This window comes from Rhopilema esculentum, chromosome 20 (genome assembly GCF_057945365.1).
Source record: "Rhopilema esculentum isolate cy_ngs chromosome 20, ASM5794536v1, whole genome shotgun sequence".
Lineage (NCBI taxonomy): Eukaryota > Metazoa > Cnidaria > Scyphozoa > Rhizostomeae > Rhizostomatidae > Rhopilema > Rhopilema esculentum.
In genome coordinates this window covers 1,742,294-1,804,574 of record NC_142834.1, presented here as the reverse complement: position 1 = coordinate 1,804,574, position 62,281 = coordinate 1,742,294, and the positions used below count along the sequence as shown (strand labels likewise).

At 36.9% G+C, this 62,281-nt stretch overlaps 4 protein-coding genes and 1 pseudogene across 8 annotated transcripts; 4 read left to right on the top strand and 1 right to left on the bottom strand.

Annotated features, from left to right (window-relative positions):
- The first annotated feature begins 14,659 nt into the window (after window positions 1-14,659).
- On the top strand, window positions 14,660-24,859 carry LOC135687656 (uncharacterized). 2 transcript variants are annotated; one of them, XR_016145086.1, is made up of 3 exons: window positions 14,660-18,850; window positions 22,663-22,792; window positions 22,898-24,859. XR_016145086.1 is itself a non-coding variant. In XM_089114551.1 (2 exons), exons 1-2 carry the CDS (start codon window positions 18,578-18,580, stop codon window positions 22,714-22,716), a joined length of 327 nt encoding a protein of 108 aa, XP_088970677.1. In that variant the 5' UTR covers window positions 14,660-18,577; the 3' UTR covers window positions 22,717-24,859. The 2 variants fall into 2 exon arrangements, 1 of the variants encoding a protein (XP_088970677.1); XM_089114551.1 differs by having other exon boundaries at window positions 22,663-24,859.
- Window positions 24,611-39,403, bottom strand: LOC135687660 (uncharacterized). Its single transcript, XM_065204268.2, has 3 exons — window positions 39,252-39,403; window positions 38,787-38,935; window positions 24,611-38,162 (listed from the first exon to the last, which is right to left on the bottom strand). The coding sequence occupies exons 1-3, from the start codon at window positions 39,401-39,403 to the stop codon at window positions 38,098-38,100; spliced, it is 366 nt and encodes a 121-aa protein (XP_065060340.2). The 3' UTR covers window positions 24,611-38,097.
- Window positions 25,131-26,644, top strand: LOC148957797 (uncharacterized; annotated as a pseudogene).
- LOC148957796 (uncharacterized) lies at window positions 30,243-44,708 on the top strand. Its single transcript, XM_089114267.1, has 4 exons — window positions 30,243-30,335; window positions 30,630-30,695; window positions 33,924-34,062; window positions 34,273-44,708. Exons 1-4 carry the CDS (start codon window positions 30,243-30,245, stop codon window positions 34,452-34,454), a joined length of 480 nt encoding a protein of 159 aa, XP_088970393.1. The 3' UTR covers window positions 34,455-44,708.
- Window positions 44,709-44,849: 141 nt separating this feature from the next.
- LOC135687661 (uncharacterized) lies at window positions 44,850-58,639 on the top strand. Of its 4 annotated transcripts, none has more exons than XM_089114436.1 (2): window positions 44,850-45,788; window positions 46,442-58,639. In XM_089114436.1, exon 2 carries the CDS (start codon window positions 53,962-53,964, stop codon window positions 55,648-55,650), a length of 1,689 nt encoding a protein of 562 aa, XP_088970562.1. In that variant the 5' UTR covers window positions 44,850-45,788; window positions 46,442-53,961; the 3' UTR covers window positions 55,651-58,639. The 4 variants fall into 4 exon arrangements, with proteins under 4 accessions (XP_088970562.1, XP_088970561.1, XP_088970560.1 ...); XM_089114435.1 differs by having other exon boundaries at window positions 44,850-50,160; window positions 50,361-58,639; XM_089114434.1 differs by having other exon boundaries at window positions 44,850-50,546; window positions 50,752-58,639.
- The last annotated feature ends 3,642 nt before the right edge of the window (window positions 58,640-62,281 follow it).

Below are 62,281 nucleotides of genomic sequence, written 5' to 3'. Positions count from 1 at the left end.
ACTTGAAGCGATCAAAACCGTTTCGAAAACGCCAAAATTTCGTCCAATCATGGGGTAGGATGGGATTCCAAGAGCTTCAGCTGGACAACATTAGGTAGGCTTTTGAAGAACTGGCATCGCAAAAGGGCATCAAAGGCAACTTCGGATAAACACTTTGGGTTCCCAGTTTACTGCAGGGGCAAAACAGTTCTTCAGGCCGTCGACCAAATCTTGGTACATGGTGCGATCACGAGCGTCCAGTGACTCGAAATAGGATGCTGTCGGTCCTTGTAGAAAAGCGGGCAGTTTGCACAAGCGGGTTTCCTCATTCCATGAGTTGGCTTGAGCACAGCGCTCAAAAAAGGGGAAACCACAAAAGGAAATCACCAGAGCTGAATCGTTCCGGAATAATGTTGGTCGCCATTCCTGTCACTAAAATGTAGCGTTAACACTAATAAAGAACACTGGTTTATACGCCTGTATTCATCATATTCTGAATCACGACTAACTTACATTGTGTATTATAAGTTACATTATGTAACCAGATTCGTGTATTATAAGTAATTGTAACTACAATTACTTATTATACACAAATCTGGTTACAATCAATCAACAACAACAGAGAACAAAGCATAGTGACAGCAGTACATTACAAACATGATACAGAGATGACGACATTTGGATTGATTACAGGCTAGATACATTACACAGCTAACCAGCTACTCCAAAATGAAAGTCAACCTTGCAGGCCAGGTCTTAGTGCAAGTGTTGCAAGTTTCTTGAAGAATTTTTGTCCAGAAGAATGTATGGCAGCATGAACCTTCTGTGAAATGTTTGACAGGTTGTTTCTTTGTTCAAACGTAAGAAAGCTTGAAAGAATCACAGCTGAAAAAAAAACCATCTTTAGCCCCATATACATCCACCAATGATGAAATGCTTGGTTGGCTTAAAGATGTTTTCTTGAAGTTTTTGAGTGACTGGAAAGCGTCCATTGAAATGAAACCAGGGAATCACACCAAAGTTGAGAAAGGAAAAAAGGTTTATCTCAAAACAAACACATATTGGTGTTAAAACAACGGTATTTTCAATTGTAGAATGCATTCAGTTTCTCCTTAACAGTGCCTTACGTTTTGACAGAGCGCTTCAATCAGGATCATGTGGAAGAATATTTTGGACAGCAAAGGAGCATTGGTAGAAGAGGTGATAACCCAACTGTACATCAGTTTGGCTACAATGCAAACATTATCCGTACCCAACAATTTGTTGCTACAAGAACAGGCAATACAAGTTGCAAGTACAAAGGGTTAAGAAAGGGTCTTCATGACATTTTGTTGACAGTGAGCCACTAAAAAAGACAAAAAAAGGAATAACTTCAATCAAATTGATTAATCCTGCTAACAAACTTTGTTTGCAACACAATCACTTACAATAATTTTTTAATCAAGTACTCCTCTAGAATAAGACCCCTCTTAAATAAGCTCCAACAATTCTGTCAGATTTTCAAAAAAAAACAGCTGATTGATTACAACTTTTTACAATGTTTTTTGGTAGGACACGTGTATGTAGTTTTGTTTAATTAAGTTTAAAAGCTTCTTCGTCCAATTCTTTATATTCAGTTCTTCCAGCTATAAACACTGAGGTGTTTAGATAAAATTTGTGTGTCAAACAAACCTCCTTTACAAAAGTCATTGTTCCTAGTAAGTGCCCACTATTGTTAATGCCCCATCTCAGTCAAGTCCCCATGTTTAGCAGCACATTTTGAGTTAGCCCCCGTTCCAGGGTTTTTTCTTTACTATTACAGAATTTTACATAAAGTCATATAGTATTAGAAATACAACACTTTTGGATAATGTTACTTTTTACATAATTTTCTCTTTTATAATTGGTAACTGATTTCATAGTTTCAATCAGTAGGTTCAAATATTGAAAGAATCACTGCACAGATTTAGTAAATATAAGTCAAATCATTCAGGGCCTTTTATAGCCATCCAAAAACTATATATATACATAAGCTGATGACATGAATGGCACAAATAAATTTACAATCAGAAAAAATGTTTTCTATTTCTTTGTGCTATATCACAGAATAGATGTTGACCAGAAGGGTCACTGACCAGAAGGCATCCTCTGTTGCAAGTCAGTCATGGATTTTGTGGCGCCGCGCTGTCTAAGTAGACAATTCTTGCTTACAACTTATGTGAAAGGAGGCTGGCGGCGCATTGCGATTGCATTTTTCACTACTTTCCTTCCTGCGATGCGCCGGAGTGCATTTTTTTTCTCAAAGGCATGGAATAACCATGTATAAGATAGCTGTGCTCTTCTTTAGTGTCTATAAATGAACAACTTTGATATATTTTCGGTTTTTTCTCTTAGATGTTGCAAGTTTTCTGTTGGCATATTTCAAGGTGTAATATATCCTCATCCTTATGAACAATCTTAACAAAAAACCTTTTGGAAAGTCATTGCAAGGAATTTGCAACCTTTCAGCCATAAGATTTGCAGCAGATGATAAGATATGTCTTGCAACATATCAAAATTTGTGAAATTATGCAGAAATGCATCTTCCAGCTTGATGACATAGTTAATCATTATATCTGAAGGAAAAACCAAGCCTCCAAACATGTAAGTATCAGACTCATATGCCTTGAAGAAAAGAAAGTTTTTTCGCTCATCATCAAATGTTGCATTCACCAGTGAAGATCTGCATGTCTTGCAATCATGCTTGCTGAAAGCTTTTCTGAGCAAGAACCCAGCAACATAGGCAATGGCATTGTCTTTCAGCAACCTGTTGTATAACAACTTTTGAAAATAGTCTTCGGCTATAATAAGTTTCAAAGGAGCTTGAGTTGTCAACTGTTGTGGAACAGTGACATCTGACATACAAGGAAGATTTTGCAGTGGTTGGTCTTCATCAGCTTCACAGTTTCCTGATACAATCTGAATAAGGTTTGTATGGAACAATTTTCTATAAGCTCTCTTAAACTGCACAGGGGTCGGGTTGTCGGAATTCCCTCCTTGCTGACGAATTGAGCCAAAAAAATTTCTAAAGGGTCTTGGTTCAGCTGTCTTGTTGAAAGGAATAAAGGATGACCATCATGGTAAAGCTTTTCCCAAAATTAGGGCTGTAAATTCATCAGCTGTTAATCCTCAGAAAATATTTTATAAGAACTGGGAGCAGAATTATCGCTAAAGGTAACAATGTAGTGAAATTATAGAATTTGGTGCTGTTCTGAAAAGAGAGGATAGACCCAGTGTCAATCGCCAAAAATTCCCTTGCGCAACGACATTACTTCCTAATATCAATCAAAAATGGCTCCTCAGTCTAGAAAAAAACAAATATAAGTCATACTCATTTCCTGTTGTTTTTCTTCTTTGTTTTCATCCTTTGCATCTGTAAATAGATGAGAATATTATAAAATAAGTGAGTATATTGTGAAAAAAATTTTGCAAGATATTTTTTGGAATTTTTAAACATAACTTTAGTATGTATCAATTCAATGTATGTTTTATAATTATCAATGTTGCTAGTTTTGTTAAAAATAAAAGGTCATATCTTCTGTTACCAATTACCAAAACCAAGATCGTATGTGCTCGCCCTTAGTGGCGCATGGGCAAGAAAACCGGCGCTGAATTAAATGACGGGGAGTGACCCTTCTGGTCAATATCTATTCTGTGGCTAAATATATTGTTCATTTCTTTATGTTACCACCACGCTCTAGCTTATTAAGAAGTGCCTTTTTTTGTCCAAGTCTGCTTTAGCTTTATTTTTAAGTTTAGTTACAAGATCTCTGGTTTACGAAAAGCATCTCACTCTAAGATATATTGTGAAAAGCTTTTCTAGTATATTGTCAGCTTCTTCTGAATGCCCTTCGTCACAATAAATAGGACAATCCTCCAAGATAGCCTTCAACAACATTTGTGCAGCCATGTCTTTTGTGCATCGACAGATGCCATAGGAGCAATTCTTTTTTTTGCAACCTTGCTTTATTCTTGGTTTCTGCTCTTAATTTTTTTCAGCCAAAATGAACAGCAGACTCTTTGCCATATTTCTAATTTTCCAAAGTCCACCGTGATTCAAAACTCCTATAAGGCTCTCTCTTCATTGCTTTCATCGCTTTTAAAACTTTTTAATATGGCAAGAGCAGATGAAAACAACAATTTCGCCGTGGTCTTGAAAAATACCAGGTTGTCAGTTACTTCTAAATTTAGATCCCTCTCCCCATCTTAGCATGCCTTTTGAATGTTAAGAAAATAGTGAATTGCAGTTGACGCTTCTAATGAGAACTCACTATGACGTCATCGAATCAATATTTAAGACGGCCCTATTTTAAAATGTTCAGCATGTTCGACTCCATCTTTCTGCCAATTTGGATGCTTTTAAGACAAAACACACTTTTTTTCAATAATCTGCCCCACTAGATCGGAGTTTTTTGAATCCTTGCTTGCAGTTTCCTGAAAAAGATAAATTGTGATTAAATGTTAACAGATATCATACACACTCATAAACACAGAATACAAGCATATAACAAGTTTTCTGGGGGACACTGCCTGGTTGTGCACAAAATGATTCAGTTACCTGTCCACTTGTCTGTTGAAATGACTCATCAAAGTAGTAGCTGGTTATCTTCATTAAGACAAGCACCAGTATCCTCGTCATCATCATCAATCAGACTTCAGGGGTCCCAAGGCAGTTACGGCAATGATGGATCATACATTCTTTTCTATCTTTGCTACAAATAATCAACTCTAACAGCTGTTGGTAATCCTTGTCTAGCTTCATTGCATTGAGAGCCAACGTAATAATCTGATGGTAAGTGCAGACACAAGCAGAATGTGTCCCAGAAGCCCCAACAGTTACACACCATTATGGCCTCAGCATGCAAAATTTTGAAAAGCCAATTTTGATATTATTGAATTGGTTTTTGAATGATCAATAGGGCTCTTTAAATTTCAAAGGATTAACCTCTTCTGCATATGGTGATTCCTTGCAATGCTAACATAATCATTTTCCTCTGGAAGTAGCCTGCTATTCTAATCATCACAATAGTAATCTGTAACAAAGAGCACAAAATCATCTGATAATGATTGACCTTTATTATGCTCTGGAATTGCGAAGATAGCATGCTCTTTACGCAGTTCGAATGCTTGTCAGACCATGTAGTTTAAAACTCCAAAGAAATTAGCAGTTTTTCCTATTGTCCATAACGAAGGTGTCATCATTAAAACCTGAATCTTGACTTTTTGAGATGATACTCTAATTTTCTTCTTCTTTAGATATACCATTATATCTAAATCAATGGCTTTTGTTCGATTTCCTTGAAGATTATAGCTGGATCACTATTTTCCAACTCCTTTGGATTCACATCCAAAACATATGCCTTACTTTCTTGAACTTGTGACTGTTTTTCTTTAAATTTGCTTTGAATCTGTAACATTTTCCTGGTTCTAGAATGCCCTCCAATAGCATGTAATTTCGATGGACTTACCTTTGCTTCATTAAGAGTAGAGCCCAGAAATTCCAACTGCCTTCAACACTTATTTCCAATTCCATTTGCTCATTGATATCATCGTGGTCTACTTCATTGGAAAAATATGAGCCTGCAGTGTGATCCTCTTTGGGCTTCTCAGTTTCGATCCTGCATGCAGGACATAATTTGTCTCCGAGAGTAACATCAATTCCTAAAATTTTTATTTCTTTTGCAGTTTCTAAGCTAATCTCTCTCAAGAAGCCTCTGGCAGTGTGTTATTTCTTTTTTGAACGGATTGCAACATTTTGTTTTTGTACTTGCATACTTCTTAAGAAGTGTGTGGTCGTGATGATAACATATTGTGCTGTCCATACTGTGTTCTAATCCTGTTCCCCAGAATAAGAGATATTTCTCGTCACTGCTTAATTCTGCATTGCATCGTCCTTCAGAACTTTCTTCAGCCATGTAACTCTGGCCACAAATGTCCTTTCATTGTCAGAGTGAATTTTTTCAGACTTGATAGTAGTTGACCTGTTAAATGATTTGCTTAAAGCTCTACACCTATCACCTCAAAGGCTCGATCTCTGTGTGTGATCTTTTTGCAAATTTCCTTCTGGTGGAGTTCCATATGGCTTTGCATAAAACCTCTTTCCTGTATTAAGGCAGGTTTACACAATCGTTTTTTCCGCAATGTTGGACCGCAATGAATGACATTGATGGTATAAACGGCTAAATTGCTGAAAAAAGTTTATTGCTATCTGTCGTTTATAATCCACTTAATTGGCGATAATGATCCATCATTGAAGATTTTATTTTGACTCCGGGTCAAAATAAAATCTCTACCATCATTTTTTTCAAAGGGGCCGGCAAATTCTGACGTCATGTCAGTTTCGAGGAGAGAATTTCAAGACTTTTTACTAAGTAATTGCGTGAAGAAATGATTAGATTCATGCTCTGAGAACTAAAATAGACTGGGAAGGTAGTTTAAACAGGCAGGGGACTATTTTTAGATAAAAAGAGGTTAGGGTTTGAGAGTGGCCGTCATTAGCTACACATTAAAAGATTTTGAACAACAGAAATAGAGAACAATCCCATCCAATAGACAAAATGCATAAAATAAAAAATTATCACATGATCTTTTCTTGCTACTGTACTAATAATTAAAATGATTAAAAACCAGAGATCTTTCAGTTCTATTCTTTCATAAAAGCTCGGTCCTGAGCTTTTGCCTTCAAGGTCTATGGTAGGGGACGATGTGTAAGAGTTTTTCCTGACAATCCTTTGAAATGGCTCAAAACGGGATGGCTCATACATCATTTGCTGTCCTGAATTCCGTTGTTGTTGCGGTTGCTGATGCCCTGAATGCTTTAGCTGCAGCAACATTTTTTGTATGTCAATTTTTGCCATATCCTTGGCATAGCCGTCAGGGATTTCTTCCAAAATTTTGGAAACCATCTCACCAAAAACCCTGTCTGCAGTTCGATCCTTGTGTTCAGGAGTCTGCCTTGGCCTTAGCTGTTTCCAGCAGTTCGTTAGTTTTTGCTGCTTCAATCTTCTATGCAGACTTTGCGGATGGCGTATTGTTGACTGGATAAGCACCTCTTTTTATCTAAGAATAGTCCCCTGCCCGTTTAAACTACCTTCCCAGTCTATTTTAGTTCTCAGAGCATGAATCTAATCATTTCTTCACGCGAATACTTAGTAAAAAGTCTCGAAATTCTCTCCCCAAGGCTGACATGACGTTAGAATTTGTCCAAAGTATGTGAGGAAATCTGCACCAAGGATGGGGAAAGGAAAATCAGCAAGAACAAATATCCAACAGTATGAACGGCATAGTCCGACATCTATGATCATAGATTTTCCGCCATATGCTTGGATGGTTGTCTTGTTGACAGGCTTCAGGGTGAATGACCAAGATGAAGGATGTGGTTTGACAGCAGGTGTTGGCGGGAGAACACTGACATTGGTGCCTGTATCAACCAAGAAACGTGTACCAGTGGTACGATCGGTGACATAGGAGAGGCGACTGTGGTTATTGAGGGCGCCAGTGAAACTTGTTGCCGCTAGTTGCTGGCTTGGTAGTTTTCCGACTGCTGGTTGGAGTTGTTGGCTGTAAAAGAGTATGGCATGGTACAGTGGTGAATATTTGAAACAAATCGGCGATGGTACCAACAAATAGAGCTTGGTGGGCAGGAAGCACTGGCATCTAAGCGATAAGTAGATGACTGTGAAGGGGCAGGACTGCAACCATGTGAGCAATAACGAGAGTATATGCAAGAACGTGGCTGGAATTGACCTTGATTGACAACTGTAGCCAGTTGAGTTGTCATGCTGTTGACTTGGTTGCGGAAGTCGTGGATTTCCTTTGCTACAGAGGAGTCGACTTGAGATGGCGAGATGCTGGCAAGGGATGGCTGTGGAGAGGCAACTTCAAGAATTTTGTCTGCTAGGAGGGCAAGCTCATCAAGTTCGACGGTGTCAGGGGTTGACACCAAAATGATTTGGATACTTTGTGGCAATTGTTGCAGTAGTTGGAGGTTGGATAGTTGGATAAAGGGTTGGTAGTTGGAGGTGAAATGAGAATGTCCCTTATTTCTTGTCTGGCTGGAACGAAGATATCACGTAGGCAAATTTGGTTGACTGTGAGGTGATGTTGCAGGTCAGAAATTGTGCTTCGACTTGAGCAAACCAAACAATCAGATCGTTAGGCCAGTATGGAGGAAGTTTCAAAGCAAAAGCTTGGAAAGCGCCCCGTGATTCCTGCACACCAATGGTTGGTTCTTACAGGCATCTAAAAAACCTGATATCCATGGTCATTATCAGGATCAGTCAAAAAACTACAGGATATTTCAAAAATATGTACATGAATCTGAGGAAGACAGCAGCATTGGAAAAACGAAAGATAATAATAAAAAAAGACACAATGGAACAGAAAGATAGGTGTCAACTGTGTGAAATAACAATAATTAAAAACGCATCTTTTGTTCAACATCAAGAAAAGCTGTTGACAATCAGCTATCAGGGGATTTCTGTTGTTACTTTGGCAATTTATAGAGATTGGATCAATGGGATGTTCGGTTTGCTATCAAGGTATATTAAATACCCTTGGCTATTTATTAAAATCAGCTTGAAATTTCTTGTGACGCAAACATTATGTAATGCTAAGGTTGAAATTCCTTATGTTGGCAATTTCATTACATTTCAACTTACTTGTTGGTTGATGAATGAAACATTCCTCGAATTTTTCGGTGACTTTTATGCTTGAACGCTCAGATCAAAATTTTTTGATCTTGGCATTTAACTTTTTTAAGCGTTCAAGTGTGTTCATCTCCTCCAAGTTAAACGCCTGGAGCATTCTCATTTGGCGTTAAACTTGAATGCTCAGAAATTGATGCACTTGAACGCAATAAGGTTTGGAATTGACAATTTTTGCAACAGAACAGATTTCATCAGCTAATGAACCGTGCTACTAAAAATTCCATGCAATACTGTTATTCAATTCTTATCGCTTATATATTTATTTGAAACCGTGATCCTGGATGCAGGATTGCGAGGGGCGCCCACAAGAAGCGGACATACCGAATTAAAGCCCCGAAATGTCCCTCATGGGTTTCTGGCTGATGAGTTGCTTTTTTATCATTTTCTGTCCATTTTCAAGCTAATTGCCTAAACATACAAGGGGCAAACACAACCCACCCCCATCTGGGTTTGAGGCTGTAACCAGGTGGTAGTGACTACTCCTTATCTCCTTTTTTCTCATTTTTCCATTTTGGATTTTAAAATTTTATTCACACATTGGTTTTTTAGTTTTTACCTTCTATACCTATAAGAAAACCCCTTACACAATGTCAGGAAAATATTACATTTTCCGGTCTCCCCTTTCCTGTTGATGTGATATGTGAACGACCCCTTAAAAGAACAACCAACTATCACAGATGTTCGTAAAAAAACCTACTATTGCGACGTTACGTGAAAAATTGATGGCCTCAAACTTCTTTTACGATTGTTACGAAGGCGCCTCCAGTAAATTTTTCCCGCCAGAACATGAACACATGCACCTGACGTGACATTCGTTGAATAATTACTTGTGTTGAAGCCGACATGGTGTAAATATAAAATGTTATTATGGATTTATTTTCGATTAAATATGTAAGTATTGTTTTCCCAAACTGTTGGTATCATTGATTTAAAACTCGTAGATGCATCCGATAACTATTCTTCGAGTTTCGTGAAGCTGAACATCAAAGTAGGCTGGAAAATGGCTCTTTAATAACGTGAACCCTTTCCTAAGGAATTATTTTGCAGTAATAGCTAAATAATATTTTTAGACTGCATTTTAAGATCATTTTAGTTTGAATGATTGTTATAAATAGACAGAGGTATGTTTTTATAAAATCATCTTTATGTTTTAATGGCCATAACTTTTCTTAAAAACGAGATCACAAAAAAGCCAACACTGGAAATGTGCCCACAAGCCTCCTCGACACTGCAAAATTAAAGCAAATTTCCCCAAGAATTCTAGCATCAGGACTTTTTTGAAGAAGAGGTAGTCAGAATTCTAAAATTGTCATTTCTCGCAAGTTGATTGGCTCAAAGCGATGGGGATTCCCGCTTTGGCGATTCCTTTTGCAGCCAATCAAGATTTGACGCCTATGCTGACAAAGACCAAGTTGTGGCCGGTAAGTGCCTTCATAATTTGCGTAAGGCACTTGAAGCTCTTGTTGCAGTGTGATCCAGTTGGGATCATTGTAGAATCAGATTGATTGCAAGTATGAAGTGGATTTAATTATATTACTCTGTATTCATGCATTGATCTATTGATACAAGTTCTGTTGAGACATAAATTCAACCTTACATTCAAGTTTACCATCTCATTTTCTTTTAGTCTTTTCTCGCAGTTCGGACTAAGGTCGGCAAGTAGGTCTTTTCGCCAAGAATAGCTATTCTTATTGTTTGTTAAGTTACAGTCCTCTTATTAGGCTATTGGTTTGAAGTGTCGCAGATTTCCAATACTTTGAGTGGCCTGTACCTCTCTGATAGACTTACAGTTGACGTGTATTTTAAGTAGTGTATTGCATTTAAACATTTTTGTCTATTGCTTCTTTTTGTCTAATTGTTATTATCGAACTGTGAATCGTAAGAAAAAATCATTCAGAAGGTAGCAAAGGAAAGGCTACAAATCATAAGATACGAGTAAAGACTGCAAAAGTTAAGAAAAATAAATGTCTCAACAAGGTGTAAAGGCTAAGACCTTAAACCAGGTACAAGGACTTGGAAAGCACACAGCAGCGCCTAACATTTGCAGAACAGGCAAGTGCACAGAACCAAGCCTTTGGCTACAATTCATTGTCCAGTTGTGATACGTATCAGCCAGTTTCGGATGAGAGAATGCTGCAGACAGTCACCTCACACTCAGGTGGTGCACCACCTGCACGATCATTTGGTGATAGTCGATCACACTCAGTTGGTGTACCCCTTGCAAGATCATTTGATGATAGTCGATCACACTCAATTGGTTTACCCCCTGCAAGATCATTTGGTGATAGTCGATCACAATGAGGTGGTGTACCTCCTGCACGATCATTTAGTGATAGTCGATCACACTCAGTTGGTGTACCCCCAGCACAATCAATTGGTGTACATGCGATTGGTGATATGCAATCCTTTGCTGATTCCTGCTAGATAAAGTGTCTCTGATGTCTCTACATTTGCAGCAAGCAGGAGAAGACAGAAATATCGCTTGTCAGTTGGTAGAGCGATTGATGGCCACTAGAAACATCGAAAATGATGATATAGAAGAACTGCAAGACAAACGTGAAGCCCTCAGCAGAGCGAGTAAGAGGCTTGAAGAGAAAACTACGAGGCTGTAATTGAGGCGAAAGAAGGCTAGAATTTTCATGTAACAAAGGTTGCATGCTACTCAATGTCATGTGGCCCAGGCGATGGCAGCAAATTCCATGATGAGGAAAATTGAGGGAAAGTCTATAGAAGAGAGACCATGGAAAGCAACCAGTCCAGATCCAGATTCACTTGAATCAGATTGCTGAAAATTGACCTGAAGACATTTGATAGCGATCTGATGTGATGGCATGAATTTTGGGAATGCTCTGAACACGGTGTACACAACAATCAAATGCTGCCTGACCATCAAAAGCTGCAGCACTTGAAAAGCTGTCTCAAGGGTCCAGCAATTGTGACAGTTTCAGACCTTGACTTGAAAGGAGATCATTACGAAACTGGTGTTAGACTTCTGAAGAACAGATATGGCCATAAGATTGTTTTACGGAAGGCACATTTTGATGGATTTGAAAAGTTGCCAGTTGCTAACAACAGCTATGAGTTGCAGCGGTTAAAATGGTTTTATGAAGAGGTTGAATGCAACTACAAGGCTCTTTGTGCAATCAACGTGAGGCCAGAGGAGTACTCAACTACGATGGTGCCAAAGATCTAAGGCGAGCTCCCTATAGATATTCGCATCAAGTTGATGGAGGGACCAGAAGAGAATGAAGATGTGGAAATGGCAGGATTGGTAGAAGGGCTAGGTAATGCAAATGAGTAATAGACAAATGTGGTATACCAGTGGACAGATCTCCCCTCACAGATAGAAGATTATTCTACCGATCACATAAGCTCAACTGGAGCTACATTGACATTGGCTGAGCATCAGAAAAGAACATAAGCAAGCTTTGTCTTGGAAATCACAAAGCAGTGAAATGCCAAAAGTATGAAACAGTGCACGATACAGAAGCAGTAATGAGAAAGTACAAACAATGTTTCGGTTGTTTGCAAAAGATACAGAAGTGGCTATTGATGAAAGAATAGTGGAATCAAAACATAGGTCAGGCATCCAGCAATATAATAAAGACAAACCAACAAAATGGGGATCAAATTTTTTGTACTCGCATATTCAAAAACAGTTACACTTATGCATTTGATGTATATCTTGGGAAACGCGGTAAAAAACCATTTGCAATGGGCATTTGTTATGATGTAGTTGTTGGGCTGATCTAAAAGGGCAAGGCTATAAAGTGTTTACAGACTCTTTTCCTCTAATCCCTTAATCTGTGAGTTAAAAAATAGAGGAATAGAAAACTGCAGGGGGTGACTGCAAGAAATAGAAAATATTTCCCAAGTATTGAAGGACCGAAAAATGTGGTCAAAGAAGGCACAAAGAGGGCACCAGAGATGGATAAGAGAAGAGAATGATGTTTTGATACAGCAGTGGAAGGACAATAATTTAGTGACTCTGTTGTCAACCATTCATTCAGGATCTGAGACATCCACTTGCAAAAGAAGACAGAAAGATTCCAAGACTGGTGTATTTCAAGTAAAAGAATTTCTTCAGCCAAAGACAATAGAGGATCACAACAAAAATATGAAGGGGGTTGAGCAATCAGATCAACTCATTGGTTCTTACAATGTTTTAAAAAAAGTTACAAATATTGGAAAGTTTTTTTCTTCATTTGCTGGATATTGCAAGTCAACTCATATATCCTGTTTGAGAAATTTTGTAAATCTCACGCTGAGAGATTCGATTTGCAAAGAAATGAGGACTATGACCAATTAAGCTACAGAAAAGCAGTCACAAAGGTGGGTTTACACAATCGTTTTTCCTTAGACTCCGGGTCAAAATAAAATCTCTACCATCATTTTTTTCAATTGGGGAAAATTTATTATTTAATGCCCTATTTTGAAACTCAAATTATTTTCCATTTTGCCAGCTTCATAAACATATCTTGCATCAATAATCTGCACCTGTATTTGCATTTTCAATTATTTTTCAAAATTTGATGATTTTCTAGCATATTCCTCAAATTTTATGTGACAGAAAAGAGTGAAAGGGTGGGCCATTGTCAGATGTGAGTGTTTCTGGTTTACCATGTGTAGCGAAGATGTTGTCCAGCTTTGGTATAACGGTTGAAGCTTTTGTGGATTGCACAATTTCTACTTCAGAATATCACGAGTATCTGTCTACAACAACAAGCAAATACTCTCCATATGGCAATGGTCCGTAGAAATCTACATGAAGTTTCTGCCATGGGCCTTGTGGCATTTCAGTCATCTGTAAAAGCTCTGGTGGATTTGATCAAGGTAGACATTGATCAATTGTTTCTTTTACCAGCTTATCAATATCTGGAAACCAAAACTTTTTCTCGAGGCAATGATTTGGTCTTGGATAGGCCTCAATGAGTGGTATGTGCAAGGTCTATTGCTTTCTTTTGAAGTGATTGTGGAATGGCAATTCTGGTATATATGATTTCCAATGGTTTGTGATCAGTGATCAGTTGAAATGGCTTTTCAAAAATAAACAAATGAAAATGCTCTACCGCCCAGGTCATTCCTAGATATGCTTTGGATCTGGTGATGTACCAGCAGCTGAAAAAATCTGCCAAAGAAGGACAATGATTTCAATAAAAACTTGCATTTAGTTGCATTCAGAGTGAGACCTTCATCTGATAGTTTCTGCAGGCAGTCATTGAGTGCTCTATCATGATTTGATGGTCTACTCCAAAGACAATATTGTCATCTAGGCTATATTGCAAACTCATTTAATTCCCTGTAAGGCCGTTGGAAGATCTCTGCAGCTACGTTTGTGCCATAGTTTAGTCTTTTGTACCGAAAAAGGCCCACATGTGTACTTAATGTTGTAATATAGCGACTTTTTTCGTGTAATTGAAGCTGATGATATGCCTGAGACCTGTCAAGTTTTGAAAACACTTTTGCTCTAGTTAACTTTAGATTAATATCATCTACTTTAGGAAAGAGGTACCTGGTTCTCTTGATTGCTTGATTTGGCCATAGTCAATAGAATAGTGACTGGCCTGGAAGCCTATTGTATTATCTTATTGTTCAAAAGCGCATAGGTCAGGTATGGGTGCAAGGCAACGCACAGGGCACATAACAATGCATAGTGAAACAGCGTGCAAATTTTTGAAATTGATCGAGACAAGATTTTTGCATGCGATGCAAGTCAGCACGCGATCAAGTGAGCGATATGTTTTGTGGAGGTAGGCTGTGTTTGATGTCTTAACCAAGTACCACCAAGAAGATTCCAACTTCAAACAGTTGATGGCATCAGGAAATGTATGGACATGCGAGAGGCACTAAAAACTGGAGGATATTGAATTCACAAGTAAGTCTGGTGTGACTCAGAATAAGTCTGGTGGGGCGCTTCTACTTAGACAAAAAACCAACGCACAACCCGTCTGCTTTGCTTAGGCCAAACTAGATCGTAGAAATTTAATTTTTCAAATCATTTTCCACTGAAAAAATGTTTAAGTTATCCATATATACGACGTTACGATAAGCTTAGTTATTTAATTTATTCAAGAGAAAGTCTTTCTGTTTCCCAAAAAGGTTTTGAAGAAGATTTTGGTGGTTTTTATGATCATTTGTAATTCTCTTATATTGTGGGGTTTGATTTCCTAGATTTGCTAGATTCTGCTGTATTTAATTCATTTAAACAGAAAACACATTATTTGTATGCTACAAAATAAGTTGAATTCCTTTTTATCCATTAGACACTGGCAGGAAAGTGCTACGGTTTGGTGCTTTACACACAGAGAACTTGCCAGAGAAGTCCCACCCATCGAAGCCCATCAAAGAATACAAACATAGAAGTGTAGTTCAAAACCGAGTGGTGGAACAGGCAAAAACTGATTTGTACCAAAGTTCGGAAGGCTGCTAATAAAAAGAGCTGCTAAACTCAAGATTCCAGCTTGGCATCTAAAGGCAGTGAGTAACCAGCAGAGACTAAAGCTCTTTGAGGAAGAATGTATGATTCCCAAATTTGAATTGGTAATTGGCAACAATCTGACATATACCTTACTCATCTATGGTTAGCTGCTGCCACAAATTCATTCAATTTACACTGAATCTGAACAAAATGTGAAAAGTACTACTGTCTCAGAGCTGAGTCGAAAGATTGAGCAGCATAATACAGAGGCATTGCAAAAACTCCTTCCATTCCTTACAAAGTCAGTTTGCAAAAAAATCCAACATTCCGGTGAACACAGTCCTATATAACTGGTAATGTGCCAAATGTCAAAGAAATGCTGTATTTCTGGATGTTTTTTCCTCATTCACTTTGCCAATTCTTTATGTCGATCAGTTATTAGTGCCTTGGTTAGCAAGGAATTTTTTTTCAATAAATGCAATATATATCTTTGTTCCATCAAGCTCAATTTTTGTGTTGCTTCCCAACTGATTGAACTGCAAGGCAAATATATATCTATTAAGCCAGAAAATTACACATTATCAACAAACAATTCCCTTGAATTGTAGAGGTCAAAGACGATTATATCAACAAGTCTGTATGTTTTAAGATATAAGAATACCATGGTTTTAAAAGTTAAAATTTGAAAATACCACCTTGAAGTGTCAATCATCCTTTGACTTGCAGATAGTTAGGAAATGGTATTGATAATGAATAATTTTTACAATATGTGAAAACTGTACCTGAAGAAGTTCAATGTGGGCTATTTCTGAAATGTTGTTGTTATAAAGGGAATATGTGCCATACTTGGCACTATGATTCAAGGAATCAAATCTTCGATCTCCACTCCATGTACTACCATCCACTTTTTTGTTTGAGCAAGTTGTCTTGATAAGCTTTCAAAACCTTCTGTATCATTGGGAAGTGGAATTTTCTTTGTTAGTAACAACACATTCTCCTTGAAATAGAAGGTAATCCCATATGTTTCAACATCAACAAGGTTTGGTTGATTTTGACTCCTGACATCAGCACACCAAAACTTGTCATAATATCTCCTGCAGGATACTTCCCAAGGACTAGTGGGTGACTGCGCCAAATGAACTTCTGTAGAGGTCCACAGATTTTGCATGCTTAAAACGATTGTTTTGGTAGATATTGACCTATAATAATTAATGTTGTACTCACTATCCTGAGATCATGGGCTGACAGCCTAACTCTTGTTGATGGTTTGCAAACAACATTCTTCTCAGTTTCGGTCTAACTCTTGTTGATGTTTCACGAGCAACATCCTTCACAGTTTCGATGTTTTGGCGTTCAGCATGTAGCCTGTGTGCAGACTCGACTATGGGAAAAGTAGAGTCTGTGAAATAAAGTGTTAAAGCTTGTCCTGCCTTTTTTTGAAGAACAACAATATCTCTTTGTTTATTGTTCAAACCACTTTTTTAATATTGTTTTGTAGCCAATCAAATCATATTCCAAAAAGTTGCAAAAGGCAAAGTCCTCTATTTCAGTGCTCCAACTGGATATGGTAAATCATTCGTTTTTCAAGCCATCCCTCTTGTTGAAGACTATTTGCTAGATCAAAATCCAATATCCAGTTGTATTCTGGTTGTTTCAACGCTGCAATCATTAATGCTTGACCAGTGTTTAGGGTTGAAACCAGATGAAATCTATGCAGATCAGACAGAAGAGGTTGTGAACAGTATTTTGAAAGACAACAAATATGGCCAAGATTTCACTTGCATTTTTAATTCACCTGAGTTAATGCTAGCTTCCTAAAGTGACGTACATTTCTCATGTCTACATGTTTCCAGAAACTACATGTTTCCTATGTGTTGCAGTTGCATTTGACGATGCACATTGTATTGCACAGTGGTATATACCAAATATAACTACCATGCCTTATGTATACCTTTTAATTATTAATGTTCTTTGTCCTTTGCCATTGTTTGTGATTTTATGAATAGGTATTGAAAAAGTGCACGATTTTGATATTTATGAAAATATAGGAAACATTTTACTCTTGCCTACAAAAGCAAATCTATCAGCAAAGTTTGTTTACTGAAAAAAACTTGTTAATGGATACATAATTCAAATAAAATATGCTTAAAAATACAGATACAGTCCCTATATTTCTGTACACCACAATATAATATTAACATGGCTAGATGAATAAAAAGCCTGCATTTCTGATTGTTTGTGTCAAGCTATTGAGCACCGTGATTAGAGAAAAAACATGCTTTGAAGCAATGTAGTTCTGTAAATGTGTTTATTCAAGAATTTCTGAAAAAATCCTGTAGAAACAAACATTGCTTTATTTAGGTTTTTAAAGGCAGCTTATAAATTCAGTGAAAATTCAGCTTGAATCCATATTTAAATCAAATCTTTTTGCAACTGTCATTTTTAAACTGAGAGGCAATAAATAATTTATCACATTTCAGAGCAAATCATCAAAGTTCTTTAGTCCTTATGTATCTAACAGTACAGCATATTTTGTTTAGGTAGCTTGTAAACGGCTCAATTTAGATGTATGAAATTAATTAAATACTATATTTAATTTTTCTTTATTTGGCAGGGGCCTAACTGCAACACAAGGAACTCCTTTCAGGAAATGGTTTGGATTTGTTGGAGAGTTTAGAGCACTTCTTGGTCCATGTGTTAAAATTGCTGTTTTCACTGCAACAGCATCAAGTCTACCAAGGCATTGAATGGAAACCTCCTGCTAATTCAGGAAATGACAACTTTCCATTAATGTCATCTTAGTGAATTTTAGTCTAACCATGTTATTTAACTTTATGATTTAAGAATTCCCATCAATTTTAAATAATTTCTGAAATTGGCTGTTCTTATCCTATAATTGTCAAACCAGGAAGTCCTCTTCAATAGCACCAGTCTATTGCAAGGAAACATAAAAAACCAATGTAGGAAACGTGCTTTAGAAACTTCAAACAGACTTCAGACTCTGGTAAAAGCATTTAGTACATTACTGAAAAGGCAGTTTTCTAGTTTAGGAGATTTAAGATGGCAGAACAACTTTCAAAACTGACAAGTATACAAAACAACCGAAAATATTGCTGTGACCCATTCCAAGTGCATAAAACCAAAAGAACAAAAGCTAATTGTAAAAGCTAATTGCAAAATTTCGCAGCACTGAAAGTAGAAGTGAAAAGATAACAATTTTGACTATTTTTGTGCAAACATGGAGTCAAACGAAAATAATGGGGCTGCTTTCAAAGAATGGCTAGACAAGCAATGCATTTATCATTGGAAAAAGGCATCCTTGCAACCCCAAATCCAAAAACTGAAAAAAAGTTGCCAGAGAATGTTTCAGAGGCTGTAGAGAACTTCTATCGGCAAGATGATATCAGCAGAGTTATGCCTGGAAAAAAGGACTGTCTAAGTATTCTTTTAGACGATGTATTTGGTGACCTACCACCAGATGAGTTACATGAAGCAAGAACGTAGCAACGCAACAGAAGATGATGAAGATGAACTAGAAGATAATTGGTTAGCAGTAAGAGATGACAGTGAAATTGATATTCTAGATGATACAGATCAGCTTCAAGATATGGCTGTAGTAATGGATGCACTGGACAAATCTGGACACATCAATCGATCATTAAGTGATATCCTTAACTATGAGAATATAAAACCAACAATTTATGATGAAGTAGACAAGCCACAGAGTGTTAAGTACTGTTTATAGGCTATACATGCTTTTATTTCACTTTTTTCATTGGAGGGTAATTAAATTGTTTCACCACAAATAAGATAACAGCAGACAAATAACAGTTCCTTTATATATTAGAAAATACTAATTTATGCTAGGTAACTATCCATGTATTGTGTTTACAGTGATAAAGCCGGATGAATTTTTGTTTGCTTTCGATTAGTAGACATTAAGAAAATTTCAAGGTACTAAGATTTCTACATGATATATACAAAAACAAAACTTTTATACTGAAAAATACCCAACCAAAACATGAATTGATCGTTCACTCTTCTCTTGATATTGCTATTCATATCGATATGTTATTTATTGAATATAACTGAACCATTCTTTACCCATCTGGCAACCTTTCAAAGTCTGAAATACTCCTTGTGTTCTTGAATCCACTTGTACATTTTGTGAACATCAAATTCCTCTAACAAGCTTGGCCTAACATCTGCAAATGTTACCAATTCTCTTCCTGGTTCAGGTTTCAATGCCTTGGGCTTAATCAAATTGCCAACGATCTTGTTCAGATCATTGTCAATTGATGCTTGAACATGCCTCCCAGAACCTTTAATCACTTGACAGATTGAGTCAAAGCTGAACATCAGCTTCTACACAATAGAAAGGATTTACAAAACCGATTAATCACTGCTCTATTGCTAGAATTGGGACCAAAATTTCTAGCAACATTCTTCAAAAGTTTGTTGTAGTAATGCTCTAATGCAAGGTCCAGAGGTATGTTTCCACCATTTCCCAGTTTCTTTTTGGGAAAACGGTTCCAAATCAGATGATGTGCATCTCTGGGCAATAAAAGTGCATCGATCTGGCACAGCGAACAATGCTTTCAAGGGCATATTTCCTGCTGCAGGCTACATCATTTCTCAGGAACAGCAATATGGATTTGCAACAGCGTAGGACCTGTTTTCCATCGCTTTCTGAAATGGCATCAAAAAAAGTTTTAATTACCATTCCAATGTCAAGTAGTGCACACTGGTAATTGAAAACATCATCTTGCAGTTTTTCTTTATGATTTGTTGCATTAGCCTTATGTAAACCATGAACTTTGTCATGCTGCATGCACCTGACACCATCAAATTTAAAAGTAGCATGTCAACCTTTCTGCTGACAAACAAACAGAACATGTGCGTGCGTTGATCAAATTTGTCTCGATGAGCCAATCTTCATATGTCTGGCGTTTTTCCAGAATGCTATTGCTTTTTTTCTGGACAATAAACCTGTCTACAACCTCAGCAGAAAATCTGTGCAAGAACTCTTCTTTTTCTCTTTGGCTTAATTTGGAGATATCATCCACACAAGATGATGGTCCCTTTGGGGAGTTGATTTTAAGAGCTTATAGAGGCTTTTTAAGATATCTCTATACATAAAATAAATGGAACGAACTCACTGCTTGAGAATTCAATCAATAAACAAATCTTTCATTTCTCTATCTCAATTTCATTCCTCGATCCTTACTAACTCTACTATCACACCCCATAACAAAACTAACATCAACTAAACTGTTTCCATGGATATCAGTTAATGTGCAGTGCAATTAGAAACAACAAAGAGTATTTAAAATGGGTTAAAACAATGGTAATTATGTGTGAACAATAAGAGGACGTGAAAATGCATATAAACAGAATACTAATGAGGTTCACCACAGAGCCCCCCCCCCCCCCCTAGAGAGCTAGTGCGATAAAGCAAACGATAAATGTCATAATTAAGGAAGTGTAAAAGGTGCAAAAGAGTAAACAGCTTTGCAGTTATTTCTTTTAACGAAAACTCCAAAACTATTTAGTAATGTTGTAATGTTTTTCAAAATTTGTTGATATAAAGATGCTTATTAGTTAACCTCACTTTAATAGACCTTGCTAATCATTTTTGACCAATATTAAAGGCTTAGATGTGTAAGAGTGTGTAAGAGTATTATCCTTTAAAATTGGGGCATTTACATTTCTCGTGCAAGAAAATTTGAAGCCCCCCCCCCCCTCCCTCTATCTGAACTCAGCCCATTGGCCAATGCGTGAAGCTTGGATATGAGAATATTCTGCAAGGCAAAGATAAAGCAAATGCATGTTGCAACTTCAGAGTATTGATACCAAGGCCCTACACGTCTGTGATACCATTAATTCCATAAATCTGTCTTGGCAATCTCCCTTCCAATCTACATATCCTAAAGCAAAAAGGTACAGCTTCTTATTGTCTTAAGTATCATCTTGACATGAGTCTTCTTTCTGAACACAAAAAGGTTTTGTCAACCACACAATATCACCTTCGTTATTGTTATTGTAATGAAAACAAAATAAGATTTGACTCTACAATATGTTCTCAAATTTTACTTATGTCATTATAACATAACAATAAAGATTTTGTTACTTTTTACTACTTATGACAAGTCAATACTTGCCTTAAGATTTGTCAATCATCTGCATTCTGTGATTCATTTAAGAAATAATGTTGTCAATTTTTTTAAACCGAAATTCTATGTAACACATTTAGTATTCTTTCATGATACTCCTCTATTGTTTTGCAGCAAATGTTTTTCTCTATGGCCTGATCATTTAATATACTCTTTGCCACTGAGAATACATTATCGATTGGATTCATGGCTCTAAATAGCTCTGCACTAACCTGCATCAACCATTTTTTGCCTTGGGAGTGTTTTGAGATGGGTTACCATCATTAACCCATATTTGTGACAACGTTTCTAATGGTTTTAAGATGCTATCAAAGTTCTCAACTATAAAACCCAGCAATCCCCATTTATACTCTTGTAGCGTTAGGCACATGTAACCCCTCTAACAATCAGCTTGACATATTAACCTCCAGTACCACAAGCCTGACCTTCTGCTGTGAAATCTTGAAGGTCCTTCATTTCTCTTTCTCCACACTCACCTGTCAGGGGCCAGTGCCTGATCTTTAGGATTTCATTTATCTACAAAACCAACTCCATCAAGATAAAAGTTGAAGTTTTTACTCCAACATTCTTTAGGTTTTTTCTTTTAATATCCATTTTGCATATTTTAGTCTTATTTTCTTGTCATGCTATGTTAGTAAACCCTTTTTACCAGCTTGCAAATAGTTATGCCCACTAGCATTACAAAATCTTGCAACTGTTCTCCTAGAAACATCTATCACATATGTCCTTTCAATCAGTCCTTTTATTGTCTAATTTGAATTCTGAAAGCCGACACTTTAAAGTCTTCGAAGAAGTCGCCTTTTGTGTCTTACAGATAATTTACAGATATATACAGACATTCTAGGGGAGCCAGTCATACCTGGATTCAGTTATTCTTGTCATTTCTGCTAGCCTTCAAAGTCTCATTTCATATTTGATAAAAATGAGCTCTACAAACTCTAGTGTCTGCAACCAATTTGGCTACTTTTTCAGTCCTGTTTAGCTTGATATAAGCCCTTTTTTCCAGAGAAATAATTCTTGGGTGAACTATTGTTAATAATTTGTATTTATTGAGTGCTGAAGAACTGCCTCACCCCTTCTTCAACATTACGTCAAAATGTTGTTTAGACTTTTTTAAACAGAGTTAATCCACTAGTAAAAATGCCACACATGACCTTATTACCAATTGTTCTTGGACAGTAGTTTTTCCCTTCCGGGTACTTTCCCCTTGTGGTTGTCGTTAACACTATTTTTCAGTGTACCTTCATTCGGCATGCTGTAAGAGACTGATATCCATGCATCTCAGGCTTTTCACACAATATAGATCTACTTAGCTGTTTTTCCTGAACTTTCGAAGTTTTTCACATGTTCGTCTTTCTCTCTGCAGGAACCAACTGTCAATCGATGTCTTACCAGTTGCAAAAACCATGTTTACAAGTGATTTGCGAGTGAAGTTGTGGTTTGACAGCCCAAGCGAATCTGGACAGCAAGGCAATCATGGACCATTTGCAGCTTTGGTGAGATTTTTCCTTTCCTGTTTTTTTAATTCGATTTATTGGTTGTTCATTGTGCAGTGTTTTTGTTAACTTGTTATGAATAATCAAATCTTTATCTAATCATAGATCAGAAGTATGCCTTGGACATAACTGGGCCTACAACTCTAGTCTCAGAGGTCAGTGTAACAAAACAATCGGAACTGAAGGGACTTCCAGTGACATTGTTAATTGTGTTGAGGTGAACGAACGTTTTTCAGCATTGAAATCTTTGATCCAACATCTGATAGGACTTTTGTCTGGTGCGGATCAAGAAAAAACTGACACTGTTTTAGCAGGTGTAATTACGTCTCCACCACAGCTTTCAGTGGGTCTGACCACGTTAGCAAAGACCAATCTGGCGATTTCAGGTATTCCCATTAATCTTACCTCCAGCTAAACGTACCAAGGTCATCCAGCCACTGCCCCCAGTTTTATTAAGCTGGCAGATTACTCCAATTCTGCCTCCTTACTGTATAAAGTTGGATCTGCTAATGTTCCTCCTATTTTGGGTGGGGTTTCTGGCCCCTCTCATGCAGGATTGGCTCAAGAGCCTCATATAAACAAGAACCTCAAGCAATTTCGGTGTCATGAGCTTTGGCACCAGTGCCAGAGTACCTTGGTGACAAGATAAAGCAGGGTCAATATGTTGAACTTACCCCCGTCCCTGCAACCTAAAAAGACTTCTCGTTGCCGAACCACCCCAGAGCTTTTTTAGTGGTGGCCTAAAGGAATTGTTGCCAATCACAAGTTTTAAAGACTGGTCGGAGGCATGATAAGTCACAGAGCAGCATACATTTTCAGCTATTTTTTGCCTACAGCTCACAGGGATGTGACAGGGAGTGGCTGGCTTGAATAAGATGTGGCCTTTCAAAAACATGTTGCCAAGAAAGTTTCTATCCACTGGTGGGAAGTAATGCCAACCTTGTGGATGACAACTGTGGTGGCTAGGGGTTCTCAGTTTTCATCCAATTTGCTCAAACCCAAGCCTCTAAATATATGTTATTGCTGGAATTCCTCACATTGTCCTATTCAGGATTGCAAATTTACCCATATGTGTCTGGCCTGCAAGGGCCCCCATCCCAAAACAAGTTGTGAAAAAGGATTTTACCTCATCTACACAAAGTGTTAATCCTTCTGCCAGTAGAGACTCCCCACCTCCCAAATAACCAAGGAAGTGAATACCTGAAAACTTCTCACAAACACCATTAGACGCTGGGACTATAGCCAGGCCATTTTCAGTTCCACTATTTGGAGACATCCATATAAATCGTTTTGGGGTGATTCCAAAATCACTCTGGACAGTTACATCCACTCTGGATGAAAAGTGGCAGGGTCATCTGAACAATTCGCTAGCTTTTAATACAAGGAGGACAGTTACATCAACAGAGAATTTGGGAAAATGTGTTCATTTGTAATTTTGCCCACGGATGGATATTTGTGTCTAGTTACTGCTCTGATGAGTTATTCACATCTGAGGGGCTCATCGCCTGGCCCCCTTTTCAATTTGGAGATGACACCCCTTTAACTCGTAGCAGACTAAACGCTTGTTTGATATTCTTAAAGCTGCAGGCAGGCAGGGCAGATATACCTTGCCAGCAACAACGGCTGCTTCTTTAGGTTTTCTAGAGTATTTAATTAAAGCCTTGGGTACATGATCTAGTGATGCATATTAAGTTTATATTAAACTCCATGTACACCGCTTAAGTTTACCTTCTTTGGCTACCTTCTAAATCTTTGGCCACAGCTTTCCCATTATAAGATTGTAATCTGTGGCAGTACTTTTACTAAAAGGAGAAAAAATCCTGAAGAGGTGTTAGATCCTTAGAACTAAATTTCCTGGTCCAAAAATATAGGTGTTATTTTTATTGCAAATGTAGCATTTGAAACCTGCAAGATAAATAGTAGACGAAGGTAGATAAATCCAAAGAATTGGGGGTACTAGCTCCTCTGTTTTTGAAGAAAAAAAATTTCTACCTGAATAATTTCCTAGAGATTCTAAAAGTTCAATTATTAATCTTCAAGATGGTATATAGACTTTGATAAATTTTGTGATATAGCTAAGAAATTTCGCCTTTTTTTAGAACTAGGTGTTTGAAATTTTCAAAAAATATCCTAGGAAACGTTAGCTCATTACACTGTTCCTAGAGCGTCCCAAAGGCTACTTTTTCTTCAAAGTAATATTGATAAGGCCTGCCATCTTTAAAACACCCAATAGAGGCCATAAGCCTCTCTTTGGAAGATTTTGGAAGATTCAAACAGGAACTTATTGACTGTCCTACAGCAAGATTGTTCACCAGTTGCTGGGCCTATTCATTCGTCAATGCAACATCCTGACGCTGATACACTTGTGTCCACCCAACCAGATAGAAAGTCTGTTTCTTTCAACAAACTTTTTGATGTTAGGAGGGTCAAGTATGTCAAGCAACCTGAAAAACTAGCAACAGGGTATCGCTTTTTTGACATTGGCCCTCTTTCAGGCGTTTTTGACATGTTGGTCTGTCCTGGCTGATGCTAGTTTGCAAAGAGTGTGAATGGTCACATATTTTTTTCACTTCAAAGCAAATAAATGGAGATTTGAAGTCAACAAGCGCCTTGTATATGGCATGCACAGCAAAGGGATTGGTTACTTAGGTGCTAAAAATGTCTGTGCTGTTATGAATATCCCTACTTTGCCTACCAAGAACAATTTCAGCAAATTGAACAAGACACTTCTGTCAGCCCTATATGATGTTGCTAATGACAGTATGATGCAGGCAGGAGAAGAAGTATAAAAGACACAAATTGGTGAGAAAAGTGCTGATTGTGGGGTTTCTGTGGATGGATTCTGGCAAAAAAGGGATTTGGTTTCGCTAAATGGCTGTGTTGCGGCTCTTTCAATAGACAATGGAAAGGTTTTGGATGTTGAGCCTATTTTGAGGCACTGTAAGCAATGCCAATTGCAGAGTAAGCTTGAAAAGAATTCCAAAGAGTATCAGGATTTTAAGGAGAAGCACATTGGATGTAAAGCAGGCTACAGGGTGTCTGCACCAGCAATGGAACCTGAAGGTGCAGTGCATATGTTTAGCAGATCCATTGAAAAGCACTGCCTTTACCACACAAAGTTTTATGGAGATGGTGACAGCAAAAGCTATCTTTCTGTAAAAAATATTTACGAGTCAGTTAGATAGAATGTAGAAAAGTTAGAGTGCATTGGACATGTTCAGAAAAGGATGGGTACTGCATTGTGGAAGTTGAAAAATGAAAAAAAGAGAGTTGGGGAGAAAAAGCAAATCAACAGAAAAAATTATTGATAAAATTCAAAATTATTACGGAATAGCTATTAGAAGAAATGTTGGTAATTTGGAATCAATGAAGAAAGCAATATATGCAACACTCTTCCATTCTGCATCATCGAAGGAAAACAATTACCACAGTTACTGTCCAGATGGGAAAGATTCATGGTGTGGTTTCAAGGTGGATATTGCTGGAAACACCAAGAAATTTAAGCCAGGACCTGGACTGCCATTAAAAGTGGTTGCAGAAATGAAACATGTGTTTGCACGTTTAAGTGAAGAAAGCTTGCTGAGAAAGTGTCTTCATGGAAAGACCCAAAATCAGAATGAGTCTTTTAATCGTGTGATTTGGGACAGAATTCCTAAGTCCACATATGTTGGCAGAGATGTTTTTGAGCTTAGGTTCTATGATGCTGTTGCTCATTTCAATGAGGGGTCCATGGCAACTTGTCTGGTTTTGGAAAGATTAGGATTACCACAAGGCTTCTTTACTGATGAGTTGTGCCAGGAGTTGGATGTCAGTCGCATTTATGCTGCATTTATGCTGCTGAGTATCAGCTAAAGAAAAATACAAAGTTATCCGAGTTATGGAGTTATGGAGCCTCAAATGTGTTGAATAATACGATATTCTTGCAAATCTTATTATGAAAGGTTTGTAAAGGAGTCATAATTTGTTTTCCAATCAGGTTGTTAAATTGGAGCCAAAACCTACTCAATTAATGTATCGATGCTCATCCGCAAGGTCTTCCAGACTGTCGTGTTACTCAAGTAATATGAACATGGTGTTTGTGAGGTCCAATTATGCAGATCGCTCGGGCAAACTTGTCCGTGCTTGGAAAATGTTCTGTGGCTAATTTTGACGCTCAATAACTCGAAAACTGTGTTGAATATTAAAAAAATAATAATGTATCAGGTATTTATGCTTGATATGCTTTCATTTGAGGTCAAGTTAATTTTGCATGTCTGTTTACCTTTAAATGGTCTGTGAGCTAGGTATACTTTACTCCTATTAGCAAGTATCTGCTTATTAAAAATCATAATAACTTATAAGGTGAATGGTCATTTTAACCCAAAAGTAATGCATGTCGCACTTTCAGGAGTTCTAGCAACGGTTCTGGTGAGAGGAGTGTGTGGAGGAAAACTGAACCTTTTCCATTAATTTATTATTACGTATAATATCCTTTAAAAAATCAGTCAAGAATATGAGTACCCTTGGTGCCATATCTTTAAACTTTATATATTAGTATATTGTTTGAACTCAATATCATATACTTTTCATGGAGCTCGTCAAAAATGTCAGCAAAGAGAAAGTACCTGGAGGTAATCCTGATGTAATTGCTACAGAAGACATAAATGAGAACATATTATAGAAAGAACCCAGAATAAAAGAATGTCAACTCAAGCAGCCATGAAATGCAACCTTTGCAAGCCTAATATTGAAAAGATAAAGGTCTTACAAATGAAAAATCTAAGGTTGCAGAGGTGCAATAGAAAACTGTTACAGAAAAGGATTGAGTTGAAAACAGTGGGTTGAAAAAAAAGTTTTTGTTTATATTTTGAAGAGGACTACTTACTCACAAATTGTTGGTTGCTAATTAACTCTGTTTTCTCATATATAGGAAGAATCGGCCTTTGATGCAACAGTAGCAAAGATAGTGTTGATGATGATGATGATGATGGTCATTCAGAAACAATTCACTCAAACTATATAAAGTAATTCATAAATTGATACTTTTAAGGACATGTCATGTATTGGGAGTAAATGGACAATCAGTAGTTAGTTTGTGCTTATAAAACCTTTTTCATAGTTGCATTTTAATGCTTAAAGCAAAAAAAATTCAAGCAAGTTGAACCTAAATGTTCAAATAATTTTTACTGGAGAACTTGCATAAACATTCAATTTACAAAATAAAAGGAAAATAAAACGTTGTTAGGGTGTGCAACTCTTCTATCTGAAACAAATCCAGTGAAATTGTGTTGCCTACTGCAGTCGAGTTCCTTGCTCCTAGGTCAATTAGACCATATGAAATGATGTCATCTTTCAAGGGTGTGCGTTCTCTCCTCTGTTCAAAGTGAATGTCCCCTCCAACATCGCACGCAAGATTCCAGATTCATGTCCTATGCCTGCCATTCTCTTCTTATCTTTGCAGGGCTTCTCCAATAGCTCTATATTCTGTGAATCCGTGGTATTTTTCAAGCACTTATCTATCTGACCTCTGTCACAAAATATAATAGGGATTTTTGCAAAGGAATGCATCGTTGAGACAAACTGGTCTTTCAATAAGAATTAATACAAATAGACAAAATATAAAGTTCCAATGTACATCTTCCAATCATGTGATCTTTCCCTGAATAATGTTAATAGCAGTGTTCCTCTACGGTTGTCCCATAATGTGGAATTGTTCTTGTAAAATCAGTCAGTCTTCTACAATAACTGTCCTAGGAAACATACACAATAATAATCTAAACCATACATGCGGGATTCCATAAATCCAAATACGTATTGTATAAATTCAAACTTTGTGTCAACAGGATCTTTTGCAAGCATCTTGCCACATTTATAAATTGTTGAAAACCTAATTCTACACATAATCAAATTTAAACCTTTTTGCTCTTAACCATAACTCCAACTAATTCTGAAGGTCACACGCCCAAAATATAACATAAACAAGAACTAGTTGAAATACTACATACTCTAGTGTCTCTAATAGACAGGCCCCTGCGTATTATTTCCAGAAGAATTTGGGTGAACACAACATATTACTCCAAAGACTAAATACATAAATAGAATGATGATACTAAAATCCCAATAAGAAATAACTATGAATTGAAAGGTGCGATTAGATAACAAAAGGAATCATAAACAATCAAATGTGGGAGAATTTATAAATTACTATGTCTAAACTAGCACTATTGCAGTACCCTAGCCTGCAGGCCAATGTTATTCTTTCAGACATTTTTTAAGCTTTGTTTGAGGGAAATGTCACCAAATATAAAGACATTGATATGAAGATAGCCTCGTTTAATAAATGATAATGGTAATGATGGCCACGCCTTAAAATTCGAAAATAAAACTATTGATGCAAAAAAAATTATTCAATAATTTCCATCTATTATTTTGAAAATTATTTTTCAATACAAATATATATTAAAATATGTTGATAATGAAGGGCCAACATACTATAGTCCCGTCGCTTTTGTTACTAATATTACTGCCACTCGATATGTGTGCTAAAATTAGTTCTTTGCATGACTGTGTTTGATTATCCATCAGAATAACGAAAGGCATTCATGAGGGTGTCAATCATGAGCAGTCAATGTCAGTGACTCTTTAGAGGAGCGGGTACCATCAGTCGTAATGGATAATAAAAACTAATTTTGAAGTCAACAAATTGCTTACAAATGTTATCTTAGGAATGTCTTTAATCAATTTCTTATCTGGAAATGGAAATTTATAGTCATGTGACTTCTTGGCCCTCTCAAATTCATATAAGGACATTACTATTCCAATTGGTTCTGGAATGAAGGCTATGATCGAACATGATTGCTATTCATGTCAGACTCATTTCTATAACTTCTAATTTCTAATATCAAAGGAAAACATTAAGAGGCAGGGTGCCTGGAGCATATTGGGGACTTGGTGGAAAGAAAAATTTGGAGGGCACAAGATATTGAAAAATAAGAACAATTATTACTATCATCGGTGCCCTCAAAGAACAAGTCAAGAATTGCTGTGCACATGTCTTGTACAAATATGCACAACCAGTGACATGTCACCTGGCTGAGCTACAACAGTCGTAAGATGAAGATAAGCAAACTTGGGCGACATTCAGTGACAATTCTAGCGTAAAAAGGTCAGGCATCCCTTTTACAGACATGTTTGTCAACTAAAAGCTGTGACAGCAAATTCTCGACTTTAAAGTGGCTGGGGGTATAAGTTGCGTTAGTCAAATGGAATCAACATTCGAAAATACGTTCTATTGCTCAAGAGCACAAACATTTGGCAGATAATTTCAAAAGAACCTCAATGAACTCGTCAAAAGAAGTCAATGGCACCAATGCTATAGTGGAATCCAGTAAAGATAAATATTGAAATACTTATGCTTTGTGCTGACAATCCTTTCTCTTTAGATAAAGGTTTTATTAATATAGCCTCAAATATGGCAGTGTCATCCACAGCAGAATATATCATTGAAAGAGATAAAAAGGGAAAAGCAGCATTCAAAATTCTTGTTCCCAATAGGCTAGTGAAGGCAACAGCAAAGATTTCCATGTGGAATCCCATGAAAAAGTTTTCATTGAGATCATTTGCTAATTTGCAAAAGAAGAACTGTGCATTGTGAATTAGAAGGATATCAAACTTCAAGAAGACTGACAGCTTCTTTCAAGATTTCTAGTTATTCAACAATCAGGACCATAGCTTATGCAGAAACTCAATGATGTAATAGGTACAGAAGAGTTCCACACAATCCCAAGATCATTTTTTTCAACAGATGGGCTGAATAATTTTTATTCCAACTGATTAAAGCGCCTTTGTTCAATTGTAGGAGTCGCATGTTGATGTTGGAGATCTTGCAGAAACAGCGATGGAACAAAGCAAGAGCACCAAGAAAGTTTGTATCATTGATGCTTTGGGCGTCCTTCAATATGCGCCGAATTTGCTAAAGTCTTTATCAATACCATTAAAAACATTCTTGGTGATTATGAAGAAGGAAGGGATATTTTTATCTATTCATGGCAAGTATTTAAAATCGCAATCCCTACAAAGCTCCCATTGATATTCAAATCAACGACTAAACAAACATTAAAATTGTTCCATTGAAATCTTTCTTTCTCATGTTGTAACGAAAATTCAACCGACAAAATACCTTTGAGAAGCATTGTTACATGAATACCATGAAAGCTGAGTTTCACTGATTGTAGTTTGTGGAACAACTACATATTCTATCTTTCCTGCAGTTTACAGTCCCACTTTTTTCACTATAATGAGGAGGAATATCACCCTTCATGTATTGGATGCTTTATCACTTCAATGCAATATTGAGGCAAGTTTCCAGACACAGATGTTTTGTGATGTTTTTTTATCTTTGTGCAACTCATTGATGTGCAGGGTGTATCAAATTTATGACAGGGCAAGGAATGTTTCACAAAACCGTTGAAGTGAAGCAGCAATTGGCGAAGAAAAATCTAAAGCTTTGATAATTTTTAGAGCAGATTGGGGTGGGTAATTTTCCAGAACTTCCAAACAAAATTAAATAAATTTGTTTTCTCGAGCAATCTGAAGACAATGTGATGTCCATGCTTTATATTCACAAGGAGAAAAGAACTTTGATTAGGAAAAAATCTGGATAGCATTCAAGAGAGTGCTGTGCAGCACTGTTGCGACCTCCTCTGTTAATTCTTTCTTTGGTTTGATATTTTTTGTCGAAGAAGGTGACTATCAGCAACTGGCAGAAAACAAGAGTTGATAGAACGATTAGTCACATTCGATGAGTCTGGGATGAAATCGAAAGACAAATTCACATCCCAACCTTCAGAAAAAAGTCTGGCCCCACTTTTGTTTTAGACAAGACTGCATCAGCAGGTCAGTACTTCAATCGCCCAATCAAAATTGTCCAGCACATTGTTGAACAAGCAAACATTTACGCTGAGCAGACGTCAGATCACCCTTTTACTGTGGAATCAACATAAGTGCGATGGAACCCAGTGACAGCAGAAGAGCTCAATGCATTTTTAGGGTGTGTGGTATACATGGGACTTTGTCAACTGCCAGAACTGAAAGACTACTGTATTCACCTATCATAGATTCACAGACATATTGAGATTCCTTAACTGCAATGACAGCAGTGAAGCTTTTCACAAATCTGACCCAAGTCATGACAAGCTTCTTAAAATAAGACCAATCATGAACATGTTGCAAGAGGCTTTTCAGAAAAATTGGGTTCCTCATCAACAAAACAGCATTGATGAGGGGATGATTGCATTCACTTGAAAAAGCTGTATCAAGCAGTACATGAAGGATAAGCCAGATCAATCAGGAATTTAAATGTTGAAGCTGGTGGATACTGTTACCTCTTACCTGAATGCATTTGATATTTACATAGGTAAAAATAGTGAGAGAAAAACAGGCCTTGGTGAGAATGTAGTCCTAAAGCTGGCTAAAAACCTGCAACCTGCTCAACCTTGGCAGCTTTTTTGATAGCTTTTTCGCCTTAGTTTCTCTCGTGGACACATTGTACATGAGGGGAATTTATGCCACTGGAATTATTAGGAATAATAGAAAAGGTTTACCTCGTGAAGTCAGAGAAGCTAAGTTGGCACAAGGGGATATTATTTAAAGAATGAAAGACCCACAAACTGTGACAGTGAAATGGAAGGATAAAAAAGATGTCATGTTGATCAGTACCATGTGTCCTGCAAATCGTGGTCCAAATGACAAAATCAGAAATTCCTAGAAAGGAAGTGCAGAAAAGGTGGAAAAAATGTGCCCTCCAGCAATCAGAGTTTATCGGTAATTAATGGGGGGAGTTGAAACCAATGACCAAATGCTGGCATGTGATGATATCAGTAGAAAGACTGAAAGGGGAAAAATTTTAGTGCTATCCTGAAAAAAAATTAATTTTGTGGTACGGTTTGATGAGAACAAACCAATATTTATTGAAAGTATCTTCTAATCTTTTGCCCCGGCATACAGGGCTTCATCAGAGTAGAAGAGAAGTTATTTTACTGTAGAGCTGTTCTCCCAAAGTTCTTTACAATGAGAGTTCAGCATGGACCTGGTGCTCTAGACTGACAATGGCGAAAAATTCCTTTTTTGGGCAAAAATTATGACTATGCTTACATCTATTCGCATAAATATAAGTAAGGCTATAGCTACCTCCTTTATGGGACGTCACATCTTGAAAACTGATTTGATTATTCCTACTAAATTTGTCATAAACATCAACCATTGTTATGTTTACTTCATACCATAGGTATTTGTTGAATTGTTTATTCTCAATAACTTTATAGTTTCTAAATGTTATAACAATTATAGAGAAATGGAGACTACCAGTCTCAAGAAAGTGAGCCTCTTAATTATTAGAAAAAATTTAGTGTTTACCATATGTATTTCTTTTCTTGTTTAATTTCTTATTTTACCCTCAAATATTTATAAATGTATGCCTGTAGGTTATAAAATTGCCACCCATGTTATTAAAAGGGCTAATTTCATGAAATACGATAATTTGGTAAATGGGACAACTTTCAATGCTGAATTTGATAAAAATAGTCAAATTGCAATTTTAAATGCAGGTTAATGCCCCCAAACATAAAATGAGAAGGGGCAGTCTTGAAAATTACCGCGCAAGGGAGAAAACTTGAACGAGCTACCATATGATGTAACAACAAGAACCATTCATGCTTTTGTGATCGGATATAGGTTTAGTTGGCGGCCTGTTAAAAGATCGTTTTGCTCCTAAAATGTCTGAAAAGTCATTGGAATCTGAAGGATTTCTTGAATCAATCGATAAAACAGAGTTTGTCATTAAAGAAAAATATACTACTGGAACTTGATCTCAAGAGGAAGGCCATGATGTTGCATTTGCAGACATGGAAAGCCTGTATATTGACGATCCAGTCGCTGATGATGTGCGGTTGAGGCAATATAGAGTAAAAAGAGAAATGAATAATAAAGAAAATAAAGATCTGACTCATTGTTTCATTTATAACACGGCTTTGAATGTATATTTATTTTAAGTGCTCTTGTGGAATATGTAATACATCACTTCTTGAGAATCCAAGAGAAAGCAAGTGCTGTAAAGAAGTTGAAGACTGTGCAAAGGCATTGGTTGATGAATTAGTTTCATAGAATTAGTGTTGGAACCATTTCATGCATGACTCAACATCCAGGACTTAAACCAGTTGTTTTAGAAAAATGGTCATTAAAACAAGCAGCTTATCGTTACACAACAAAATATTGTACAAAATATTATCAAAAAGGCTTTTAAAATGAGTAAGGGTTTGCCTTCACACCCTTCTTAGCCAATCGCTCTTTTGTGATTTCATAAACTTTTCTGTTTTGTTATTTTTGTTCTAAAGCTCTGTTGAAAATTGTATCATTTTCTTTTGGTGAGTTCTGCCTTCTAACTAAAATTTGAAATAGGTAAATAATGATAATCCCCAAACTTCCTTTGCTTAAAATTTGATGCCTACCAGTTAATCAATTTTTTGGGGGTTTCCTGCAGAGTGTGGCATACAGAGAATTTACCAGGTTGGTCCACAGAAAATTTGGAAAGAGAAGGATACCACTGCCTGCATGTGCTTATAATGTAATAAGAAGCAGTTTTCCATCTGACCAAACATACATGGGATTTAAAGATAACAGCAACTAGAATATTTGAATTTACTTTTTTTACATAATATTGTGAAATTTTCACCATCAAAAAATATCTGACAAAGAAGATGAATAACCGCGCAGCTGAAAATTATCATCAAGATTATGCTTTAAAAAATAATTTCTGCAATAGTTTGGCCAATTAATCAAAACTAGCATTTAGCATATTAAAACATTTAGCATTTAGCACTGTTATTCATCTTATTTATTTGATAGACATTGTGCTGCATTATTGTGGTCCTTCATTGGTAGCTTGCACTTCTAACATGTACATGTGAGTGTTCTGGAACTGAAAATATTAACTGAAAATAACTGAAAAAAAATTGAAAAAATTAATAGAGCCTTTCAAAACTGAATTAAATTTTTGGAATTTACAATCCTGGTCAAAAGGCTGGTGGACTGGAGAAAAAAAACCATTAAAATTGCACTTTTACCCCTAATAATATTATCAAAACCCCCACAACCCTGAATCAATGTTGGTTTTCTGGAAAATACAAAAGTACCAGCTTTCGAAATGAGTAGAAACAAGCATATCAACATTGACTGTGGGGGATGGGGAGCTATTATATATTATTCCAAAAAGACTACAATTTGCCAGCCAGTCCAATAAATTTTGGCCAGGATTGTCTGATTTCTAAGCAGAATTAAAATCTATCATGGCGGTTTGTTGTGTATCAGAAAGAGCTACTAGGCGTCTAGAAAAGGTCTCCTCGTGCTAAAAAAACTAGGTAGTCTGTCTTTTAGAGTATTATGCGTTCAAACTTCGTGAAAATTTAAGAATTTCGAAAAGATACACTTGATGTAGTCAATCTAAGAAGAGCAATGTGTTTACCTAAATTGATTTGATTAATTTTTGATTTGCCTAAAAAGTTCTCGACGTGGGGGTCCTTCCTAGTCAATTAGCTATAACTCAGGGGTTGATATGGTTTAATAGTGTGCACATTGCGTTTTGCTTCAGACTTTGCTATTGTACATACAATTTGATGTCGATCTTTTTATACAAAAAATTTGTTGATAATGTCTGAAAACCTTGGAGACAGAGAAGTTCACAGGTGCTACCTGATTACTTACACTAGGGTAAATGAAGAAAAATTCCCAACAAGAGAGTCATTTGCTGAGGCATTAAATGAATCGTTTTCTGAAGGAAAATTCAACACAAAAGTTGTGCATTGGGTATGCGGAAAACAAGCTCATACTGACACTGGCTTTCACTATCACATGGCTATCAAGTTCTTAGGAGGTATACGTTGGCTCAGAGCTATGAATTACATTTCTAGCAAGCATGGCGTGACTGTGAACTTCTCTGAGGGGGAAAACTGTCACAATTATTACAGTGCATACAAATATGTAAAGAAAGAGGATTCCAGCCCATTACACCAAGAATGTCCAGTGGTTCAAAGCAGCTAATGAAGAGGAAACGCCAAGGAGCTGCTGATTCAGATGCAACGAATGAGCATGCAGGACCTTTAAGACAAAAAGGCAAACAGAGATTGTCGAACCTAGATGTAGCTGATGCCATTATTGAAAAAAATATTAAAGACGATAGAGAGCTTTATGCCTTGGCACAGGAGCAAAAGGAAGAAGGTAAAGACGACCTGGCAGCATTTATTCTAGGAAGGTCACAAAAATCTGTGAATGAGCTCATTTCTTCGGCGTGGAAAATGAAAGATGCAGCAGCAATGATGGCCAGAAGCCAAGCTTCCAGAATTAGCAGAATTCAAACTGCCCTTGCTGGTCAATGTACCCCTGATGCGAAGGCCAATGGTTTATGTGTGCCAAACAGGTTTTGAGAAACAACGACGTGGCCGTTAGAGAATTGTTTATAAAAGGGAAGGGGAAATACCACAATGCGTTGATAGTAGGACCTGGAAATTGTGGCAAAACATTCCTGTTGAACCCATTGAATGTCATTTATGATACATTCAGGAACCCTGAAAATTCAAGTTTCGCATGGTTAGGAGCGGAAACAAAGGAAGTCATATTCCTGAACGATTTTCGCTATACCAATGAAATAATGGCCTGTAAAGACATGCTTCTCCTCTTAGAGGGAAAAACTTTACATCTGGCCACACTCAAAACCACGTATGCCCAGGACATACTGTTTGACGAAGACACGCCAGTTTTTGCTACTGGGAAGGAGACAATCGAGTATTCAGTAAAATACAATACCTCCGACGAGAGAGAAAATGAAATGATGGCTCTAATATGGAAAATATTTGAGTTTTCCCATGAGATACCAGTAGGTGAACAGAAAGACATTCCAAGTTGTCCTTGCTGCTTTGCAGAACTGATAATGAGTGGCAGCAATGTCTAATTTCATATTATTTTATTTGCAAATTTTCAAATTATCACAAGTTACCAACAAGTTACCATAACGAGTAACAATAATGAAGAATACAACGAGTTACCATGATTATTTTAATAAATATATATCTATTATAATCTATAAAGAAAGTGGCTTGCATAACAAGTTACCCACAGAATTAGAAGAAATATAAAACACAAAATAGTTGTAGTTCTGGTTTATTTTTATCACCTATAACCCCTCTCTCCTTCGATTGTGAAAATCTTTCAAACCCTAACATTTGCATTCAAGACCCCCGAAAATTAACAAATATAGCTATTAGCAAACCCAACAACAATATTTACGGTACCTGAAACTTCATCGGCCCTTAAATAACTATCACTAGACTTGTTAATCTTTTGTGCGTTCACCTTTACAGTCTATTACCATCTGTATTCGTTTATTTGTTGATTCAATTATTTTATCAATAGTTGCTGTCCCTATCTTTGTCATAACTTTTCTTATTCTGCTTTCTAGTTCATCCATTGTCTCAGTAGTAATTTTCTTCTCTATTGCATTTCTATTGAACTGCTGCTTGACAATGTCAAAGAAATTTTTGATTGGATTCAGATCAGGACTTCGAGGTGGAATTGACAGTAGTTCTGAATTTAATTCCTTCATGACCTCTTTGGCTTGCTTACTTTTTTGAGAAGGGTCACCATCTTGAATCCAGATCCTACCATTTTTGCCTGGTTTTTCTTAACAAAATTTCAAAGTTTTCTTTAAAAAACGATACAAAAAAGTTCCGTTCATTTTTTCATACCTCTGGCAACATATACCCTTGCCATAGGTAATAGCAATCATTTTCACGTAATTGCCCCCCTTGCCACAGGCCTGCCCTTTGCCAGTGCAGCCTTGGAAAAAGGCCCTGGCTTTTTTTACGCCAAACATGGTCTCTAGGGGCCAAGGCCTGGTCCAAAGGGTTTCGTTTGTAAATAAAGCCAACCCCATCAAGATAGAAGGCAATTTTTTTCACCATAGTTCATTAGGGTCGTTTTTTGCATCGTTTTTGCAAACTTAAGTCTCTTTGACTTATCACGCTCTGTCATCAGTCCTTTCTTTTTTGCCTGCAGGTAGCATAGTCCTTGTTTGTTTAGATAATGTGATACAGTCTGCATGAAACCGCATGCGAGTCTGCTTTCATTATGATTCTCTTGACAGTCTAGTTCGGATCTTGACTCCGTAATATTTTCACTGTCCGCTTTATCCGCCTTTTATCTCTCATGGACAATTTTGACAGTCGTCCCACAACAGACTTTGGCTTTTTTGACTCTGTTTTAATGTGTGTTGCCTCTCTTCATATGTTGAATATATGACATCTGGAAACATCTGTTTGTCTCACTAATTCTTCAACACTTGTACCTGTTTTAAAAATTATGGAAGCTCTCAGCTCAGGATATATTATTGGAGGATATGCTCTTTACTACCTATGCAGAGCTATCTCAATTACATCAAATTAAACATCACATTTACAATCACAGAGGTCTCAAAATAACATTTTTCGTGAGGTTTGATCCTTCTTAAATTGTTGTTAATTAGTTGAAATCACAAAGAATTACGAAAAACAAGCTTCATGTTATGTAAATTATACCTCGGTTTGTTGGTGGAATGTCCTGTGTTGCAATTTTGAGTCATGCTTTTTTTCTGAATGGCTTCCCCTCTGGGTTATTTTTCAAAGATTGTATTAATTGGAGGAGAAGCCACCTCTTTTAGTTTTGTTCTATGATGCTCTAATTCTTCTTCTCTTGCTGCTGATGCCATTGTATTATAAATTTAATCAATATATGTTAAGGAGAAAGTAAGTAAAGATGATAAATTTGTTACATATAATTATTTTTTTTTCTTTATTAATTTGTAATGTTTGCTTCATATGTTTGATCTTATAGTGTGGGCACCTTGATAGTGGACCAGTTGGCTCATTTTGTTATCATTTCAAATTTGTATAGAACATAGGGGTACAGCATTCTGTATACGGTATATACATACCATAGTTTGGAACAACACAAATGCTTCTCTCTGTTGCTTCTCCGTTTTTGAATTTCGGATATGTTATATTAACCTGTCCTGTTCCATCTTTGTTTCTTCGTACATCACATAGAATGTTGAAGTTAAAAAATATTGAAGCCCAGGCATGCCTACATACAAAAATAGTGTCAGGAGCGGATCTAGAACTATTCTGAAGGAACAGTCAATAAAGAAGGGTGCTTATAAAAGTAATAAGTCATATCATAGAAAAGGGGTGTTTGGCTTTCAACAGGGGGGTCTAAACCAATTACAGAGCAGCCAAAGGGGGCAACTGCCCCTAGTTGCCCCGACTATATCCACCACTGAGTAGTATTATTCAAGGGACACATTCAACAATTTGTTTCTTGATGAAATGGTCTATCCATGGGATTACATACTGTGCTCTCTTATTATCCAGATTGTGAGTTTACATGAATACCTACTAACCTGCAATACATTCCAGCATGTGAGAAGTGTATCATTTTTGGGCCAAAGTGATTCAGCACTGAATTAAATGCCTCCAAAAAACTAGTCTGTGCAATAAGTGAGGCCTGTCTAACACCTTTCAGAAAACTTTCTTTCAACACAGCAGGTGTCATTTTTTATATGGTGCATCATCTAGAAGTGTTAAATTTGAATATGAAAATCAAGCAAGTAGCTTTGTGAGATTTTATGATAAAAAAATGGATTTAACAATATATTTGATACAGTTGTATCACCATTATAAAACAACTGCACTAATATATGTTGTTATGTTAATGAGTCAATAGCATATTCAAAATATTTTGCCGATTAAATTGAATGGGTCATTTGGGAGTTGAATTTGTAGTTCCTGGCAACAGAGATATGATTTCAATAGAGATGGCTGAGTCTGTTTAAAATGCTTACCTTCATCCAGCCATTTCTTTTCTGTGATATTTTTCCCATGAAGACATTTCTTGAACAATGGTTCATCAAAACTTTCATGCTTCTTTATTACATGCACTAAACTTTGCCAAGATCACTGCTCCATTTCCATCACGAGTTGTTGTAGCACTTCAGTATAAGTGGCGTATACATGGTTTTATCTAGTTGGACAGCTCTTCACATCCTTTGGTCTTAGCAATTTTTGTTAGAACTTTCTGTACTTCTGAAACATACAGTAAATCCTGTATGAAACAATTTTGTATGCTTGATCTAGGAAGAAATGGAAAAACTCCAAGGCTGGAAAATATGTTTAGCATATGCTTAATCTTTTGAAAACGTGAGCGTAAGTATGCTCATAAGCTTTATGCTCATGAAAATGAGTGTAACAAATTTTATTGTTCATGCTTCTAAAAATGCAATAGAGCGTTCTAAGTTAGAACTAAAGCAGCATCTTTACTTACTTTTTTAAATGCCACAAATCAAATAACGCTTTATATTTGGAAGTTTTTCCTTCAAATGCTTTGCAATACTCTGATGTCTGTCTGATATAAAGGTTGAAATGGTAAGTCCAGTACCAAATTAATATGCAATGCACCTCTTGAAGCCCTCAAATTCCATTGCAGGGCTTCTACTGACCTCATTTCTCTGTTAAGCAATCTATTTGTGATTATATTGTAGTAGTGTAGTAATAAATACCAGAATAAGGGGTGAATATCACAAGCTCTATTGGAAACTCATCAGATTCCTTTGTGAACCTGTTAACTTTGTGATCCCTTGCAGTGGAACCCATAACATTCTGTACATCATTGCAGATGAAACTGCTATGATCTTTATGAACTTTCTAATGATCATAAAATGTATCATCATAAAAATGAATTTACTTGGTCATTCAGTTAATGATCAAGTGAAGTGAAAACAACAAAAATGCAAAAAATTATCCGGAATTGAAGAGAAGATATAGATTCACCTGCACAAGAGCAAAGTGAATAATCATTGGTAGAGTACACAACATCATAGAATATGCTCCAAATTTAGCACTGTGGGCCACACTTTCATGTCTTCCATCACCAAGCTCTCTCCCTTCTGCTGTAGTCTCTCTAACAACGTTTGCTGGTAATTTTGCCATTGTGCATGAATATCTGGAAACAGAATCTCCCGTCAAAAAATAGAAATAATCTTTTCACTCTATGTTCAATTGCTATTGGGTCAGGACCTTAGGAAGCATCTCAAACTTGGAGGGGCATGACACTTAAAGAGCACGTTTATCATCAGAAGGGCACTTCAATAGAATGGCAATTAGAAGGACACTTACTGATTTATCAGTTAATAATAGAATACAAAACAGAAAATCATCTGCTTGCAAAAATCTCTGACACATAATAGTTGCTAGGAGGATGGAAAAAATAGATGGGAGGAAATATATAATAATGGAAAAACTTCTTTAAAATTTCCAAGGCACTTTGTAATAGGGCATTTTTTCATAAATAGTAAATATTGTGGGTCATTTTTTGGGCCAAGCAAAATATTTGACCTGGACCACATCAGATACACATTGCAAAAATCTTTTAGAACTTTAGAGTATTGAAAAGTTAAAAGGTGTAGCAATAAAAAATTTCAAAAGCTTCTTTATCTAGAGTGCTTGTAGGTAATAAAGAAGACACAGAATTTGACCATTTTTAATAAGGAGACACAAAATACACCTCTATTAAAAAATTTTCTCAAATTATTCAATTTGAATGTAGCTTCCATCCATTGACGCTTGTATTTCCTCACTCGTTGTTGATGTTGATAAAGGAGACACAAAATTTGACCATTTTTGATAGGGAGATACAAAACACACCTCTAGTAGAAAATTTTCTCAAATTATTCGATTTGAATTTAACTGAAATCCATTGATGAATTTAGCTTGTATTTCCTCACTTTGGCAGACTGTTGGGGCTTCCATTTGTGGAACTTCCAATTCAATGGCGCTGGTCTCGTAAGGATTTGACTGTGAAGGAATTCAAGACTTCAGCATGCATTTTACAACCAATGTACTCATTACAAAAATAGCATAAATTTAGCTGCTTTAAATAATCTTGAACTTTCACAACATTCTAGAATATACTTTTATTTTCAAAAATGTTGCATAATAGTTCATCTTGATATGATAAAGTTCAAGTAAAGGTATTTCGAACTGCACCAATGCATCAAGCTGCAATTCACTGACATAGTTTCCTTGGAGTCCATTTGAACTGAGGCACAACCAGATGGACCTGCCTTGTCTGCAAGCACCTCTTTCATTAGAGAGTTTGAGCTGAGGCAGTCTAGGAACTAGTGAGGTCTTCTTGTGATTTTCCAATCCAGTGCATGGTGTTGGAGCAATCAAGTCCTGGGAATAGGGTGGTGCCCAGTCGAACACTGTGTTGACATGTCTTTCGTGATAAATCGCTTCGGCACATCACCTCAAGGTTTAGTTAGTTGGCTATTGTGGCTGAGTGTAGTAAGCACTTTTTTGTTGCGAAAATCACGTACATAATCTCACAAATGGATTTTCTCTATGCTCTGACCTAGACTTTACACTACATGGGGCCAATTTTGCAACCCATATTTTGGAATTTTACGCTGTTTGGAAAAAGTGGACATTTTCATCGTGAGTTTATGATTCAGACTTCTCCAATTTGTTAATTTTGAAGATTTAATTCTTTTTGCCATCTCAATAATGTATTTTTGTTAGATTTTGATACATTTTCCAACTTTTCATATACAAAGAGTAGGAGCTGCAGAATGACTGACCAGGGGCTCAACAAGAGAAGGAACCAAATATTGGTGGACATTGTAGTGTATATATCGTCTACAGTTGTAGAACATCATCAATTTATGCGAAAAATTTAAATTGAAGACCGAGCTCACGTCTAGGTCAATAGGCCAGCACCAAATGACTGTCTTTATATTGTGAAATTGTATGCAGATTTTGTGTAAAAGGAATCTTTTGGATTACGTCTGTTGATTTTTTGGCCTTATTTTGTATTCTAATAGGTAGTAGGTGTTAATTTTTATTGGAAATTTATTATCTGTTTGTGTACATGCCAACTAAAAAATCGTTAAAAAATTACAACAACCAACCTTTTAGGATCTAGGAACCTGAATCCAAAATAGGATGGTGTTTTGAGCATTTATTTTTTGTCTTAAGGAAGCCCCCGTAAGAAAAAGTTGTAGAAGATAATTTTTCATCATTTTTTTTATTCCTGCTATTGATAGTATAGGCATTATTTTCAAGTTTGCTAGTTCCGTTCTTTTTTATAGGCCTCAGTTTGTGAGAAAAGACAGTTTTTTTATCAACCGTTAAAAAATGTCCATAACAACGGTGTTTGGGCGAATATTTTCCTTAGAAACCATGCGTTTCTCCTTGGAAAACTCCCCAAACATGTAATAATGATTCAATTTCAAATTTCCCCCCTTTTTCCAATTGCCTGCTTTTTGTTTTAAGGCTATTTTCCTTCATGCTCCCTTGTGTTGTTGTGTTCATGTTGGTGAACATAGCACACGAAAAATAGCAAGTTGAATCGTGTAGTTTTTTTTGTTATTTGTTCTCTATAATACCTAGAATATTCAAAAAGAGAAAAGGTTTTCGTGGGGTAGAGAAATGGCAGTTTTAAAGAGAAAGGGTTGACGTTCTGGGTGTAATAGAAATCCACAACAAAACACCTGTAAGGGAACCTCAAGCCAGGAAGATACCACTAGACCATGTATGCCTAAGCCATGTACGCCCTCGCTGACAAAAAAAGGATTGAGTGCTTTGAGGAATATGTCATCACAGAAGCTAAAGCACAGCCATTTAAAAAAGATGGACAAGAAGATGAAAACTAGAAATTTGAGCAAAAGATTAGGGGTCAAAAGAGCAGACTGCATTGAAGAGGCCATGGAACAATAATCCAGGACTTCTCAATACTGAGTCAATGTTTAGAACAATTTGCCATCTGGTCAAGTTATAGAAGTGCCAAGTCAAAGCTGAAAATCAAGCAGGATTATCAAAAACAAAACGGGCTGGCAGAGTCTTTATTTATAATATCACACATTGTGAAGCAAAACTGAATTTTTCAACCAGCAGGAAAATATCTGGATTAGGTGGAGCATTTGAAGTGAACAGAAAAGCAGTTTTAGCATGCCCAAGTCGAGCACAACTCCAAAGCTTCTGCACAAAAATAGATTTACCACCCCCTGTTACTAAAGAGTCACATAATAACCACCTGAAGGATATTGAGAAAGAACTGAAACAAAAGTTAAGATGAAAGAAGCTGAAGACCTAATTTTGAATATTTTGAAAGTAGAAGAACCAGAAAGAGTTATAGTGACAGAGGATGAACAGGAGATTGGGGAAATACCAATCACTGATCTGCAGTAACACGTAATGCTTCTAGGCGACGGATGTGAATGCTTATTTGATCAGAAACAGAGCTCAATTGCTTAATTTTTGAAAGCTGGTCCATATTGGCACTTATGATTTTTTGTCGGTCACCAAACCTGGACTTTAACAAATCCAATGCTGCATCAAAAGCTTGTTTGTCTACAGGTGATCCTTCCAATGCTTTGGCAGCCGAACCTTCCAACAAAGCCTTCAAGTAAATAAACTTATCGACCCGGGTTAGATCCTTGTTATCAACCACAATGCTTTGGAAACTTTCCCAGAAGGAGAAGAACTTAGGACTGTCGCCATTAAATCTTTGGCAGCAATGCTTTGACTTCATTACTGTGACGTCAATTTTCCATGGTACTATCACTGCCAGTCTCCTGGAATCCTGATTAGCTAGGTGTAGATTCAATTGATAGTTGGCTGTTAGCACAATGGCTTGCTGTAAGTCTTTCACCTTGATGCTGAAACTGCAGATGAATTGTCACCGATTATACTTTCAAGGAATTCTTAAATCTTGAGTAATGTTTCTCTCATAGATAGTTCAATATTTTTCTTCATCAATTGGCTCTTGAACCTTGTCTTCTAAATCCTTTAAAATGATTAGTTTGCTCTGAAAACTCCAGGTGCAGTCACAACGAGTGTTCTTTTGCTAATCTACTTAATCATATGTAGCATTTTTGTCACACTGACTTTTCTGTTTGGTGCATTTCGTGCCTTGCAGCGGAGGAGATATCATGAACTTTTGGTACATGATCCTTTTGCTAATCTCTCACCAGATTTCACTTAAACTGAAGGATTTCGTGCCATTTTAACAAAATTGTAATATATCAGTAAAGGATGGATGTAGAAACGTCTCTTTTGCTTCTTGTGAAGATTTATTGATCAGCTGTTAAGTCAAGAGAATTATGTCTTCAGATGAGAGAAATATTGCAAAGAAATAATCACGCTGAATAGAGCCAGGCAAAATCATTTTTTCATCTTCCTGAACGCATCCATGCTCTTTTAGCATTGAAAGAGGTTGAGAGAACTTGTTGAGAGAAGTTAGACCCTTTTGGGCCATCAACAGGCCCCAGCATTTGTTTCAGAAAGTCTGGAATAGCGCAAATTTTGAAAATATTAATGATTATTGGAAACAAGAGTCCAGCGTTTCAAAACAGACTTTTCTTTAGTCATCAAATGGTTTGTAATTAAGTCAATGAGTACTGAAATCTTTATCATTTATATTTATCCTACTTTTGGGCTTGCCATATGAGAGATTTGAATTTATAGAGACTAAAAATTTAAAGATTTAGAATATCAAAATTTTCAGATTTTTACAGACAGTTATATTAAATTTGTTGTCGAAATTTTAAAAAACAATTTCCATCCCATACCATTATTGTGATCCATTTTAATCTGGAAAGTATATTTTTTGTACATCTTTCTCATCTTTGTGAAATAGATACAAATTGTACTGAAAGTTTTTAATGATTTAACTTCCTTTTAATGATATTTTGTTTCCGTCAGTTCACCTTCACTGGGTCAACCACAAGCAAAAAGTCATCTCTGAGTTGAAAAGTAAGGTGGAGAGCTTGGTTTCGGCAGGTGATGGACGTCACGATAGCATGGGTCACAGTGCCAAGTACGGGTCATATACTTTGATGCTTGGCACTGTTCCCACAATTATTCATTTTTCCCCTGTCCAGGTGTGTCTACCTTTTTAAACTTTTAGGCTTTAAAATGTGTTTTGCATTTTTCTAATACACTATGCATGTGTCAATTTTTTTTGATAATATTGGTTTGCAATGGTTTGATTTCCTTTTTCGCTAGACAAGAGAGAGGGAAATATGAAAAATTAAAAAATGTGGAGCTATGATTCAATTTATTATCTGCTAATTAAGTCTCATGAGAGTGACGAAGTTCAGGGAAGCTCAGCATGGGAGTTTGAAGGGTTTCTCCGAAGTATGACATTCTTGTTTGGTGTTGGACTCACAATGTCATCATTTATAACTGATAGTGACTGCTTTATTGCAAAGCGCATGAGGGAAATTTGTTCATTCTGCAAAAGATCGGGGACTCTTGAAGTTGCTTGCGATTTTCAAGAATTTTTCTTTGCATCTTCATTTTTATGCCAACCAGCTAATAACATTGATATAAAATGCAACAATAACAGTGCTCCACTTTCAAAATTCGATGATTTGCTCATGTTTTTTCACTCACTGTTGAAGTTTTCCTGAATGTCCAGTGAAGAACTTATTTCTTATTGCTAATCTTATTGCTAATTTCTTATAAACAGGAGATTGATTTGACTTATTTTACTGAAGCTTGATTTGTTCTGTTCATTTTTTCTCTCATCTAGAACAATATGGACCCTTCATTAATGGAGAGGTTATAATCATTGAAAAGGTTCGTGGACCGAACGAAGGAGATGCTGGTCCAGAGACTCCATATAATAGAGGGAGGTATTGCCTCAATATTGCAAGATGCAACAATGAACAATAGCTTGCAGGACGAATCTATAGACAATTCTATTTTAGAATTAGATGTCAATTTATCCCAAAACAGGAACTAACAATCGCAAAATATATCTTTTTTGTGTCCTATCTATTAAAGACATTACACATAAAGACATTCTCTCTTTAGCAAGTTGCTAAACCTCTTCAACAAAAGCGTTACAAGGTTAAAGTTTGCCGCATGGACATTACATTGAGTATTACTGAATAGTAATTAGAGAATATTGAAAAAATTTTCTTCGATGATTAGAGCTTTTTGCGGTTAAAGATTTTCATTGAACAGATTAATAGCAACAAGAAGGACGTAAAGTATATAGAGCCCCGCGACTCAATGTGGGCTAAAAAACATGATTAAAGTGATGAATAACTGAATTATGAATAAATAAAAGAACTTCTAGGAGAAACCCATGAAAAATGTGTCAAAAGAGAATAAGCAGAAGTAAATTTTTGCCAAACTTTGAAGGCATTATGTTGCGCCGATGTTCATTCGATTACCGAAACAAAAAACAATTTCTATTTCATTGACTTCTCATTTTGTAACAAAAGGAGGTCTCTTACTTGCTATTCAAATTGAATTCAATTTGAACGTGTTTTTGCCATAAAATTTTGGTCTGCTTCATTTCCAAATTATTGTTTTTGGGTTCGTTTTCACTGACCACAAACGTTTTCATGATTTTCGTCTTAAGAATGTTTATAAATTCAAGAACCTGTGCGGTCAACCAAATAAGTTTTGTAACTGTCAAATTTTTCACAGATGACAATAGCGTTTAGATTTGGCTGCTTTTTCTAATGGAACAACATTCGAAATTATTTCTTCTGTCTGCAAAGGAGCACTGTTCATTTTTGTCAAAAATTCTTTCTCGTGTTGCAAATATGGTGGTCTGTTCTGCCATAGTGAGTTTGAAACGATTTTGGAGCATGGTATACCCCTAAATGCAATGTCTGCCCGATTCAGGTTTGTGGGGCAATACTCAACAATTCTTGCCTAAAAGCTTATGTATTTGGTCAATCCTAATGATTACGAAAGTTTGCTTTGTGGTCTTATTGCTATGGATCCAATGGAGGATTACCTGTGAATCGGTCCAACAATGAATTTCAAGGATATGGATTGTGACCTTTATAGCATTGTACACAGATGTCATTAGTACTGTTAACATCAATGCTGATATCAATTCAAGCAAAGAAATTGTGTCCTTTTTCAATGGCACAATGCGTGTTTTAGAACAAACTAAAGAGATGACTGTTCGATGAAGTGTTTGAATGCGAATGTAAATGCACGCTCTGTAAGCAACTTGACGTAATGGAATTGCCTTCACATAATTCATGTCAATATCACTCATTAAACACCTGGGATATTTTACTTTTTTTGTTTCAATTATGTCTTCACAATTTTAGTCATTTTGAGCCAATTTCAGGAGGAAGTTCATTGTCCCAGTTTATCTTTAATCCGCAAATTTTTTGAAAGATTTCCTTCAACGGAACAAAAACTGGCGATAACATACCGAGAGGGTTAAAAACGAGTGGGCAGTAGTGCTAAGTATGATGCGTTTAGTTACACACTCGCATAATGATGTGGTGATAACGTTTGAAAAAGTTGTTCTCCAAACGGTTGTTAATTTGATGGGAGGTTTCGTCGATGTAAAGAGATTGGCATTTGGTGCAGATCATGCAGTAAATCACACAGGAAGAAGAATAGGTAAAATGAGATCTGATGTGTAAGGATTGTTTATGGTTCATGATAGTGGTCAATTGGGTAAAGTGTGTGCAAGTACGACAGAGGTGATGTTGCCAGGAGTAAGTACCAGGCTGTTGTGATGTTTGATTTAAGTTTGTTCTGACCAGGTGGTCCTTTAATTCTTGTCTCTGCAGAGAGCTTGTAGTGCTGGTGCATTGAAGATGTTCTTTGTTTCAGTGTCATTCTTAAGAATGGAAATTGTTATAAATAGTGTTCTTTATGCTGTTGTTTAGAGGGTGGTAGGTCAAGGTGAAAGGAACACAGTTGTTGTAATTTTCTTTGTTGGATTGTTAAAGGGCAACATCTTGAGAAAGTTGTTTTACTTTATTCAATGCTGCTTGGGTAATATGGTCCGGATAGTTATTGTTTTTGAAAAAAGAAGACATTTCCTATGCTTTTAGAACGAAATTTTCATCATTTGAACAAATACAGCGGAAACAGCGGAGTTGAGAGAAGGATATGGAGTCCTCACATTTCTTCGGATGGGATGAATCGTAATTAAGGAGGCAATGAGCATCTGTAGGTTTGTAGTCGATGGATATGGAGATTTCTTTGGCAGAGATAGTAAGGAGATATCCAAAAACGGCAAGCTTTCTTCTTTAATAAAGTGCGTGAACTGCAAGGCTTGGTGAAAATTATTGGTGTAGATAATATATTGTTGAAGATCAGCCAATAGAAGAGATGTTGCCTCGACGATGTCATGGATGTGTCTTATGATGAGACAAGCAAAAAGACCATTATAGGATTCGTAAATAAGCTGTTCTTGGTGGTCAAAGAAAAGGTAGGCATAGCTTGGGCCAGGTTTACTACCCATTGCAACGCCAGATGTTGGAAGATAATATACTTGATAACGAGTACATGCTCAAAACGTCTGATTTTAACAATCAAACTATTACATTTTCATTCTGGCACTAAATTTATTTGCTAACTATATTATCATTATCCTCTGGGAGACTTGGCCTACCTCTTTTGATACCCATTGACTTTCTAGATTGCAGAAGGCTGTCAGCAACTTGGGTTTTGAATTTAAGCAAAGTTAAATGTTGCTTTTTATTTATCCTTTTTTGCTCTGACTGTCTTCTATAAAATAGCCATCCATTGGCAACAGAGATCCCAACGCAATAGTAAAAAATATGCGTGTAATATTTTACAGATCTCTGGCATATTTTGTACAGAGCAAGGAGAATGTCACACAGGTCTACACCTCCAATGTGCATGTTATAGTCGTGAACAATGAACGGTCGCTTGATCTGGATGTATCTTTTCTCCTTTTTGCTCCAGCGTTTTGCATCAGGACCATTAGCATTAGACATGTAGTTAGAAATCAGCTGCACTGCAGAATTATTCAATCATCTTACAAAAACGATTCCACTGTTGGCTTCAACTACCCTGTCAGATGATCCCCTCCCTTCCTTTTGCAATTCCTTCTGGGATTTCAGATATCGACCACCACCTTCGAGTCTATCTTGCCTGATGGTTGCAACAACCATGTCTTCTCTTTCGTCAAATATCTTAACAAATTCAAGGATGAAAAATAATTATCGAAATGCATTTGATGCAATTTCCTACCATCAATAACTCAGGTTGTTCTTCTTTATCAGTAGACTTTCCAGTATAAACTTTAAAGTCATAAACCAACCCACTTACTCCACACCTGGCCCAGACTTTGATTCCCCATTTGTAAGGCTTTTAGGGGCAATATTCCTTCAGGAATCCTCTACTTTTTGTAGGCAGTATCTGCTCATTGATACACTGCTTTTCTTCTTGCAGCACATTTCTGCAATTTTCAAGGAGTTTCTGTTTCAGAGGGCGAACCACCACCGACATATGGTAATGACCTTTTAAAGTTTTTCAAAACAAATTTTCAAAAATTTCAGAACCTCAGTTTGAATTATTTTATTGTATTTTGTTTTTAAGTTACTAAACCTTCAATTTATTTTCTTGAAATTGCCATGTTAGTTGCCAGAATGAGGCCCCTTGATATTCACCCACTATCAAATAAACATTGAGCTAAACAAATTTTATTGCAGATTAAGTTGAAGACATAAAAACTTTAATTTTCAACACCAATTTGAAGGCACTGAAGAAAATTCCGAATAGCTACACTGACCTTCAGCCTCCACAACTGAATGCATCATTTGAAAAAGTCCCCAGAGGTGAAGCCATTGCAAAGTACCTGGAGAGAAAAGGAACAGTGACTGAGCTTTACCCAGATAGTGAGTAACTTAAAGGTTTTATTCTATGTTTAATTGCCCCTTTTTATATCAGCCTTTTATCTTTAGTTAAATTGTGAATGTATTGCGAGCACTTGATGATGAAATTGACATAAATAGATTACTAAGGTATAGCAGCTTCCACTGTCCCACAGTGAAGGACCTCTAGATTTGGCAGGTTCCACTTGTCTAATGGTTGTTATTTCAGTTTTAGAGCAAGAACAACAGGAGGAAAATCAAGCCAATGATGATGATGCAGAGGCTAGTGTTCAGAAGAAAGTAAGGTCATGCCAAAAATGCAGAAAACCTATGAAAGGCCACAAAGTTGGTAAATGTGATGTCTGAACTGTAAAAATAAAAGTTCTCATAACAAGTATTTTTGTAATTTTTATGCAAATTGAACAACTAATAAAACTTGTAATGTTGGTGGCTGGTAGGTAAGAGAGCCAAATACTAAATAATACTTGTTTCGGTTTTTTACTGCCTCTCTTCTGTAGAAGAATACCTAGTTGACTGCAAGCTTGGAAATTTTGTCCTGATGTTGTGATAAACACATACAGGTAATGGTCTTGCATTATTCCAACGAAAAACCCAAACATGTATCTCAAAATCCAACAGGAGGCAACAGATCTCACATACATCTGGATCACCATCCTCTCTATACCACTGTTTGTGGAAAGGCTCATCGTCGGCAGCTGTTTGGAAGAACTGAAGCTAACAAATACCATCCTAGTGTGAATGTGAACTTTTGTGAAGGGCGGACAAGTTAGAATTCTGAGATTACAGAGGAACTAAATAATTGAGCACTGTTTAGATGAAATAGAAATGCTTGTTATACTGAAATGAAATAGTTAAAAAGCAAAAGGTGTGCAGGATGAAACTTTTTTGACCAATTTCATGACAGGCGGACAGATTGGAGGGAAATGAGACTGTCTGTATGTGACAAAATATTTTTTGTCAAAAACAAACGGACAGTTGAAAGTAACCAGAAATATCAGTTATAGCATAGGTTTAGATTTACAAGCAACAGGATTTATCCCTGAGCTATCGGGTCGTGCTTTCAAGCCAACATCCAAGGCCGAGTCATTCACCCGCACTGCCCCTGTTTTTCATTTCTGATCTGAGAGAGAACCATGAATACTGGTATCAGGTGCAAGCTGAAATGGCCTCAGTTGGTGTCAATTGGGCACATTTTGTACTATGGACTCTAAAGGAGACATACTACACCCAAGTGATCAGAGACACAAACTGGTGAAAAATATCACTCCAATTGCTTCAAGACATTTATTTGAATGAGCTGTTTCCAACATTTTATACTAAAGATAATGAAAAAATATCAATTACTTGATGCTTTCTGCCGTTGTTTCTATTATTTCTTATCTATTAAATGACTTAAATTCACTACATGTTTATTTTATTCTTTATTAAAAACAATAACAAACTTTTACAAGAAAAAAATAACAGTATTAACTGACATAAACCTTTAACTCAGGGGCGGCGGGCAGTGTTATTACCGTTATTACTGTAATAACACTTTTTTTTCCAGCAAAGTTTTTTTAAAAATCAGTTTGCTGCGACTAGTGAGTAAGCAACGGGGGAGCTTCTTTCTTCAGCTAAACACAATGAATGACGTAGCAATAATGTAGTGTCTGCCCTCTATTCATCTGGAGACGATGATAATTACCTGCTAATCCCTAACGACAGGAAGCCTATTATGTTTTTTCACGGTATCTCAAATAGTTCCAAAGCACCGCGCAACGTTATTACTTTCTCGTTTCTAATAACCGAAACAGCAAAGTCTTTGTCATGGGAGTCAACGATGACGTAAAATTCTATTGTTCTTGGTCCTTGAAATAAAGGAACCTAGCAGCCCCGTTATTACTTCTGGGATTCTAATAACGCGGCCATTTACCTTTCGCAAATGCTGTTTTATGGTTTTACCTATCTGTTCACTTTTTCAAAATGAATCGTATTGTGGAAGATCAGGTGACTGGTCATCGTCTGGGTGTGCAAAGCGTTTTTTCAATGATTTCAAGACAGGGGAAATTAACTCACGAGCAGCGTCTCGAACTGAAAAAAAGTGGAAGACCATGTCCTGAGCTGAATATTAAGAGTGTAGGTAGTAAAGAAAAATAAGAGAAGTATCCATGGATTTGTGGAGATAAAGAGAAGAACACGTTTTATTGTTGGCCTTGTCTGGTTATGGGAGATTTGTCAAAAGTAAGTAAAACGATTTTTTTCTATTTCTTTCCCCCTTGAAATTCTTCTTGATGCAAAATATCTCATTCTGTATTTTTTGATAATGTTTTTTTTAAATCTAACATTGTTCCAAGTTGCTTAATATTCAAATTATTTTAATGCAATGGGATTTGAATCAATGAATGAACTGAAGTGAACCTTGAATATGTTCAGCGGGCTTTCATACTTCTCCGTTATTACAATCGCGATTCTAATAACAGGCCCGCATGGTGGCTAAAATGTGGGAGCCGTCGAATATTTTTCACGTCTAGCCATCACACGCAAGCCGCTCGAAAGAGGTTACAGCCGTCGAATAGCGGGCCCTGTTTGTTCAAAGAAGACAGTGGGCACTACAGGCTTTTCAGCAGACAAGATCTGCGGTATTTCTTTTCGATACGCTTGAAATGAAGTACCTGCATTTATTTCCTAAGAACCTTACTTTTAAAAACAAGTACTGGGCAATGAGAAAAATGAAGAAATTTCAGTACTTGACGAAAAATATATTATTATTGATTTGAAATATGTTATTGTTTTACTTGTTGTTTTTGGCAAGCTGCGGTAAATGAAACTCTCCGCTTAGGGCCTGGGGCGACTTGGAAACTCCGCATCAACCTTTGTTTCTTGTAAAGAAATTAATGTATTTATCTCGATTTAGATGTCGTCTGTGTGAAGATTTTTTTAGCATATTGAGGATTTTACTCATCGGAATATCCTTTACCTTGCAGATGACAAACGTATCTTTCGTCCAGGAACACGGACTTAGATCTCATGCCAAAAACGTTTGGGTTGTCGTAAATCGTCACCAAGGAACTCAGAACCATATGGCTAATCATACAGCTTACAAGCTTCTTGGAAATGTCGATGTAGCATGTGCTTTGGATCAGGCAAGACAGAGAAAAGTGGCCAGGCACAACCATGACGCATCAAGGTATTGTAAGATGATGACGCATCACATCAATGCGTCTGTTTTCTTGTCGGCATAAGGAGTTGCTTTTCGTGCTCACGATGAATCAAAGTATTCTTCCAATCGTGGAAATTTCCTAGAGCTTCTAGAACTACTAGCTAGCTACAGCAACGACCTGCGATCTTTTTTAGATCACGAACCTACACTTCACATGAGCCTCAAAACGAGATCATAGAATGTATTTATGAAGAAGTTCGACAGGAAATACAGAAGAGAATGGAAGAGTCGAGATTTATTTCTATTATGATGGACGACACGAGCAACTCAAGTAACGTCGAACAATCTGCTGTTTCAGTGCGTCTTATTCATGATGGAGTAGTAGAAGAACATCTGCTAGGATTAATCGATGCCTCTGGTGATACGTCAGCGTCTGGCCTGACAGATATTCTAATGGAAACGCTTGCAAGATATGATGTGAAGCCAGAAACGAGTCAAGCCAAGGTTGTGGGACAGTCATATGATGGTGCCCCTGCGATGAGCGGAGAGCTCAACGGGGTCCAAAAACAAATCCAAGAACATTACCCTTTTGCTTACTACAACCACTGTGTGGCTCACAGAATGTCCCTTTGTGCTTCTCGAACATCAATGTCGATTTCAAAGGTGGCAAATTTCTTTGGTGTTACAGACAAGTTGGTTTCATTTTTCAGAAGTAGCCCAAAGCACACTAACAAGTTTGGACAAAACCTGCCAAGACCTGGCGACACACGTTCGCTGTCACGTGACACAGCTGTCACAGCGATTGATACCAACTATGAGGCCATTGGAACTTTTTTATATGGAGTTGTACAGGATACAAACGAAAAGCCAGAAACTCGAGAAACAGCTAGAGGCCTAGGGATCCAAATACAGCAGGTTGAGTTTTTGTATTTGCTGAAACTTTACAGGAAGTTGTTCGAGTACTGTTCTCCAATAGTTACGGTTATGCAGAGGCCGACTTTTGATCCGATTCAGCTCAGATCAATGCTCGAAGATTTTCAAAGAACCTTGAGCCGGTTTGATTACCAAAAGGTATGGGAGGATACAATTCTTGGAGATCCAGAATTCCCTGCTGTTCGTGCAAGAGGTGGGTGGAGAGGTCTAGAACAAGGAATAGACGGGTCACAGGAAGGCTGGAAGGCTTCGCTAGAAACTGTTGCGAAATCTGTTACCCAAATTTTTTCGGAACAGCTGATCTGGAGATTTGCAAACTTGGACAAATTCAAATGGATAGAATTGATACACCCGACAAAGTTTGAGTCATGGAAGAAGGCGACTGCTGCTCAACAAAGGGCTTTGATTGGAGACGTAAAAAAGCTCTATCCCTTTGTTGTGCCAAATGTAGCAGCGACTGAGCACAATCTGGATGTCCTGTATAATAACCAGGAAATAAAAATTCTTTTGGAAAAAGTTGTCCTAGAAAGAGATGCCATAGTTGCTAAGAAAAAGGAGCGACGACAAAAGCGTATTCGAACATCTGCCTCTACTGCTGATGAGGATGAAAATGATGAGGATGGTGGAGATCCTTTACATTTCGAAGAAGATGACGAATTTGAGATCGATGACACAGGAGATAATATAGAAATTGATGTCGTGAGAGAAGGAGCTGCTAGTATCCAAGACCTTCTGTTAGTCATAAAAAAGGCAGAGCTCGAAGAAGCTCTTCCTGAAGTCATGGTTCTTCTCGAGCTTGCTGCAGCCATTCCCTTGACAAGCGTTCATTGCGAACGCGTCTTCAGTCGCATGAAACGAGTTGTTTCAGCCTCTCGCTCCAGGATGCAGCAAAAGCGAAAAGAGCAGCTTGTTTTGCTACAAGTAGAGCATGGTATTTTGCGTTGGCTTGCCGGACAGCCTTCTTTCAAAGACAATGTTGTTAATAGATTTAAGGCATACAACCGTCGTCGTTTTGAAAGATTTTCAAGAAAGTAGATGATTGTTATTTTCCTTACTTATTTATTGTTATGCTTAAACTTCTATAGCTACAAGTTTAGCCCTCTTTTTAGTTTGCGTCCATGTTTCAGCAATTTTTGCAAGATGGTTCTCAATCTCATTTAGACAATTTTTGTCACAAGTATAACATAGTTTTGATATCAATTGGCAGTTAAGGAAAAGGAAATGGTCTTATTCTACTCCGGCTGAGCCTGTACCATTATCTTGTATGATTAAGTACCAGATTCTTTTACAAAATCATTTTTAGAAACTGCTTATGAGAAACTCAACATTCAGATCGCCTTTTTTCTTTATTTTTGCACTGGTGCAAACTCTTAGCTACTTACAAAGATACTTGTATACTGACGAAGTAGATAGATTGCTTTTGACCCAACCAATTTACCTCTTTTTTGAGTGCTTTTAATTTGCTACTTGTAGAAAATACAAGACTTTAATGCATAAAAAATACACACTTTGTGTTAAGCCTTAATCTAATTGGGAAATGGGGTTTGCAGTATCCCCATACCCCTGACTAATAAGGTTAATAATTCCTACGTATCGTAAAGAAATTGCTAACCGTTTTTATCTTCTACAAATTTGAGAAGGTAATACCAAAAAAGTTTTACTCCCAGCCGCCCCTGCTTTAACTGTAATAAGTTACATACTACTGTATTAACCTACACATAAGGTGCACTTTTCCCTCATCAGCCTGTTTTACATTCTGTATCATTATACTGTAACAATTTAAGTCATTATGTGTCAAATGAGACAGTATTTCATATTCAATTATCAGGCAACGTTTCTGGACCACTGACTCAGATACCCAAAAACTTTTCATTATCAAATATTTTCATAGCACAAAGGCCAGTTATTGCCCCCCAACTTGGATTTAATTTTGGATTTGGGCTGTCTACATGTTTTTCCTTAGGATGCATAAAATTATAAATTCAGCTAAAGAATGGAACAGCTTTTGTGTAGATTTTTACAGTATATGCTGTATAGTATTGTTTATATCATCATTCTTCAAAATCAAACACAATAACTGAAGCAGAATAGTTGTCAAATAATCCAGAAATAATCTGATCAGTCAGTCATCTTATAGTTTCTTCTTCGTCAAATTGCTCGTTCAACATGTATTCTGCAACCAGCCAGTTTTCTTGAAAATGTTGCCTCTTCCTTGGTAATTTGAGATTTGCCAGCAAGAAAGGCAGGCAAATTCAAAAATACATTTTTGGCAAGATGTCATGAGCTAAGAATCCCTTGTCTGCTAAAATTAAATTCCCCAGCCTGTAGAAGAAAAATGAATTTTATATACATACATAATAAACAATTATGATATAAACAATATTTAGGGGAAAAAGAAGTTCTAAACATGAAATACACAGTTTGCAGATATATTTATAATTTGGCATCATATTTTTAGTATCCTGTTTTAAGTTTGGAGAGGTTCTACTATACTGTAAGTTTAGTTGTATAAAACACACCTGTAAATGATGCAATCCTTGTCACAGCCTTGTCACTGGCACTTCCTGGAAAACCATTGCTTACAAATGCTACTGCACCGTTTGGAGCAACAGCAATAAAAAATTTGCCTGTCAAAAAATGTTTGTAGTTGGTAAAAAAAGAGGCTGCAGCTGCAAGGTCTTTTCTTGGCACACTAATTCTAAATTCTGTGCAGTCATTTACTATCCTACAGTCTGAGAAGTTAGCAAAGGAATCCGGTAGACTGCATTTATCATTTTCAAAGCTTGGCAATGACGTTATCATACCTTTGAAGAGAGTTTCATGAGTGGAATGTAAATATGTCATGAAAATGTTTTGTTCGCTGGTCTGGCTGATCATGAATCTTCGAGGTAAATCAAAGTATAGCAAATCAAATTTAAGTTTCATGAGGAACATGAGCAGTTGGTCTTTTTTTGAGACAGAGATGACAGCTGATCCTGACCAGTATTTTAAACGGGATAACCTATCAATTAGCCTGACCAAACAATTGAAAAATGGCCTTTGTAACCCTGTATACAATAGAACATCATCATCACTGAAATTATAACACGAGAAGCAACTTTTTTGAAGCTGAGAAATTTTATCCTCAGCGGCTGCAAGTTTGGCTTTTATTTATCTCAACTTTAAGAAATCGGTCTCTGGCTCCTCGAATCCAACACCATATCCTTCAGGTTGCACAACATCAGATAAGAGCAAATTACTCTGTGAATCAGCTTCAGGCACTGTCGTAGATGCAGTAGGCGTTTTTATGGGCATTGTTGCCTACATAGAAGCCAATGTCTTCCTTTTTGACACACGCTCGTCAGCTGAATTCCGAGGAAGATTTAATTTAGGAAATGCACCCTGCTTCAGTTGTTTTCTCCTAAACTTTTCAGGAGCATCACTTTTTGGTTCTGTGAACTGGTCCGGCGAGAAATGTTTGCTACACACATAAGAGCTTGAAGATGGTGTGAATCCCTCTCTTCTTACTCTAGCAATCCAAGATTTTCTTGTGTTGCAATCGGCTGGGAACTGGAAAAAAGATTCATCCAAGGAGGTTGATGAGGCGCTACAACCAAACACTGAATAGAACTTTGGCATCTTTCGTAACAGGTGGGCCTAACTCGATATTTCAGGCCTAACTCGATATCATTAAACTGGTATGCAAAGAGCAAGATAAGCACTGGGTTCTAGATCTTTACAAGGAGTCTGTGAAGAAAACAATCCGGGATCAAATTGGCATAACAATTGAAAATCATGCCAGGAAAACAAATGCAAATTCACGAGGTTGCTAGATGCATCACAATGAAATTCAAAAACACAGCTTCCAAGTTTTCCTTTGGGAAAACTTTCAATTATAACAAAGTTTACTATACAAACTTCAATGGTGAGCCAGCACAATAAATACTGCAAGATCCTTGGTTTGAAAGGTTTATTAGATACTTTGTAAGAGAATTCTTACTTTTTAAGAACATTTTCTTTTATCAACTATATGATAAAGACTTGGGCAAACCTAATAGTGTAATATCTTATCAGCTTTTTAATTTTTACTATCACTTCATCAATGTCAGATTCATGGCTGTAAAGATCTGCATTGTCTTCCTCAACTTGACCTAGGTTGTTAACTACCTTAAAGAGCTTGAGAGGTACAATCTTACGTTTTTTATTAACTAGAGAATCGATTTGATAATTTCTGTCTCAAACCGTTATAATAATGTGAGAGCCAAGGAACTTTTCTTGTAGACCGCTGGCTCTAAAGTTCTTGAGGAGAACTTTTTCTCCAATGGTCAATGGTTTACTCTTTTTTCAGCAATGTCTTGAGTCATAAGCTTGTTTCTGTTGTTCTTTCACTAACAATTTCCCGTAAATGACCTTGTTATTTTTTTAAATCTTTGCTGGACCATGAGTTGGTTTAATCCAATGAGGTAGAAATAAAAGCTAGAGGGCCAACTAGCCTCTGTTCCGAAACAAACATTTGAAGCCGCTACTGCGCAGCCAGCGCCATATTGATTGCACAGCAAAACAAAGTTCTGATGTTGCTGGTCTGGTTTGTTTCTTGGCTTAAATATATCTTACTAAACATTGTTGGGAGCCAACAAACCGATAAAACTAGTACAGTATCGTAAATATCAGATCAGATGAGAAGGTTTAGTCGGTAACAAATTGTGTTTTACAATAAACAATAGTATTAGAAGCAAGTTAAGACGGCCTAGCTCTGTGATGGTTTTAGAGGGCAAGGCAAAGAAACAAGAAGTGGACAACAAAGAGGTAAGGGCAAACAATACTCCTCTAAATTACTTAGTTAGATACTCTTGAATAAAATAAGCTTATTCATTTGATGTCTGATACTCGGATTGTTTTTTTGAAGAACTTGTCTCGTGTATGCTATTTTGACGTTCGGAGTCTTAAAAGTAGATATCTCTCACAAAGCTTCTTGATTATCTGTGTGAGATGGTCATCCATTAATACAGGCTCATCACCAAATTTGTGATTTGGCATGTCTGGAAAAAAATTTCCAATATTGTTTCCATGTGTAAGCAAAACATCATTTGTCATGTTTCGGATGAGATGTTGTTCAGAGCTAATCTTCATTCCTTTCTCACTTTCGACGCTCAGTCTGAAAATCTTCTCGGCATATCTCAAAACCTGGAGAACACCATAAGAAGCGACATTTAGCCCACCATTATTTCTTCTCTCAAGAAATCTGGCATAAGGGGAACAGACATAAGCATGGTCCTTCTCAGCATATCCTAAAACAAGTGCCTCTGCACAAGTGGCACATCCAATATTCTTTGTCATTCTTCTAACGATGAAACCAGCTATGTAGTAAAGGATGTTCTCTGAGACATCTGACAAAGAAATGTAATCAATTACCCTTGCCAATCTTCTTATCTTCTCATCATCAATTATCTCTTGGGAAGAGTTTTAATTTTCCCACCCTCATTAGAATTATGTTTTTGCTCACTGATATTAATAGCAATATCATGGTCAAGGTGATCGGGATCATATGGAGCAAATTCATTGCTGAACTATTTTGACATGTCTGGTACTCGTCATGCCAAATGCGTCATGCGTCATGCCAGACATGCCAAATGCAATAGACATGCCCTGCCTATACTGTGGATGTTTAGGTGGAAATTCGTAGCCTGGTTTGCTATACGATAAAAATTTTTATTACAGTCTTCGTTCCTAAGATCTATAAGAGACCTAAACAGGAATACATGACCATCTGGTGACATTTGGTTCAAGAAATGTTTATCCTTGTTGAAAGAAGCAGGTAGCTGCTCTGCTACTTCACTGTTGAACTTTCCTTGAAGTTCTTCAATACATCTGATGCGCCTAAGAGCCTCTACTCTACTACATGTGTTCGATTCGTGAAACCTGTCAAATAGCGCAAGCCTTATGTTGCTGCCGGTAACTGGGAGGTTGTTCTGCTCTTCTTGGGTATTAGTTTCAAGCCAGAGAAATAAAATCGAAAATGTTCCTTGATTTGCGCTTTCTACATTGTTTTGCATGGCTTCTGCAACTCGACCTTCATGGGGACTAAAAAATCCTTCTTCATACCTGTTTCCCTGCATAGCAACTAGATGTGCCATTTCATTTATAAAGACATCTGGCAATTGTTTGAGACTCCTTAGTATATCTATGTAGTCTCGTATATAATATATCTCATATAACCGCGTATGTAATACCATGCTGACAAGCGATAGTAAGCCAACCGCTAGAACGACCAAAGCGTTTTGTTAGTTTTTTGTTGAAACGGTTAGCGTCTTCACCTAGTGATGCCTTGATTCAACCTATGATGTCCAATTTAGATCCCTTCGTGCTTACATTTAACTGTTGCGCTAATTTTTCAATATCTATAGTTTTGCTTTTGTAAAGCTTCTCTACAAGGCGCTTGGTGGAAATGTCATGGCAATCAACTTCCGGGTCCCCGTATCCCTATGTATCTTTCTATGTTCAGAATTCATCACGAAGTTTGTGGCACAGGAATGCTTCCCTATGTAAGCCCTTGCTTTAAATAATTATGGTTAAGTTGTTTATATTTTTGTTCACTGTTTTCTCAAGGCAGTATAAAATATCATTAAAATGCTTGCAACTGTGACCAATGCTGCCAACATTAACTCCACACTGTGCCAGAAATGAAAGAAGAGTTTCCAAGTGTCTTCCTGCAGCTCCAAGTTGCAGATCAATTGTAGCACATCGAAATATATTAGTTATTGCTGTTGATTTCTTTGCTTCAATTTCCGATATCTTTTTGTTGTTATCTATTGCCTTTTTATGCACCGCAGAGTCGATGCCAATCAAGCACAAATGATCAAAACAGGAGTTTTTTTGGTGATACCAAGTGGAGTTATGACCTTGCAAAATGCGAGTGTACCAGTTGAACTGGAAGAAAGCAACTGTTGTTCCTTTAAAGGTGTCCAATTTTGTAGTGTAGGCTTTGCGGCAATGTGCAGTTGATAGCAGGGTAAACATCTGAGAACTCCAGTTTCAGAGTTCTCATCATAAAACCATTCAACCAACTTTGTTGCTTCTGTGAATTCTACGATATTTTCCAACTGTCTTATTTTTTATAATGGCCTTGGATGTTTCACTATCTTCACATGCTAGTTGGGTCATCCTTTTATGTTTGCTGCCAATCTCATCAACTTTGAGCGTCAGATTTGCAAAAGCACTCATTACTGTTTGCAAAGTTGCTCCCATAGGGTCAGTGGAGTTCTCCTTGAACTGAATTAAGGTTGATTGAGCAGATTTAGGGCCCAAATATTCATCATATGGATCAAGTGGTTCAAGAGGCTCGAGTGCATTGTTTTCATTTGAAACCTCAGTATCCATTGACGATTCATTGGGCTGGTCTGTTTCTTCTTTGGTCTCCAAGAGCATCTCCTCTCTGATATTTATCATTTCCAACATTGTCTTTTGACTCGGAGGCACGTCAACGTCCCTCTCAGGCTGGTTTTTATTTTCCATACTTCTCACGCATTGCAAGTATTTCAGCTGTGTCTGATGGAACGAATGTGCATTTTTCACTTTTTGGGGGCAATGCCATCTGGATTTATGTCGCTTGATGCCGGAGCTGTCAATTCTGCAAATGAATGTGCACCTTTCTTTCCTTTTTACCTTGAAGTGCAAGGTCAAGACACTG

Bases quoted from the DNA above. Each gene is read 5' to 3' on its own strand.
- LOC135687656 (XM_089114551.1), top strand. From the start codon at position 18,578: ATGTATTTGGTGACCTACCACCAGATGAGTTACATGAAGCAAGAACGT. The intron at 18,851-22,662 runs GTTAAGTACTGT...TTCTCTCTGCAG, and splicing joins AAGTAGACAAGCCACAGAGT to GAACCAACTGTCAATCGATG.
- LOC148957796 (XM_089114267.1), top strand. From the start codon at position 30,243: ATGGCAGTGTCATCCACAGCAGAATATATCATTGAAAGAGATAAAAAG. The intron at 30,336-30,629 runs GCAACAGCAAAG...GTTCAATTGTAG, and splicing joins TTCCCAATAGGCTAGTGAAG to GAGTCGCATGTTGATGTTGG. The intron at 30,696-33,923 runs GTTTGTATCATT...TTGATGAATTAG, and splicing joins AAAGCAAGAGCACCAAGAAA to TTTCATAGAATTAGTGTTGG.
- LOC135687660 (XM_065204268.2), bottom strand. From the start codon at position 39,403: ATGACACCTGCTGTGTTGAAAGAAAGTTTTCTGAAAGGTGTTAGACAG. The intron at 38,936-39,251 runs GTTAGTAGGTAT...TTTTGTATGTAG, and splicing joins CATGCTGGAATGTATTGCAG to GCATGCCTGGGCTTCAATAT. The intron at 38,163-38,786 runs GTATGTATATAC...TTTTTAAAACAG, and splicing joins TTGTGTTGTTCCAAACTATG to GTACAAGTGTTGAAGAATTA.
- LOC135687661 (XM_089114436.1), top strand. From the start codon at position 53,962: ATGGAAGAGTCGAGATTTATTTCTATTATGATGGACGACACGAGCAAC.